The 72,089-nt window shown below is 34.1% G+C and overlaps 1 protein-coding gene and 2 non-coding genes across 3 annotated transcripts; all 3 read right to left on the bottom strand.

The window, feature by feature from the left end:
• Window positions 1-40,213: 40,213 nt before the first annotated feature.
• On the bottom strand, window positions 40,214-48,364 carry LOC123654824. The gene is made up of 2 exons (XM_045590726.1): window positions 48,230-48,364; window positions 40,214-42,172 (listed from the first exon to the last, which is right to left on the bottom strand). The coding sequence occupies exons 1-2, from the start codon at window positions 48,362-48,364 to the stop codon at window positions 40,214-40,216; spliced, it is 2,094 nt and encodes a 697-aa protein (XP_045446682.1).
• A 612-nt stretch (window positions 48,365-48,976) lies between these two features.
• On the bottom strand, window positions 48,977-49,049 carry Trnav-aac. Its single transcript has one exon. It is a non-coding gene; the product is annotated as a tRNA-Val (tRNA).
• A 2,565-nt stretch (window positions 49,050-51,614) lies between these two features.
• On the bottom strand, window positions 51,615-51,687 carry Trnav-aac. Its single transcript has one exon. It is a non-coding gene; the product is annotated as a tRNA-Val (tRNA).
• Between the last annotated feature and the right edge of the window lie 20,402 nt (window positions 51,688-72,089).

Genomic DNA, 72,089 nt, shown 5'->3' with positions numbered 1-72,089 from the left:
GATCTGTGCGGGCCTCCTTCGTCTATAGAAAACCAACGGGGACTATGAGCGCTCTTGCACTTTGGTGGTGTCACCACCGTGGCGAGTGGGAAGAATGGTACTACTGGCACCCCATATCAACCCTGAGCTTGTGTATTCACAATCTAGAATTAATCCACATCACAATGTTTGTTGAAATTCCACAACACCTTTGAACGACTTAAACTATCAATTTCAAGCGCCCATTGTTCCAAACCCTTTGTAAATGGGAGGGTAAAACTTTAGTCGTATATCTATACTGAGGTAATAAAACCTGAAGATTATTGACGTAGTTTTTTCGCATTAACCTTAGGATTCTGAGCTTAGCTTGATTTCAATTTCTTTTGTTTATAAAGACAGCCAAGTAAAGTCATGCACAAGCATATACATATTGATGTATGATGTTATTTAGCCTACAGTCCAGCAAATGCACTCACATAAACGACAAACTTGACAGATGTCGAATTTGACCCACGTGAAATTGTGTGTACCGTCTAGTCTAATATCGAAAACATGGCGCCACGGTTCGCTTAAAACGAATATAAAAATCATCATATCAAAAATTTCGATCTAGCGGGTACATCGTTCCATAGCTTAATTGGCTAGAGCGCTGACACGGTCAGTCGGAAATGCGGGTTCGATCCCCGCTGGAGCGGTCAATTTTTGATATGATATTCAAAAATGTTTCGAAAACATGTAAATAAAATAAAACAAAAAATACCCCGATTTCGATATTCGATCCTACGCACATTTTCAATTTGGACGTGACAAGCTATCCTACATCTTATTTAAACACCTAAGTCATTCTGATCCCTTATTTCCCAGGACGAGCTTTTCGATATATGTTGTTTTTTTTAATGAAAAATAGATGTATATTCTTTATATAAAAAGGATAAAAATTATCATACGAAGTTCTAGAATGTTACTACAAATTACAGAAAAAATTTGTTCATGTTCAGTCTGTAATCGTTACAATGCTGATCAATGACCACTTCCTCTATTGAGGGGAATGATTTTTGTTTTTGTTTAATTGATAATTTTGCTCCGCTGCGACGACGACGTTCTCCAAAAGTTAGTGAAAAATTCAACGACGCTAAAAGCCTCTCGCGCTTTCGTTTAAATGACACGTACCGAAACGTCTCCGCTTTCTTCTATGAGAAATTATTTATTATTTTTGTACATTGATTGTTTCTGTATTAAGTTTACCTATTACCTAGTGACTTTTACCATAAGGAAACAATTATAAACATGTTTTTTTTTACACCATCGACTACACTTTATCTGTCAGATGTTTTCTATTTGTAACCTGTTGATGCAAAAATTGTATTTATACAATCAATGACTGATTACAAGAAGAAATTTGTATAAAATGAATTTAAAAAAAAATCTACTAGGTCCTAGTAGTCTACTCATCATCATCATCATCATCATCATTTTAGCCTATTTCAGTCCACTGCTGGACATAGGCATCCACAAGTTTGCGCCAGAAATGGCGCGAACTCAATGTTGCCCATAGTCACCACGCTGGGCAGGCGGGTTGGTGACCGCAGGACTGGCTTTGTCGCACCGAAAGCGATTCTGCCCGTCTTCGGCTTATGTATTTCAAAGCCAGCAGTTGGATGGTTATCCCGCCATTGGTCAGCTTTATAAGTTCCAAGGTGGTATTGGAACTGTGTTATCCTTTAGTCGCCTTTTACGACACCCACGGGAAGAGAAGGGGTGGCTTTATTCTCTAATGCCGTAGCCATACAGCTGTGGTAGTCTACTACGTACTAGAAATAATATATTGCTGGTGTGAAAATATTTCTGTAGAAAGTTATTTATATAAGGCAAGGGTTCGTTACCATCGATTATGATTTTCTCTGACTATTTTAATTGAAAAATATTTTTATTTAAAAATATAAAATTAAAAGTGTTAACCGAAAAAAAACCGAAACGTGAAAATATTCTACCGACTACGTAAATAGAACAAAACTTTTCGTATCTGTTGTTTATCAAGCACGGGTCAACATGAAGATAGGGATTTTCTCTTGGGGCTTGCTTTGTAAAACTGGATATCGGAAAAAACGTCGGAACTGTTTACAACGGTACACGAGGTATTTATTATTGTACAATATTTATTTTATAGCGATATATAAATCGACACTCCATTCGCTTCTTAGAATATCGATTATTTTCTATTTTAAAAATATAGTATACCCTAACCACATTACAATGGCAAATATATTCCTAATTTTAACAAGTACTGTAATTAATACTAATCCGAGTATAAATTGACTTTTCAATATAAATTTTACAAATGATTAGGCTTTAAGGAAACCATCCACTATTTTAATCTATAAAGGTTAAATTAATGAAACCCATTACATGGATTAAGTCATTATAATGAAAACCCAAAGTATAAAATACGGCTAAATCCGGTTAATAACAAAGTGATGGGAACCGTATTATATTAATTTATTACTGGCACGATACGCCTAGTGGCGACAAACACCGGTAGTTATTTTAATTAAAACAAAAAAGATTATAACTTAATCAAATAATACTAAAATACTCGATAATTGTTTAGTGATTAATGCGCATGTGCTGTGTGGCTACGGCACTAAAGAATTTAGCCACCCCCTCTATTCCCGTAGGTGTCGTAAGAGGCGACTAAGGGATAACAAGGTTCCACAACCATCTTGGAACTTAAGAAGACGGGCAGCAGCGTCTTCGGTCCGACAAAGCCAATACTGCGGTCACCAACCCGCGTGCCCAACGTGGTGACTATGGGCAAAACACATGAGTTACGTTATTTTTGGCGTAAACTTGTGGAGGCCTATGTCCAGCAGTGGACTGTATAGGCTGTAATGATAATGCGCAATAGAAATAAAGCTGCGATATGTTTAAGCATGTTGTGACATAAGCCTTTGAAAGGTCCTAGGCATTCCTTTGAAAGCAAATAAAGCCTTTTGGATACAAGAAACGTAAATCACAGGGCTCCATTGGCTTTTAAGTCTAGTAAAATCTACCATTAACATCTAACACGGCAGTGATAACTTTAGCTTGTATATGAATATTAGCTGAAGAGTTCTTTGTTCAAAACTTATAATCATCAACTTCAATACTATATGTCCCGATTAGAGGATAAATATTATTGTCAACTGGTTTCATTAATGACTAAGAAATGCTAAGTTGTGTAATTAATTAATATATTTATCAGGAAATTGAAATCATTCAAGGGGACAACGATGTGGTACTATCATATACCCACTAAGAGGTTGACATAGATAGTATTCACTAAGTGCCTTTTGTTTGCCACGTAGATCGATAAATTAACGTTTACAGTCCAACTGGGGCAAGTTGTGATACCCAGTCGGAATAAAAATAGAACGAATGATCAGGCTTCTGCAACGAATAATAATTAATCAAAATCAATAATGATGATGATGATGAATAATTAAACGCTAAAATTAATATAATACTTAAAATGTTTTTCTGTTCACGATCCGCATCTTTCTTCATCGGCGCTATCTTGTCCAGTCTCCGACGCGTTCTTTCTACTCTGTGCCGTCTTCTCGAGTCCTTCTAGCGTCGTTCTGTTTTTTTTTTTAATAATTTAAGAAAATATAAAATACTTATTTTGTTAAAATATCGTTATAATTATTATTTAAACATTTTAATGTAATTCGTAATTATTTTACGAAATAATAGTATATATTTTAAGTAATTTATTCGTGTATTAATGTAATAACTAATTAGGACCTAAATAAAAACCGAACAAATAAAAACAACCCTTGTCATCGTCTTTCCCACCAAAAAGATTTTCAGTTTTTATTTATTTGTCTATCAATGATACTTCACCGGTCCCTTCATGTTCAAAGTTGAGTCGCGGCTATTTATCCTTTTTAATAGAGCTAGTGCGAATATAAATCGAGATTGTTTAAACAAGTGTATTTAGTGGTGCTTTATACTTACAAAAGAGTTTGATGATGACTTCATCGGTATGCCTATGCCTTTACAGTAAATAGTTTGTGTAATAGAATCGCCAAATGAAATTGACACATCTAGTCTCTATAGTGTCAAAATATTGTGTACAATATCAACACAATGTTGTAAGAGTAATTATACGTTAGAGTAATATATTTTTGTCTTATGGGCTTTTTTTACTTTACGTGTATAAAAGATAATAAGAGTATTTTAATTTCACGGAATTCAGAAAATTCTGATTTATCGACTTTATTCGACACGACTAAGTCAATATAAATTTTAGGCACGTATTGGCAATTAAAAACACAGTATTAGCTTTGAATTCAATCCACAAATTGTGCTTACCGAAGCATCTTAATTCTGTAATTATTTTTGATTACTAGTTACACGTAATGCCTGCCCAGCGTGGTGACTATGGGCAAAACACATGAGTTCACGTTATTTTTGGCGTAAACTTGTGGAGGCCTATGTCCAGCAGTAGACTGTATAGGCTGTAATGATGATGATGACTAGTGCACGTAGCGTTTTTGTCATCGTTACTTCCGATTCAATGGAATCATTGGAATAAATATTAGCCTACTTGTGTAAATTGCTAGAGATCTTCTAGATCTTTTAAGTTCAATAAATCCAATGAAACAGCAAACTTGAGAGCGAAATCGTTCCTCTGAACTATTCCTACGAACTACATGAATTTTATATTTTATAATCAAAAGTACAACGGTCAAATGCACTTATATTTTTTCTGCAACTCTATGAAGGTTATTTTTATTTAAGAATTCATTTTTACAGTTCAGTCTCATTAGGGTCAGTCAATATCACTGTGATCGCAGCAAACAATTCCGAATGCAAAACATCGATTCTATCGTCAAATACCGTCTTTGATTGTTGAAACCATATTTTCTGCTACGCTCGCAATAAAAATCCGCAGCGGACGATTGTTTTCCTTTTTCTTTTTTGTATTTCGTTTAGTTTTGACTGCTACGAATTCATTTCCATTCTTATAAATATCAGTATTCGGACAAAAAAACATCGGAAAACTGATGTTTCTGTTCAATTAATCTTTAACTGTGGATAAAGGATAAAACTATCTGGAGCGGTTTTCTTGAGGGCTATCAATCTTTACTTCATATTTTACCGTACCCTGGAAGCATCTATCTTTATAAATTTGTTATCTGCCATCTTTGGAACTAGTTCCGATAAATCAAATATTGGTTGCATCGGGTGAAATAACCGCGGCAAATTGCAAAGTATCGATTTTACCGCTCAATTTCGTCTTTGTTTGACTGTTGACATCGCACGTTGGCTGCACTTTTTACCCCTTTTAACTTTACGAATCTCTCTGTAATTGAATAAGTCTGTTGAAGCTTTGAGCTTTGTTGTTTCAAAATATTTTTCATTTTCTAGCATAATTTTTACGAAACTGGTTTTAGAAAAAAATAAAACGACGGGGAACGTGTACTACTTCCATACACATATTAAATATTAAGTAATACTACTACATACATACATATATGCATATATATGAACCTAACCTAATTATTATTATGATAGCAAATTATTATTTTTTGTATATTATCATATATCAATATAGGGAAATAATCTGCCAACCCGCAACTGAGTAGCATAACCAATTAAGACCTTTGACCAGCACTGGAAAATTAACAGTCAGTTTTAATTCAGAAAATTAAAGAACTATAGAAGAACTGGACATGCTTTTTTTAAACGAGCAGTTCAAATTCTAATCTCCCATTTCGCTTCAAAATTTGTCCGGTCATACGTTTTCAAGTTCCAATTTTTCTAAAGTTAGATATCAAAAGGTCCTTTGATGACTGAAGCTTGACCTTTTTCGAGTCAATTTTGTTTGCCAATTGTTTCTCTTCCTCACACGTTTATTACGTTTCTTATGGTGGAAAGCCGTCATTTGCTGGTGTCAACTAACAAACCTATAAACATTTTATATTCTTTTTACGAGTAGTCCGCTGTAGACGTTATAGTATGAAAGTTCCCGGAAATGATCTGCGAATTGAATTGGCATTTTTATTTCAACTGAGCCACTTACGTGCGCGGAAAACATTTGAAAAATGATTTCTCCATTTTTTAATACGTATGTTTTCTGGATACATAGTATGAACTTGCTTTTATCTGTATTTATATTATAAAGCTAAAGAGCTTGTTTGAGCGCTAAACTTAGGAACTGGTTCAGGAAATTGAAAAATTATTTTTGTGCCTGATTTCTAATATCCTGAGAAAGGCTTTATAGGCTATATAATATTTTTTACCTTTTTTCAAATTAACGCAGGTGTTATATTTAATGTACGAAACAGTAAAATTTTGTTGATACTTAAGCTTAATACTTGTATAAATAAAATAATAATAATAATAATAATAATAAATATTTACACAATACACACACGGTCGTCTGTTCCTAAAGTAAGCAACTTAATGCTTGTGTTATAGGTAACAGCCGACTGGTATATAGCTACATTTTTTTTCGATAAACATACTTATAAATAATACATATATAAATATATAAATAAATATTTATATTACACCCAGACTCAGGGTGGGAATCGAACCCACAACCCTCGGAGCAGAAAGCAGGGTCACTACAAACTGCGCCAACGGGCTAGTCAAAATTGTATATAAGAATGATAAAAACACTTTTTGGTTCAGCAGTATTATTTCGCAAAATATTATATACATGTATATGTTTCACATGTGTTTAAAAAACTAAAAATTTACATTTTTATTAAAATTTGTGCAGTCCTTGTGGGTCTCCCACCGTACCTCGGAGAGCACGTTAAGTCGGTCGTCTGTCGGTCCCGGTTGTTATCATGTACGCCTGATAGCGATCGTTACTCAAAGTAGGGAATACATCCGCCAACCCGCATCGGAACAGCGTGGTGGATTTAGCTCTGATCCTTCTCCTGCATGGAGAAAGAGACCTATGCGATATGAGACTAAAATTTCTGCCGTAAAAAAATAACTAACTTTTTTTTTTTCCTTTTCTGAGAATACGTGCATCAGTTTATGCGCAAAAAAGTAAAAGTAGACTCCTAACAATTGGCAATCCTTTTAATATTCTCCCCAAGGAGAAATAATATGGATTCGTAAAAAATCGGTGCGTTCTTATGGGTCACAGGGGGATACAGTCGTAAAAGAAAACGTCTTGATTAAAGATACGTGACCATAATTTTAAACTGTAAAAATTTTATGGCAAGAGTGAAGTCTGAGTATTCTAACTTAGCGCCAACAATAGTTCTATTTTTCTCGTATTAGTGAAACAGATAACATATCTTATTAATAATCACTTTAATGAAAATAAAATAATTAAAAGTATTAAGCATAACTCTGCTTTATTTTTTTGAATTAGCTAATCTGACAAGTTTTTACTGCTATATTTTTTTCGTCTATAATATCGATTTTTTTTTTAATTTTGACCTGAAAATAAGGAATACAAAAGAGAATTATCCAATTTTGACAGTCGTTCAAAAGTTATACGGGCACATACATTTCGACGATTTATTTTTATTTATGAAGATATATTTTGTTATTACTTAGACACTAGTTACTATATGTAAATGTACTTACTATATGTAAATTTTTATATAATGTGGATTATACGTGCTTTGATTATATATAGCGATCAAAATCGAAGGCGAGTTTTTTTTATACAGAGTCCTAAATCGCTTAACGCTAACGTATCTGAAATGAAATAGAAAGGAAAATCTTTAAGTAATCAACATTAAGATATTTGGACCATCTTATATATAAAATTCTCGTGTCACAATGTTGTTTACAATACTCCTCCAAAACGGCTGGACCGATTTTTATGAAATTTTGTGTGCTTATCGGGTAGGTCTGAAAATCGGCCAACATCTCTTTTTCATAACCCTAAGTTACAGGGGGGGGGGGGGTTACAGGGGGGTTTAAGGGAGTTAATAATATATGTGGCAAACAGCATTTGCTGGGTCAGCTAGTTTAATATTAAATTAACTTTTTGTTTTTTCGGCTACGTGAGAGAATGTAATCATATAATATAAAAAAATCATCCTACTCTTTGTAAATACATATCTTTTGTAATAAATTATAGAAATATATAATCGTTATAGAGTACTCTGTGTCTTTCCTAATTCCCCACGCAACAGTAAATATTATTTCGAATTTGTGGACTTTGTATATATTTTTATTAACGTGCCATTAAAATATTTATTAAATGAATATTTGGAACACTAATTAGTGTCGGCTTATGGTTTGTTTAATGTCTAAAATGCCATACATTAGCACTGAACATTATAATCAATCCGAAATTAAAGCACCTTATCTGGTTTAATATTATTCTCTTTGAGTGAGGTTTTGAGGTGAACCGCACTTATACGAATTGCACAGTCTAGCTTTGCTTTAGGAACGCTTACGGATTATCGTATAATTAAAATAAATCTAATTCATAATAGCAGGTCAAAAGTTAAAATATATATAAGTATAAAGTAAATATAGTAACACACTTTAAAAAATTGAATAAATTTTAAATTATAAAGACCTGACCAGTAGGAACGGTAAAAATATAGTTTTGAATGTAACCTATAAATATCTGAAGTTAATAAAAATAATTTAAGGCTATATTTCTGTTTTATGATAAAAATTATCTTATGATAAATATTCCTCTGTATTGTTTTTAGATAATTTAGCAAATTTGTATGAAACTATACTGGCTAATGCTTTTCCTTTTTATTATAATATAATTTTTAAAGGAAAAAAGACAGGAACGAGTTCATTAACCCCTAAACTTTAACCGTATTTTATGCCACATATCTAGTAGGTAATCACTAAAGGCTATTACTATTGAAACTTGATTGCAAGCTCCGTAACGTTCTGGAGGCAATTTCGTAAATGTGTTTTATCAGGTCTCGATATCTGCTGATTAGGACACGAGTATTCGATGCGGCTAGCCTGTAATTACTTGAGCGAAAAGGTCCTCACAAAAAAAAAACCATATTCTTAATCTCATGTTAATGACAGGTATATCTTATAATGATATTGAAAAATTTGCTTTTTTCAAGTATTTATTTGAATGTTAGTTTTGAAAATAAAAACCTATTTCGTTAGTGTTAAAGTTCCTTAATAATCACCATTTCTTCACATGAAATATTCGTATATGATATCTTATAGATAAGCGACATATTCACATTATCCAAACAAATAAAACCTCATATACGAAAACCTTATTTAAAAAAAAATATTTATTGTTATATAACGCACATAAAGTAAAATAATTTTTCTGTACAGAAGCAAATAACTCATTCTAAAGTTTTATTTAGTTCTCGTACATTTAAAATATGAATTTACAAAATATATTATATCCTCAGCAAAGAGAAAACAACTGTTGTGTGTAATTTGTACATCAAAGCCTGACCTTCGTCCTTATCAATTCTAGGCTAAGGCCCCGTTTTAATGAGATGTTTCGAGGCTCACCACACTTTCTCTAACGTCCCTTATAAATAATTAGATAAACTTTGTATATAATACCGACAGAATATATATGTACATATATTATAATAGTTCATTATAACGTTTAATATATATTTTTAGTTTTTAGTGATATTATAACGTTTAACATTGGTAATTTAAAATTTACCTATCAGTTTTTTTTTTAAGTTATACTTTTGACGCTTCAGAGAAAAATGATGAGAGTAAATTTTTAAGGAAGCGCGCGCACACCGTCACGAAGAACCGACACCCTGAAGCTAGCTAGTCAACGAAAAAGAAGTTAGCAACGTGAAGTTAGCTAGCCAATGAAGTATAACTTTTTACGTGGGCACATAAAGGCACAAAACACACACTTTTTTTCAAAATATTTGCATTCATTTTTTTATATATTAACTAGCTGATCCGTCAAAATTATTATAGAAGTATTTGATTTGTTGTTATGAAATCATTTTATTTTAATTAATTTACTCTTTTTCTACAAACTTTGTATAGTGTGTGACAATACAAGTAATGAACAAAAAAAGGACTATTCAATTTGGTACCGTCGATCGTAAGTTATGTGCGCGTATACATTTCGATGATCATTTTTTATAGATGAGATGATAACATTAATTAGATTTTATAGATATGATTATCTATATCTATACAAATAAATAAAATGTGAGTGAGTGTCTGTTTGTAATACTAAAATAACCACTTTTTACTAACTACATTTGGATGTATACACAGTACATATACCAAAATAACATTTTTTACAATTTTTGTCTGTCTGTCTGTCTGTTTGTTCCGACTAATCTCTGAAAGGGCTGGACCGATTTTGACGGAACAATCACTGGTAGATAGCTGATGTAATAAGGATTAACTTAGGCTACTTTTATTTTGGATTTTTTTAATTTTAAAACTCTAAGACTGAATAATAACTATTTCTTTAAAATTCCACGCCGACGAAGTCGTGGAGAGGGCTAATTTTTTATAAGATGTATGTGATGCGATGATATGTGATGTTGTATTTTACTTATTGTTTTCACTTCAATTTCAGTTTATTGATTGTTAGGCATTTGTTTTAAGCGTTAAACGGTGCAAGCGTAGCGTACGAGATAATTGACGGAGATAAAATGGGCGATCGGCCAACGCAGTGTCGCTTAACCGACGGCGTGAACTCTTTTGACATTTTGCCAAAAAAAAAACGGTTAGTTTTTCGAAATTAAAAAAGACAAGTAACACTCATGTTATTAAATATATTTTTTAGTATAAAATGCTAATACTTCACTGATTAAATCTAATTTCGTACATTGAGGACAATTTGAAAAACAAATATATGTAATCGATATTGATAAGCCAAAACTGTCACTTTTACGGGTTTTCTTTTGCTGACGGTCTGCACGGGGCAAACTCAATACCACTAAATTATCCTAAGCATGTAACTCTGGATATTTTTATTCTATATTATAGTGTTTCCCCACTTGGAAAGAGAATCCTCCCTTAAAATAAAAGCCAAATGGCGTGTTCACGGACGAAGTTGCGGCCGGGTATAATCGATAAATAATAATACACTGGACGCCATTTTTATTTATTTTACATTTATGAAAAATAAAAAATTTGATTTTTTCATTGAAGCACTTTAAAGTATTCTTTAATTTGTTTTTTTTATAAAGTTTTTTTCGGTACTTTGGAAGATATTGAAGATTTTCTAACCAATCCTTTTGTATAACAATTTACTAACAAAACAACATATGTCGATTGTTGATAATCTAATATAGATAATGAGATAGAAGAGACACTAACAGTAGTTAACGGGAGTCGATCTTTCGGATTCTAGAGTTCTTTTTATTTCCCATACAGGTTTCTATCTATTACTACCAAAGTTGTGCAAATAATAAGATATAAAATAACTCACATCACACCATGACGATCTACAGGAAGGGTAATATACAGCTCAGAAAAAAAAACTAGAATATCTGTAAAAATATTATAAATGTTGTTCTCAACGTCACTCATGTATCAAGCGGGCTACGTTACAGAATACGTCAAAATTGGAAATACTTGTTTACACGAGTGTTTCGAGTATTCCACTCAATAAACATGACCCTTGGACATCAATAGGGTAAAATTTTGATGATCGCTTTTATGTCCATAAAAATTTCAAATTAAGTGCTTTATTATATTTAAAAAAAAAATGTCGTTAAAATTATAACCCTAATCGTTCGGAAATCAACGCTTGTATAAAAATTTCATAATTAGCTATTACTATAGATACATATAGTTATATCAATAATATTTACAATAAGGAATATTATTCAACATGTTCTAAAGAAGATTATTCTTTAACTGAAATATTTTCCATTTTAAATTTCTGTCTGCATTTGTTAGGTTTTATTCGACTTTTCTTAGTCTTTTTCTGTTCGTTCAATTCAATCTGTAAATGGATTTATTTAAGCGTAATTTGGAAGATATGTTTAGGGATAATGTTCCTACTTAAGAATTGCGTCATCCTGCCACTTCTATTTTTTGTTGCGATTATGTACGTATATTTACTAACATAATAAAATTGAAGTGTTGTTTACTTTAACGTATTTTTTATCTAGATTAATTGGTTCCATAAAAATTGCAAATAACATTGCTTCTGCTTACTAAGGATGGTTATGTATAAGCATGAACACAAGTCGTAGAAGTTAATTAATATGAAAACTTTCCTTGTTGCTTCAGCAAGAGTTGATGATGTAATTTGTGCATTTTTACATGTACTCTTTCATTTACATTGCATATCGATGTACGTATTTTATCAGAAAGTTTTAAATGAAAAACTATGTAACTGCTTTACACAAAAGATAATACTAGTGCTAATGCAATTAAATATAATTTTATAATAATTACTTTGATGGACACTACACAGAAAAAGTTTCTGATATTTCTCAATACACAATTAATCAATAATTTTGGTGTTTCAAATTGATCAAACACAAATAGATGCAAACAAGGGTATAGGTATTATACAAAAAGTTTTATCAAGAAAGGAACGTAACCTGTCATCTGCCTTTAACGTTTCGGATGTCATAATACTCTGAGCCACTACTTTTAAAAGGAAGATTTTTAGCGGAAATTTCTAATAAGGGGATGGTTAAAAATATTTGACTGTGTTAGTTTAGCCGTACTTTTATAATTATCTAATATCAGTACCTATTTGACGGAAAAAAATATTACCGTAACATTTTCGTCTATCACAGAAAACATCTGTGCGAGCTTATGAAGTTGAACGAAAGCTTTAAGAAGTGAATGGGGACTTATGAAAATGATTTGGAAGGCGCGGCGAGTGTGTCATTAAACGAATTTATGCTTCATGCTGAAGGGTGCTCGAATAGGCGCTGGTTGTTACTAAGTGCCCTTGGAGTGTTGTCTCCATGAGTAAATATTTTTTAGGATAATATTTTTAAAAACAAATATGTGTAAAATATTTTTCTTCACACATCGTTATCACTGATCTGGGTCAGAGATGTGTTCGCAAAATTATTAGTATTTTCATAATACAAAAGTTAGCGTTCTACCTTTCTGTGAGCTATGCATAACAAAAACAAATTTAAACTTTACAGTAATTTTTACTAATAAATTCAATATTTTATTTATAATTTTGTCTCTTTTCATTGATAAATTATAATCAAAATAGATTAAAGAACTATATCAAGGTAAACAGAATTATTTCGTTTTTCTAAGATGTTGTCACCCTACCCTAAAAGCCAAGTAGGTAATGTGACTGTATTGCTTATAGGTCCCGCTTATTGGGAATGCTTAAACTTTGCCGTTTCGACTGTAATGTTCAAAAATTTTTGTCGCTCACTAACTGTTTTATACATGAAAACTTTTTGCTAAAGAACTTGCTAAGCTTAATTTATTACTTCGAAATTTTCATACTTTGGTATTTTCATTATTCATTACTTATGTTGTTTATGTAGGTATAAGTTTAATGCTATTGGTTTAGTTATTTCTAAAAGTCATGCCTTTAAAATAAATGAGAAATTAAAAAAATGTGCTAATTCAATATAGATATAAATCTATATTTATAAAAATTTGTCACTATGTATGTTAACAATAAACTCCAAAACTGCTAAACAAATTTTTATAAAATTTTGTAAGCATCTGTAATTTGGTCCAACTTAGGAGATAGGGTAATTTATATTTCAATTGGACCCGGTAGGTGGCGCTGCTATTGATATGTAAGCAATCAAATTTGGTAGCCGTTTTTTGGACAGGACAACGTCTGCCGAGTCTGCCAGTATATATATATATAATTTTTAAAAAGAAAACTAACTTGGATTCGTTCTTCGATAACTTAAAAAAGAATAATTCTATTGAGTCTCTAAGTGTGTCAATTGAAATATCAAGAGTCTATCCAAAGACAGTTCATCAGTTCTCAAGATCATCTCCTCCACATGGCAGTACATATTAAGCGTCAGCTTAATATTTGCTTATTTAGAGTTAATTGCTTACATTATACTAATTACCATATGTTAGCAGAAGTTGAAATTTAAGACGTTATATTTGCACATAATTCCTTTAATGATTCACTAGTAGAAGATATGCTAATAGGAGTTTGCGATATATATCTTTAATTGATTATAAAAAAAACCTCATTCTAGAAACTTTTTTTGAATACAACAGACAAGAGAAATTTTTCCTGTTTTTCCCGGTATTTTCCTTAAAAAATATATCAATAAATGGTGCCAAAATAGCATAGCCTTTTCGCCAATACCACCTACTTTTTAACACTTATTAAGTTTTTTTCTCTGAAAAATAAAATCACACTTCGCTCAATTGTTTTTCTATTTTTTTAATAAATATCATTATATAAACTCTCTTCCATATCTATTCATATTCTGATAGCAAAGGTTTATAACAATCTCCTCCTAGCTATTAGATTAGAAACAAATAAGGATTAAGATAGCACATACGGTATTATTCCATGAGAAAATATCGCAAATACCTACAATAAACATTCAATTAATGTTAAAAATATACGCGTTAACTCTTGGCTCATCATCAGTCAAAAACACTTAAGAACTTTACGCTTTTGTGATGCCTCTGTACTCAAAGTAACAATCAATCATTTATAATTAAAACTGCGAATTTGAAATTGTGTAAATGACACTTTAAATTTGAGCATTCTCTCTTTGTGATATTTTTATACATTCGTGTCTTTAAATACTAGAAGGATGAAGATCACAGCTAAATAACACTGTTTTCAAGCAGTGTTGTGTTCCTATTGGTGAGTAAAGTGAACGGAGCTCCTGGAGGGAATTGGGGGTAGGATCGGCAAAGCGCTTGCAATGCTTGTGGTGGTGCAGGTGTCTATAAGCTACGGTAAACACTTACCACAAGATGAGCCGTACGCTTGTTTGCCGACCTAGTTACATAAAAAAAAGGATAACGCTGTTTCACTCGAATTTATCTATTGCTTTGTTTAACATATGTTTTAACAACTTTTACAAGACAAATATAATGCTATTTTCCTCTAAGTCAATCTTTTTAACCGACTTCCAAAAAAGGAGGAGGTTCTCAATTCGACTGTATTTTTTTTTTATGTATGTTACATCAGAACTTTTGCCCGCGTGGACCGATTTCGACAAATTTTGTTTTAATCGAAAGGTGGTGTGTGCCAATTGGTCCCATTTAAATTTATTTGAGATCTAAGAACTACTTTTCGAGTTATATCTAATAATGTGTTTTTACTTGACGCTTTTTTCGTCGACCTACGTTGTATTATACCGCATAACTTTCTACTGGATGTACCCATTTTGATAATTCTTTTTTTGTTGGAAAGGGGATATCCCTAGTTTGGTACCGTGATAAGGAAACTAGGATCTGATGATGGGATCCCAGAGGAATCGAGGGAAACTCTCGAAAATCCCTAATAACTTTTTACTGGGTGTACCGATTTCGATAATTTTTAATTTAATCGAAAGCTGATGTTTATCATGTGGTCACATATAAATTTCATCGAGATCTGATAACTACTTTTTGAGTAATCTTTAATAACGCGTAGTTGCTTGACTATTTTTTCGTCGATCTACGTTGTATTACTTGTCGATGTAATTGAAGTCGGTTTTTTTTTCGTTTGCGAGCAAACACAATTATTGATCTCATATATTCGTATGTATCAAAATCAAAAGCGGGTACCCTCAAATCCAATTTAACTTTTGCTTTGTGAATATAAATTAAAACTCTGATTACGTACGTATTCACTTATACGAATCAGAAAATGAATGTATATTTTCATGAATTTTCAGTTATATAAAACAAATTCAATTAGATTAGGGGGAAATCATCATGTTCATTTCCTGAGAATTTCATCTACAGAATGTAGGGCTCGTATGAAATTGGAAATAAATTTAAATATAACTTATTATGTTACACAATTGCATTGTATTTTTAATGTGATCGATTATTGAATAAAACTGACGTAACTAAAACATTACATAAACCATTAGAAATCGGCAGTTCACAGGTAAGACACAGCAGAAACTTTCCTGCTCAGCACGCCCGGGAAGAATTCTCTGTCTATCCATCTATCTAAATATTACTACACTCGAGTAGTGTTTTGTTTCCTATTTGGAGTAAGTTTGCCAGAGCCCCTGGAAAGGGTCGGGTAGGTTCGGCCACGCGCTTGTTATGATGCGCCTCAGACTTCCATAGGCTACGGTACCGCTTACTATGAGGTGGACGTACGCGTGTTTACCATCCCAGTCGCTTAAAAACACAACCGTTCTATAATTTTTTAGAGATAATTGTGGTAAAACAACCGATTTCTAGATTCGAACAGACTACATTACAAATCTAATTTGAAATGGTTATTTTTCATTCACTGTCTTATTTGTTTAACAGTACTTCAACAGCGATTGTAGTTTTCAATAACTTTTTAATATTTATTGCAAGTCGTCCAACTGTGAATTAGTTAGTACTATGCTAATCAAAATATTACTTATACATTCTTAATTTCTAATCACTTAAAGAAATGATGCTGAATAAAGAAAAAATTCCTTTATCTTTTTTAATTTTGTATTTGTTATATTAGTCTTTTGGTTGTTAAATTAGTCTTTTGAACATTTTGTATTTGTGTAATAATACCTAATACGTAGTATGCAAATATGAAAATATAAATGCCTTAAAAGTTTTTAACAATAACAGATATAAAATATTTGATTATTCATTATTTATAAATTCTCTTTACATTTTTATTCAAATATTCATACAAAATTTGGATTTACGGATTTCTGTATACGATTTCTAAGTAGTGTCTGAATTTCAGATTGATTGATTGATTGATTGATTCAGCCTAATCATAACACGGGCCTCTCCGCTCATATACACATTGGCCTCTTTCTTCACGTTGGAGAAGGAGCAGTGCTTAATGCACCACGCTGCTCCACTACGGGTTGGCGGATATATTCTCTACTATGAGTAACGATGTAATAAATATTTGTTTTTATTTTGTGAATTGAACAAAACTAAAAATCCGTAATAAGTATCATAAAAGTTAACAGTATGACTATTTGAACGTGTTAAGCTTAACATCAACAATGGCAATTTCCAAATACCTTAGACAGCATTTTAACCAAGTTTATGGTCTTATGAAACATCACGTTATGGCACTTTAGCGGCACGACCCATAAACGTAGGTGAAAATGGGTCGTCTAGTCTAAGACAAAAAAAAAGACTCAAGGGCGAGTTACGTGCGTACGAGGATTTTATCGTATGGAAAAGTGCCTCTGAATAGTAAAATTACTTATGTATTTAGAATGAGCAAAAGAACGATGTACCCGTTAATTTTGTAGTTATTTCATATTTATTATTTTTTACGATACTGGCAATAGTGATTGGAGTTTTGTTAACATTTTAAATAGTAACCTTTTTTTACCTTTGTTAAGTTGCAGGTAGTGTCATCCAGTGTCTTGGTAATAAATTACGTTGGCAACGGTGGAATGCTGAAAACTAAAAAAGGTTCAAGTTGTTTGAAAATATCTCAATAATGGACACGTTTCCTGCTCTCTCTCCTGTTTTATTTTTTTAGCCGTCAAGTTTTAATTTCGTTCCTGTTGAGTTTCTGGCGGAATTCCTCGGTTACAATGCACCGGTGTTTTCTATCTGTTCCGAGTTTATGATTCGAGCAATCTGGGTGTCCTTTTTGTTGAGAGTATTTGAAGTACTGTAAATACTGATTTTGTTTTTAAGTGAAAAAATACTTGCAATTTAACATCTATGTTTCCGGATAAGCTATTTCGAAATGAAAAAATACGTCTCATCCACATGTTTTTATTAAGATTAAAACCTACACTTTAATTAAACGACTTCTTGTTTGTACAATAAAAAAAAATATTATCGTAATGCGTATACACACATATAGTAATGTTGTCAAAGGATACACGAGGTACAGCAAAATGACTTTAATTTTTACTGCACTCCATCGAATGTTCATTGAAACTTCCAGAAAAAGAAGGAGGTTCTCAATTAAATTATATTTTTAGTTTTTTATGTGGTTCTTTTTATAAAATTAAAATTGATGCTTGTTATGTGGTCCCTTTTAAACTCAATCGAGATATGACAAGTACTTTTCGAGTTATATCACTACATAGTATAAAACAGAAGAACAGTCGCTTTCTCTGTCCTAAACGTAACTACGCAGCGGATTTTCATGCCGTTTTTTTTAATAGATAGAGTGATTGAAAAGAAAGATTTATATGTATAATACATGCATAATATAGTAGAGAAATACTAGTAGTTTTTGCAACCGTGCGAAGCCGGGGCGTGTCGCTAGTATGTAATAATTGTATTAAGCAATTGAAGTCAGTTTTCCTTCGTTTGCGAGCAAACACAAATATAATTATGTGTGATAAATATAATAACATTTTGAAGAGAGTCTTAAGAATTAAAGCATTAACCTTCGCTATTTTTCGTGTCCCACCGTTCGAACTCTTGAAGAGTATATGAAAAAAATTCAGTTCAAACAAACAACAATCAATTATTAGTAAGTAGATATTATAAAAGTGTTTCTAGAAGTTATTCTACAAAATTAAAATATCGCGCAAAAACCACCTGAAACCCAGAGATAAACAAAATCAGTAATAACTTAAATAAAGTACTACTTAAATAGATTATATTTAAGTAATAATTAAGTTTGTTACAAGATTAAAACCGTTAAATAATATTTAATTTCGACTCATTTAAGTAGATTGTCGAGAGAAATTGTATTTGAAAACTCACAAGATTCCGCAGATTAAGAGTACACCCAATCGGCGGCGTCGCGGCGTGAATTAGTCTTCCGACTAAAATACGTGCAAGCAACTCACAGCGTATTCAAATCTGTATATACATATGTAATTAATTTTGTGCACTACTTAAGACAACATCGCGAGACAACCTTCACGTTGTTACAATCTGAGACATGTTTGACGTGTTTAATTAATTTGTTCTTGATTAATTCGAAGCAAACTAAGTAGAAGATTTAACAATCTTCGTCTTTGGTTTCTATCAAGCTTATAAGATAAAGTGTCTATGCCAGAATAAAATGAGCCACAGATTAAAAAGAAACATATGACTTACAAGTTATGTAGTCCTAATACTGAATATTGGGTGGTCTCCAAAAATTGACATAAACATTCGAAAGCCGGTTAGAGATTAAAGCGTTCAAACAAAGAAACTTATTAATTTGATTATAATCAAAATTAAAGAAAATAACTCTTTATCTTCGATTCATTGCAGTAATCAAGTAACTTTATCTAGAACGTTTCAAATTCGTAATCAAAGAAACATCATTAATTTAACTAATAAAGAAACGGCGATTATCTCACAGCCTATTGTGTACGAGTTATAACAAACGCCGTTCAGAATCTATTATCTTAAAATCTTAAGAGAATTTTCGCAGTCCTAAATTCAATTTCGATTTCAATGCCTTCTTGTTTTATGGTATAAATTGGAGGCGTTAAGTTTTGCAAGTGAATTCCAATATAAAGTTGGTTCCGTTTGGCGTTCCGAGATCTCAAAATGGCCGAAGTTGTATAATAATTACCGAAGCCAGGTTAAGTGAGGACTAAAGACGTTCTTATCGCTTCTAAGTGCGATTGTCGTGCGCGTTATTATTCAATTTGTTTTTAAACTTTTCGTTTCTTGATGTTTAATAACCTCGTTATAATGAAATACTTGTTTGTAGATATCGCTATGATATGATTTAATTTGTTACCAGTACTTACCTTTTTTTTATGATTACTGTTTTGATCCTATCTTACAAAAAATACAATCAGAAGGATGGTAAAGAAAAAAATCCAATTTTAGTACAGAGATTAATAAATCCTAAACATACAATTTATGAACTTAAGTGTAAATATATGGTAACTAGGAAATAAGTGTACATATATGATAACTAGCAAATAAGTGTAGATATAGACATAGATAAGAAAATGAATAAAATGTTCAGAAATTATGAATGATTGAATAATGAGTGATCAAAGAGTATTTGTAAGGGAAAAAAACCGTCAGCGTCGGACCACGTCCTAGTTTTACTAGGCAGTCACAGGACCGTCGATCTGTAGTTTGTATGAAAAATCGCCTGTGGTATTAATATAATTATAATGCATGTTTAACAAAAGGCATGGGCATTTTGAGCCCGTGTATGTAAATTTAAATACATACATACATACATATAATCACGCCTCTTTCCCGTAGGGGTAGGCAGAGACCACTTCTTTCCACTTGCTACGATCCTTACATACTTGTTTCGCTTCATCCACTTTTATTATTCCCTTCATACATGCTCGTCGGTTTAGGGTACTCTTGACCTGGCCTTTTTTCAAGACGTCCTCGATTTGGTCTTGAAATGTCCGCCTAGGTCTACCCCTTCCAACACTTCCACTCACACTCGCCTTATACACTTTTTTCGTCAGTCGTTCTTCATTCATTCTCTCGACATGACCAAACCATCTCAGCATACCTTTCTCAATTTTTGTCACTACATCTTCTTTCAGACCACACCGTTTCTTTATCTCACTATTTCTCATCCTGTCACTCAGTTTAACTCCTATCATACTTCTTAACGCTCTCATCTCAACTGCATTTATTCTGCTTTCATGTCTCTTCTGCCATACCCAACTTTCACTTCCGTACATGAGTGTCGGAAGCAACACCCCCTCATGCACAGCCAAACGAGCCTTTTTAGACACCTTCCGACTGCTCATAAAGGAGTTCAAAGCTCCGTTCACCATGTTTCCTGCATTCACTCTTCTTTCAATATCACTCTCACACTTTCCATCTCTTGTAAACTTCGAACCCAGATACACAAACTCATTCACCTGTTCAATTTGTTCATCTCCAATCACGATATTACAGTCTGTCACTACCTCATCTCTTTCAAACACCATCACTTTCGTCTTCTTTACATTCATCTTCATTCCCTTTCTAACAAAAGCTCCACTCATAGCAGTTACCATCTCCTGCAACTCCTCGGCCGAGGACGCAAGTAATACTTGGTCATCAGCATAGAGAAGACATTTGACGAGTAACTCACCCATTCTCAACCCACTTTCATTCTCTTTTAACTCTGTCAAGCAATTGTCCATGAACAAGTTAAACAGCCACGGTGACGCTACACATCCCTGTCTAACACCTTTTTCGATACTAAACCATTCAGTGTATGCCCCGTTTATCCTCACACAAGCACTAGAATCCCTATAAAGAGATTGTAGTGCTCGCATGAGTGCGCCGCTCACACCGTACACGGACAATGCTGACCACAATTCATTCCTCACCACTCTATCATAGGCCTTTTCCAGATCCACGAACGCGCAATAGACCTTTTTGTTTTTTGCTAAAAACTTTTCGGCTATGCACCGCAAGGAAAAGACCTGATCCGTACATCCCATTCCCTTTCTAAATCCCGCTTGTGCATCCCATACTTTTTCATCTGTTTTATTCACAACTCTTTCAATCAACACTTTCGCATACAATTTACCGACGACGCTGAGAAGGCTTATACCGCGGTAATTTATGCAGTCCTGCCGTGACCCTTTTCCCTTATACTTACTATACCTAAATTTAAATAATAAAAATAATAATAATAAAAACATACAATTTTGATAAATAAAGTAATTAATTTGAATATGTTTTTCGTCTTGTTAACACACTTTATAAAAACAGATTACAGTAGAGCTATCCTAATAATAATTGTGTTTGCTCGCAAACGAAAAAAAAACCGACTTCAATTACAACGACAAGTAATACAACGTAGATCGACGAAAAAATAGTCAAGCAACTACGCGTTATCAAAGATTACTCAAAAAGAAGTTATCAGATCTCGATAAAATTTATATGTGACCACATGATAAACATCAGCTTTCGATTAAATTAAAAATTATCAAAATCGGTACACCCAGTAAAAAGTTATTACGGATTTTCGAGAGTTTCCCTCGATTTCTCTAAGATTCCATCATCAGATCCTGGTTTCCTTATCATGATACCAAACTAGGGATATCTTCTTTCCAACAAAAAAAGAATTATTAAAATCGGTACATCTAATAGAAAGTTATGCGGTATAATACAACGTAGGTCGACGAAAAAAGCGTCAAGTAAAAACGCATTATTAGATATAACTCGAAAAGTAGTTGTTAGATCTCAAATAAATTTAAATGGGACCAATTGGCACACATCACCTTTCGATTAAAACAAAATTTGTCGAAATCGGTCTACCCGGTCAAAAGTTCTGATGTAACATACATAAAAAAAAAAAAAAAAAAAAAAAAAATACAGTCGAATTGAGAACCTCCTCCTTTTTTGGAAGTCGGTTAAAAAAATAGAATTAAATACGAGACGACAACAAGTGAGACAAACCAAAAAGATGAGAACAGTCGGAATGAATTTTCCTATTAAAACTTGCGATACCTAAAAATAATTCAGTCTCTGAACTTCGAAGAAACGGTTCACGGCCGGCTTTCTTTTTTATATTCCCTTTTTTACTGCCCCATAATATTGGAAAGGTTTTATTAAAGAGTTTCTTTGTTTAAACGATTATAATTTTAATACATTTCATAAATAATGTGATTCGGAATTCAAATATATCTACGAATTAGCGCGGATATTGAACGCTCGGCGATAGAGTAGAGATCGCTTTGCGCATCGTACAGGAGTTTTGTTAAACAAACAGACAAACAGAAGGACAGATAAAATTGTAAAAAAGGTTATTTTGATATATGTACCGTGTTACCATATGCATAAAGTAAGAAGCGGTTATTTCAATATTACAAACAGACATTCCAATTTTATTTATTTGTAGAGTTGTCTCGAAGAGCACGCAAATCCATCGGTCCTATTAATTATTATCATAGACATCGATATCTGACGTTAAGCCAACTGCAAAGATATAAAAACTATTGTTACATAACCCAGTACCTATTTACTAATATCGGACATATATCATAGTGTAAATCTATTAATCTCCGTTACATCAAATTCAAGGTTAGTTAATTTATAATATTTTGATCAATAAAAACTAATTTTAGGGTTATAAATTTCGTAAGATTACTTCAAAGATAAATGTAATTTATAACTTAATTTTGTATAATTAATAGTTGAAAATTTAATACAATATTCAACAAGATATTTATAATCTTAAATATTTAAGTATCAGATAACAATAGTTGAGTATGATTAGATATTACTACGGGTTAATAGAGCGCTCACGGTGCCCGTAAGTGCTCTTTAGGCGAAAGCGACCCGTACAGGCGGGCCAATCGTCGAGGGGTCGCGGCTGCATGCGTTAGCCATCCCGCAGCGCTCCACGATGACGATGTGGGCACCGTTGGGTTTGAGTGGATAGTCCGTGCGTGTTCTGTCCGCGACGGAGGCCCCACTTCCGTTGCCTTCGGGCGGCGGGTTTTTGCGTAAAAGCGTTTCCCAGTGTTAAAAAAAATGATTTGATATCACAAAAACCATTGTGAACCAAGATGACCCACACGTGAATAGATACTAAAAATTTATGGATACATGTGACTGGAGTTTAATTCTTAGGAACGATTACAAACAAACATATGGTAAGCGGTTGCCGTAGTCTATAGACGCCTGCAACACCTGAAGCATCGCAAGCGTATTGCCTACCCTACCCTTGACCCTCTCCAGGAGCTCTGGCCGGAGTAAGGTAAGGTGTTACCTTACCTTACTCCACTCACACACTCAAGCTCATAGAACTCTGGCCTTAGTAAGGTACTCACAGTAAGGTACCACACTCAAGCTCATTCAGTATTTAAAAGAAATCAAGACTGTTTAAAAAGTAATAAAAACTGTTTTCAAAATATTCAAATAAATATAGATATTAATGAATTAAATATATTAAACCTTATAAGAAGAAAAAAGAAAAAAATATATAAGAAAAAAATCAGCGTTCTTTATACAAATAAATTTACATTCTCAACCGAAATTTTAATAATATTTTTGGTGTAAAGTCTCAGAGTCACAAAGAAACAATTCCGGTAGTCATTTTCAGTTTGTTTACATTACATATTTACATCGGTACCCGGGATCTATGTACGTCGAACCAGAACAAAATAAATACGACCAGACCGCGACAAATACCCGTATGACAACACAAATAGATCCAATAAATTCTCAATTTCTTTTTTATTTTCTATGTTATACAAGAAATAAATGAAATCTCGTCAATTCGATGTTGGTTCGTAAACATTTGATGTATGTCACGGTTATTTTTCTCTATTTTATGCAAATCTTTATAAATTAGATATGTTTTTAGAAATAAGCGTTAGCTGTAATAACCATACAATTTATTAAACGATTTTTTCTACGTTTATACAACTTCGGTACATGCAAAAATAAATACGTGTTTTTAAAAAATAAATGAAAAATGATTGACACAACCTTTTTTTTAAATTATGTTATGGGGCTTACTCTTGACCTCAGTCTAGCTCTAGAGCACAGACGAGGTCGAAGATTGAGCGAGTTCGCCCAGGAATCCATAAATTATTTACTTTGATAACGATATTTTTACAACATTTATAACAATGATTTTACGTTGACCACGTAAACAATTGAATACTTATATAATACTATTTCATATTTTCCTTTACTACATGACAGCTTAAAGCCTGTTATAGTTATTATTATTTGAAGTTTATATTTCTTGTAAAATCTCTTCACTGAATTTATACTGAAGTCATATTTAGACCCAGAATATTAATTTCCGTTCAATAAATTGGATTTCGAGGCTAACCTAGAAACTTCGACTTAACCTCGACACGCTATTGAAATAATTTGTAATAACATAACGTCAGTTTTCTTTTCATTTTTCTCATAAGAAAACTGTGTTAAATATAATTCTGCACTTTAATAAAAAGAAAAAAAAAAAAAAAACTGTAAATTTCCTTTAGATGTAATTATAATTACAGAAGCTGGTGTAACAGATAATATTGTCCAGCTTTTTAACATACCTGGTTATAATATGTTTTCAAAATTAAGATATAATCAAAGAGGTGGAGGTATTATTATTTATGTTAAAAATCATTTAAAATTCACTTTATGTGAAAAAAAAACTTTTTCATTTGAAAGTTTAATTGGTACTCTTAAATTATCTTCTAATCAAGACTTAGTAATTATTGTTGTATATAGACCACCCTCAAATTACAAGAATGTTTTTGTTAAGGAGCTAGCTGGGTGCATTTCAAAATTTAATATTAAGCAAAACATTTTAATGATCGGAGATACTAATATAGACATTAAATCTTTAACAACATACTCACGTTCATATTTGGATATGCTCAGCGAGTGCGGACTAATGTGTGGAATCACCGATTACACCAGAATTGAAACTAAACAAAATATAACTACCAAAACATGCATTGACCACATATTTGCGCGATTCCACAAATCTCATCTATACTCTGCGGTGCTTGATACTGTACTAGCAGATCATCGAGCGATACTTCTTTCTTGCATTATGGACGTTGAAGCGAGATTAACGAAAAATGTTTCAAGAAATTTGGTCGACATAGAATTATTAAACAAAGAACTCGCCAAAGTTGACTGGGGTAAAACTAAACAGATAAAATGTGCAAATGAAATTTACAACTTTATAAAAAAGTCCTTTCAAGAAGCTGAAAAAACTGCATCATTAAATATAAATTATAAGAGAAAATCTAATAAAATTAAAGTACCTTGGATTGATGACAATATTATTCATCTGCGTAAGAAATGTGATTCCTTATTCCGTTCATGGAAAAACAACTCAAATGACCCTCAAATAAGACTCCAATATAATAAAACAAGGAACAAACTACATAAAGTTTTAGAATATAAAAAAAAACATGTTTTTTACTAAATTAATAAGAGAAAATTACAATAATATTAGAAAAGTGTACCAAATCCTAAACCAAATGCTAGGTCGTATTAATGTATCTATAGATGATGCCATAATGAAGGCATTTGATGTTCAATCAATTAATTTAAAAACAATCGCTCAAAATTTCGCCAAGGAATTTGAAAACTCATCCAAATCAATTTTAACAAGTTGTAATACTAAATTAACAGAAACCGATACATCTAATATGGGCGTTAATTGTAGTATTAGATTTCAAAAAGCAACTAGCGAAAAAGTTCTAGAGATTATAAATAAATTAAATCCAAAGAAAGCTCCTGGAGCTGACGGTATTAAAGTATGTAATATTAAAATGATAGGCAAAGAAATTGCAGGTGCTCTAGCTAACCTTATTAATTTTAGCATTATTTCTGGAACATACCCGGACAGTTTAAAGAATGGATTTGTGAGACCAGTTTACAAAAAAGGTAAAAAAAATAATTATTGTAACTACCGCCCTATAACTTTACTATCGTCGGTGGATAAAATAGTGGAGAAATATATTAGTAACCTAATATATGACTTTTACAATAAACATAATGTAATATACGAATTTCAATATGGATTTCAAAAAGGTAAAAGCGCAGAAAGTCTTTTAAGTAATTTTACTGACGAAGTAAATAGTTATTTAGACAAAAAATATCACGTTTTAGTTTTATTTATTGATTTTTCTCGCGCTTTTGACACCCTAAATCACAATCAACTAATAAGCAGGCTTAACAGCTGCGGTATTCGAGGGCCAATTCTTAAATGGTGTGAAAATTACCTTAGTAACCGCACTTTCAACGTGAAAATTGGAAATGACCTGAGTGATACTGTAAATATTACAGAAGGTACAGCCCAGGGATCTGTGTTGGGGCCGCTCCACTTTTTATCCTACGTTAATGATATGCACAAGAGCATAAAAAATTGTATTTGTTATCAATTTGCGGATGATACTTGTCTAATTGCTGCTGATAAAAACCCTCAGACTGCCCTTAGCTTACTGCAATCGGACTTCGACTGTTTAACAAAGTGGTGTCATGATTCTGGTATTATAATAAATCCAAATAAAACAAAACTATTGCATATAAAATCTCCATATTTGCGTCCAGTTCCCATAAAACATATCATCGCTCACACCCATAGCTGCCTACATAATTCTAGCTCTTCCACATGTCAAAGCTACTGCAATTGCCCAATTGTTGAAGAGGTGAGCACTTATAAGTACCTCGGATTGATAATAGATAACAGCTTTAATTGGAAGTGGCACATTGAATACGTCTGCAACAAACTCCGCCAGTTTTTAGCTAATATTCTAATATTAAAAAAAAGAATACCGATTAAGATCAAAATTTTATTGTACAACGCAATTGCTGGATCTCACATTAGATACGGTCTAAGTAGCTACGGACGGACTTATAAAACATACACTGAAATAATCTTGAAACTTCAAATAAAAATAATTAAAGCTATTTTAAATTTTAAGGATAGACATAAACACTGTGATGATGACCTAAATTTTTTTAAACATTGTAATATCTTACCAATTAATATTCAATTTAAGCATATAATGTTAAAGGAAAATTATTCAAATCAAAAATTCTGGCAACATATTAAACACCCTACTTACACCCGTGCTATCGCAAAAAACCGATTATGGACTACTAGGCGCACACACAACACATATGGTGAGCGAACTACCGCTTATTTAGTGCCTAGACTAATAAATGACTTACCATTAAAATTGATTGAAAGTATTACACCAATTAACTTAAAAAATAAACTTAAAAATTACTTTCTTGATACTATTGTGACTTGACATATTTAGTGGTGTGCATCTTTTTATTTGAGTTTGCCAGCTTGCTTCTAATAGGAGGGTGGATAATTATGTAATTATTTTATATATATATTTAGTTCATTGGTTACTAAATAGCATTGTCATAAACCTGCGTGGTTTTTTAATGCTATTTATATTAAATATGTACAATATTGTTTATTTGATAAATAAATTAAAAAAAAAAAAAAATTATAAGATGATTATTTTTTGGATTTTGCTTTAATCCATACTGAAGCGAAAATTATATTAATCTGTGTCAGTCCGTCTGTATGATGACCGTATAAATTTAAATGATACTGTAATCTTGAAGAAAAATTTAAAGTCATAAATTTTACTTATTTGTAATTCATGAAGAGACACAACTTCATTCACCCATTTTTGTTACAAGGAAGATACAAGATTATAGATAAAATAATTGTGTTTGCTATCAAACTAAACAAACCGACTTCAATTACATCGAAAAGTAATACAACGTAAGTAGACGAAAAAACTTAACAAACGTACTTGTCGCCACTACGATTTTCGAAGGTTCCGCTCGATTTCTCTAAAATGCCATCACCATTTCCTTATCATGGTACCACCCTTAAGACGTTTCTTATCCAACAAAAAAAAAGAATCAGCAAAATCGGTTCATAAACGACGAAGTTATCTGCGAACACACAAAAAGTAAATAAAAATATATGCGTTCGAATTGACAAACATCCTCCTTTTTTGAAGTCGGTTAAAAAAATAAAAGATAACGATATAGGATTAAAGAAAATCCCGTAAATACTTCAAGATCTTTAGTGTGTTAACTCGGAAATCATAGGCAAATAATCAAACAGCAACAATTAATCAACAAGTAAATGGTGAAATAACTTGAAATCCTGTTTGTACCAAACCTTTGTGCGTACCTTTGTCTTTTGTTGAACCTTTGTACATACTCTATCTGATGTGCTTAACGAAACGGATAGAAATTGTGAAAGAAGTAGCAGATAGAGCTATTTTGTATAAATTAAAACAAAACCAATTAATTCACAAAAAAAACAAGATCTCTTTGTTGACATAATTACTGCTTAATAGCTTTCATTGTCTAAAAGGAACCTTTTGTCAGACATTTTTAGAACATCATATTTCTCATTTACTTCCGTTATTAAAATTGTAAATCTAATTTACAAACAAAAAATAAATTGGTTAAAAATAGAAGATAGACTGGTACTGACGTGATACAATTATAAAATCAGTAACTAACCTATATAATACTAGCTGACCTCGCAAACGTTGTTTTGCCATATATATTACTAACTCCCTTAATCCCCCTCCCCCCTTATAACTTGCGGGTATGAAAAATGGATGTTGGCCGATTCTCAGACCTCCTCGATATGCACACAAAATTTCATAAAAATCGGTCCACCCGTTGCGGAGGAGTATTTTAACTAACTTTGTGACACGAGAATTTTATATATAAGATTTATCGTTGGAATTGAACCAAAGTAAATTCGGCAATTTGCTAACTGCAGACGATGAAAAAAATTATGTATCATACATGATGGCGATACATGATGATATTACTACCAAACATGATGGAGATTTTTATTGAGCACAGCAGGGAATATCTTAGTCAAAATCTAGAGAAGCCCGACTGAGGAAGTAACTCAACCTTAAAGAAGATCACAGCTTAATAATATTACTCTCAAGTGCCGCTCATGTTTCTGTGGTAAATAAAGAAGCCAGAGCTCCTAGGAGACACTGAAACTATTTTATAACACAAACCTTTGTGTAAGGAGTATGAAATTTCGCAAACTTAAAGTTTATATAGCAGAGTGCAGATTGCTAATTTTTTTTTTAATTGTGCATAAAAAATAAATGAACCCTATAAAAAAAATTACACACACTTCCATGTATTTGTCACAAACACGCATTTATACTCTTTTGTTAATTATTATAGAAGTAAGTCTTTGACAACAGAACCTTAATAATGTTCAAACTAACAATTTAAATTAATTATGGTCGGATTTCGACCACTGGGTGACACACTAGTGCATAATACATATAGATTTAGAACTATGACTTACTTTTACGATGAAAAAAGTTATATTGAAACTGAGATAAACAGTGTATGTCAAAGCGCAACAGAAACAAGAAAGAACTACTAATGAAGTTGAGTGGCGGTGTAATTGAATGGATGGTCGTGGAAAACATCGGAAAGTTAACGAGGAGGATATGGAGCATAAACTGCAACTTAGCTTCGCTTTGATTTGACGGATATAAAGTCCTCAGATTTTCCCTCAAAACATGTCCTTTTTTATTTTTCTTTGACCTACTAATATTTTAAATTCTAGTGGTGATATTTTAAATTTGAACACATACAGATATTGAAATTTGAAAGTTTATTGGGATGAATGGATTGATGTTTCTTACTCTTTCACGCAAAAGTCACTGAAACGTATGTAATAAAACTTAGTACGTAGATGGCTGCAGGTCCAGAATAACACAGGCTAATTTTTATCTCGATAATTCATTGGTATTGGAAATTACGCGTGTGATACTAGTTCCTAGTTGCAACTAGTGGTTCAAAGGATATCATAGTGGCTGCTCTGCACTGGCTCGTTTTAGCTCTAACAATTTATATTAATTTATTACACATTGATTTGCAATAAATTAACGTATCCTTTTTTAACGAATTATTATTTATTTACTTATAACTCATAAATTTCGTTAATAAAAAATATATATTTATTAATTATATCTTATACACAGTTATATTTTTAAGACTTAAGTTCCTCAAACATATTCCATTAAATCTATTAAACAAGACTAACCCAGAACACTGTTTCGTAAAAAACATTGAAAGCACTAACAATGTTTAAATTTTAAACTCGTTAGAAGTACGTACCTTCATAAGCTGCTTTATGCTTTGGTTAAACTCTTAGTACACAGAAATTATACAACTCGTATAAGCCACTGTAGCTGTAACTTGTTGGTATGTAGCAGTATGTAAAAATATTTACTAATTTCTTTTGGCCTTTTTTTCGTGTAACTACTTTTCCATTAGATATTTTAAAAAAATAACTTGTTTCTCAAACATCCTGAACGATTTTTTTAGTAAAACTATTGTCATTTTTTATTATATATAACTAGATCGGCAAACAAACGTACGGCTCACCTGATGGTAAGCGACCGTAGCTTATAGACGCCTGCAACACCAGAAGCATCGCAAGCGCGTTGCTGACCCTATCCCCGATTGCTTGAAAACAGTATTATTTAGCTGTTGTCTTCTGTAAGGTCGAGGTTCTATAAGTACCCCAGACGGGCTGCTCCATATTTTGAGCAGGAAATTTCCGACTATGCCCTACCAAAAATTTAATTGATTACCTGTTTTGATCAGCAAGCCATTTCGATTAGCCCATTAGCGTATTTGGTTCTGATCCTGCTTTCTACTTCAGATTTGAGGATTCCTGCTTATAGTATGTATTTTTTCTCACATTTCTTTTCTTTCTCACATTCATCACCTTTCTCACACAGGGTGGGTTCCCACTAGTTTAGAGGCCTAACTTTAATTTCTGACTACCTTTACTAAATGCTTAACTAAACGGGTAAATAATTGGACACATATTTTTTTTTCACAGTTTTGTTTTACAGGGTTCATTGAGTTTTTACGTAACAAGTACTACAAAATTTATTGTCTTAATGAAACGTATGATCATAACTACAATTATTTCCATCTTAATTCGTCGTATTTCGACAACGCTATGTTATATTACATTTGAGGGGCTTAAACTATTTTTATTTTATGTTAACATTTTTATTCTTTTATAATTTGATTTCGAGATTTCCATCATTCTAATCTACTTTAATTTATTTTATCAAGAAAAAAAATATTTTATCTTACACACTATTATCTTAGTCTATGCTTATTTTAAATTAACATTTTTATTTCTTTTGTAATTTTTATTTCAAGTTTTCTTTTATTCCAATTTTACTATTTTAATTTGTTTTATCAAAACAAAAATTATTTGATCTTACATACTATTGTCTTAATCTATTCTTATTTTATCTTTACACTCTTATTTCTTTTATAATTTAATTTCGAGTTTTTACATGTTTTTTAGTGTGTATATTTGACATTTATTGGAAACATAATGTATCTGGCGATTGCTAGCTTTAACTTTAGGCGTATGCCTATCTTTCGAACAGATAACCGTGGGTATACCATATGTAAGGTATACCGAAAATTTATGTAGATAGAAGATATAGGCACTAGGTTTACTATAGGTACTGTTACTTGTTGTGGGTACTATAGGTTTTATCCAAAATTGTTCATATTGCGTTTTCATTAAAGCTAAATTAGTATGATCGACAAAAATAGTGCTTTTTCTTGTCAAAATAAATTTCGAATATTAATTTCGTTTAACTATCGACTCCTAAGACGTGACTTTTAAGTAAATTTGATGAAACTTGTGTAATGATAGAGATCCTTCCATAACTTTTAAGTTTGAACTAATTTCTCCACGCTTCAAGGAAACCATTAAAACTTGCTGCGCTGTGTCCACTGCTAATTGGTCTTCAGCTCTTGAGTGATGAGTTGAATTGTTAAGGAAACTGGCCTGGCGTATCCTTGAAAACTTCCCTTTTGTCTTGAAATTTCTTTTAATGCCAGTGAACTAAATCATTATATTTTTTGTATGTACAATTGTTGCAATATGTAATGTTTTTTTTCTAATTTCTTGTAATAATACAGAAACTATATTAATAATACGCCATAGCTCGTCCTTAATTTTTTTTTATTATTGTTTTGTTATTGTTCTTAAGAAATATTGAATTACTTTGAATTATTTAAGTAAATCAGCTAAAGTTGCAAATTCGCTGTAAAAAAATTAATCACTTTTCTTTTGAATCTTATCAATATACTCACAAAGTTTAATAAAAAGCACTTAAAACAAGTTTAATAATAAAACCTTAAATTTCTCAATTTAAAATGAATTAAATATTTAAATTTCAAATATTTATCATTATTTATTCTTACAAACATATTTATGACAAATATATTTATATTATAAAATTATAATATAAATATATATAATTTAAGTAGAAAGATTTTGTATTTATCATTACTAGTTATATTTTCTTTTGTATAAAATAAAAAGATAAAAAATAGCTCATATAACAGTTTTGTAATATTGAAAAACTAATATTATCTGAATCTGATTCATATTTCATCGTAATACTAAGCTTTAGCTGATATTTTCTCATGCCGTTCACGGTAAAATGGATGTTCACGGATTACGTGTAACAAAAGTGAAGTTCAATTCAGACTGCGATTGCTCGTTACAGCTCAATCGACGCACGTGATGCACATTCAGATCACGCTGAACGACTAAATCTACATCTAACCTTTAAGGACATAAGGTCAATTATCTCGAATAAGATAACTATTATTTAAAAAAAATCCCTTAGCATACCAAAAAAAAAATATTCCATTTTATGCCGAAAAGGTCGATCAATTTTTATTATACATATTTAATAAATACTGCAATGAAACTCGATGAACGATAATGCATCGAGATCGTACCGTATCCGTACAAGAGCTACGATGCCACAGTCAGACATTGCTTCAAACGTATAACACGTTTTTACGTCGGAAGATAAAAATATTTATCAACCTATGCTGGTAAAAAATAAAAACGAAAGTAGTCAGGAATATTAAAACACTTAGTCAAATATTTTCTTTGCAAATTTTATAGGAGCTAAGCGTTTCAATAAACTTTTGTTCTTTATGTAACAGTGCAAATATTTGATGTAAGGATTGTTTTTAAATCTAGATTGAAAATTCTTTTCTATATTAAAATGCTATGTTTAACGTTGGTATTAAAGATTTTAAAAATTCGCTGTATTTTCTTTTATTATGTTCAATTCTATTCAACAATTTTTTGTCTGACTAAAATTATTATTACAAACACAACTTAAAAAAAGTGTTATTTATTCGGTCATAAAATGTAAATTTATGTTAAGATTTTTTTTTTTTTGATTAATTGTAAACAAAAATTTACTGTCGACGTCTAAATATTTAACTTTTTGACAGAAGTACAGTCTTATATTATTTTGAAAATACTTGTATCTGCCAGCAGTAAGTGACGCTATAAAATAACTTTATCCTAAGACTTCCCAAAGCAATGATCTTGTCGTCATGATATTCCATTTATCTAAATAATTTTACAATTACTAAAATGCGTGCATACGCAGTCAGCCTGTAATATCCCACTGCTTGGCATAGCTAGGCCTCTTTCTCCGTGTAGGAGAAGGATTGCAGCTTAATCCACCACGCTGCTCCACTGCGCGTTCCGAATTCGAAATTCTGTACGTTTTGTCTTTTTTAAAACTTAATTTACACCATATATAAAATATAAAAAAAAAACTTGATTTTTCCTTACTAAGAAAGTAACCTAACCTTTCTTATTTTTTTACCTTCATTACTTTTTTAACTGAACTGATACAATGAATTAACTTCCTACGAATGAACAAGGATTTGTATTTTCAAAACAGTTTATTTTTATTTATTTTTTAACAAGCTTTCCGGCCAGATAATTCTTTTATAATATAATTTATTTCTTTGAAAAATTTATTTCGACTACAGATAAACTGTCAGTGGATTGCATACAGCCCGTGGGACGCTTGTTCGACATGACGCTTCTAGAACATCATTTAGATCAATCCGATTAATATTGTAGACCAGATATATACAAGAAATCGATTCTTCTCCGTCATACTGTAGTCTTTATATTGTATTCTATGATTCAAGTTGATACAATGTGAGCTACAGTTTGCCGTGAAACTGTAATCGTTTGCTTTGATATTTGTTCCGTAACCACTACAGTGCGGTGATTGCAGACGACAGTTGGGATTGACTTGAGACTTGCTTTACTGGATAAATAATGTAAACGAATTACCTTTGTAGTAACAGTTTGCTATTTTAGTTAAATTATACAAAAAGAGAAATGATAATTATAAGTTTTCATGTATGTGGGTTAAAAATTACTGATCTGAATAGGTTTCACAGTTTTTATTGCTTTTTTAAATCATTTTAAAGTTTAATCTAATATCTTACACAGCAAGAACAGATACATCAAACCTAGGTCATCAATGCAACCTCTTCAATCAATTATCAATAATTAACTTAGCGTCAAACAGAAACAAAATATGTATTTTACGTTCTCTATATACCTATTAATACGTGAAGCAAAAACTTTTTACTTCTTTTTACGAAAATTTCACCGGCGGAGGAGTATGAAATTTCGCACAATTATAGACACATATTACATAATGCGAATTTTTTTATGCTTAAAAATACGTTAAATCAATAAAAAAAAACCTTCCACACAATACCATGTTTTGACACACACACACACATATAATATGCTCTTTTATTTATTATTGTAGAAGTATCTTTGACAACAGAACCTTAATAATGTTCAAACTTAAAATTTAAATTATTTTGGTGGTTTAGTAATGTGATTCAATCGTTATAGTTAAGTGATATTGAGAAAGTATTTGCTGTATTTGACTTTACATAACTTTTTTTTCTTTTTGTTACAGGTCTGTATGGAGTGACGTTTTGCGATAAATAAGATAACAAGAAAGGAGGAGTTATCAACAACAAACAAAAACCAACCTCTATGTCCTCCATGTAACCAACCTCATATGTCTCATTTTTTTGCAACGTAAAAAAATCTCATATGTTTTTTCCACCACAGACCATTAAATTAATTTAAAATTTCAATTCTATTAACCCGAGTATCAAGTCGTGGTCTTTCGAGTGTGATCTACGTGTTCTCCACTGTGTTACTTGAGTCTTGAGTTTTAACTGAGATGGGGCACAGCAGGAAATATCCTGTTCAAAATCTGAAGCAGTCCGACTAGCGATACCTCGACCTTACAGAAGATCACAGCTACATAGTACCGCTTTCAAACAGTGTTGTGTTTCTGGTGGTGAGCAAGGTGACCAGAGCTGCTTGGGGGGGAGGATCGTGGTAGGGTCGGCAACGCGTTTGCGATTTTTCTGGTATTGCAGGTGTCTATAAGCTACGGTAATCGCTTGCCATCAGGTATGCCGTACGCTTTTTTGCTGACCTAGTTATACAAAAAAAAGTTATCTCGACTCTCAATAAAACAAATGGTGTTTTTTTTTAAATTAATGTTTATTTCACCTACTATATGAAATAAGTTTCATCAGATGTTAAGACGAGAACAATGTGCCCCTAAAGCTCACTGACCCGATCTGTTCTCAGTACCCTTTATATTTACATCGATTTTATAAATAAACACTACTATACATAACATGAAAGGATGTCTGATGTGATGGTGTTGCAAGTATACCCCGTAATAGATTTACCCTTACTATGCTTTGCATTATCTACAAGACTATTTAAAAATATCCAATAATACGAAAACTAAAATAAAACAATAAACTAAATAACAATATTAATTATAATTAATAAAACTCAAATGCATTTAAATATTTAATTTTTAACTTAAAAATAGTTCAAATTATAAAAATTCGTTCGAAAAAATTAAATTTGAACTCAATTTTTATTATACTTCGATATTTATACGGTACCTACTGCCTTATTTTTTCTAAGCTGCTGATATGTACCATTACTCTTTATATAATTTAATATACAAATCTCGTAAGTTAATTACGTAATATCAGATGAAATTTGTAGTTTTTATTATTATTATTTTTTTATTTGTAGAATTTGTATCAAACTATTAAAATGAACTGTTTATACTTAACAGCTAGTTTTGCTATACGATGTTCTAATGTTTTATATTATAACTGAAAACTACCTACGGCGTTATATGTTTCCTAATATAAGCTTTCAAATATGGAACTTGTGTAAGGATTTGTCCCGTTTTTGGTTTGAATATATACAACAAAGCTGGACTAATCAAACCGAATCAAATTTACAAAGATTAATAAAATAACTTCTGTTATTAAATAATAATTAAAGGAACAAGCCATTTTACCTTGTAATATTTTAACGTTAAGTTTTTTTTTTTTTTTTTTTTTTTTTTTGATATCGCAGGGTAACCCATTTACGGGTGATATCCAGGATGCCCGGGTAGGCATTCCTAGACCGTATGTCGGCTTAGCACTTGGGGGTGCACTACCGACCAAAACCCCTGCGGGAGCCTTCAGCCGCTTTAATTGGAGGGTCCCGGAACTGCAGGCAACAGGATCCCTCCAGCGACAGGCTGGCCTCGGCGAAAAGACCAGACTTCTCCTCCATGGGACTGTCCGGCTCACCTCTGAACAATCCCGACGACGCCATGTCTAGCAGGACCGGGTTCCCATCCCGGCCCGACAAGGGCACAGGGGCGTTACTGGAGACGCATTAAGTAGCGCCTCCTACGCACCCCCGTTCGTCGCCTGCGGACGGAGGCCTCGTCGGCGGCCCCCTCTCTCATCCGCTCGTCGTTCTCCTTCTGGGACATTACTGTCTCGCAGAAGGAGACCATCGCCTTCCAGGATTCGTCGTCACCGAGCATCGCGGTGATAACGCTCGGCAGTGACAAGTCCCCTCCGAGGACTGTCGTCAGATCGCGACGTAGCGCCGCCCATCTCGGGCACACCTCGAGGGTGTGCTGGGCAGAGTCCACCGCCGCGCCACAAACGTGACATTCAGTCGTCGGCTCCCTTTGGGCCGTCCGACACAAGTATTCACCAAAGCAGCCGTGCCCGGTGAGAACCTGCGTCAGACGGAAGGTGAGGGGTTTGCGCTTACGGCGCATCCACCGCTCAAGGACCGGGCGCAAGGCAGCCGTTACGCGTGTGCCATACGGCTGCTCCACCAGGTCCTCCCCCCACCTCCGCATTAATGCTTCTTGCCCCATCCGGCGCACCCGTAGGATCCCGTCCAACGTGAGGTTCTCACCGAGAGCCCTCCTACCCGAGACGTATGAGTAGGTCTCGGCAAGGACCTCCGCCACGAGCTCCCACGGGGGGTCGCCAGCTAGAGCAGTAGCTGCAGCCCACGATACCGTACGATACCCCCGAATCACCCTCACTGCGATGATCTTCTGCGCCGACCGCAGTGCGGCCTTATTCTTCGCAGTGAGGCGATCCGCCCAAACCGGGGCACCGTACGTCGCCATACTCCGGCAGACTCCGGAATATAGCTGCCTGCAGGCGGCGCTGGGTCCTCCGAGGTTCGGGAGGAGTCTGCCCAGTGCACTCGCCACCTTCACGACCTTCGGTCCCACCATAGCGAAGTGTGGACCGAAGGTCCACCCTCCGTCAAGGATGAGCCCCAAATATTTCATTTGGGAGCTCATCCTGACCCTCCCCTCTCCGATCTGCAGGGTAGCCCCCGGTGGGGATCCCTTGCGTCCGGTCCCGCGAAAGAGGAGGGCTTCGGTCTTTTCAATTCTGACACGAAGCCCCAAACTCTTTATGCGGCTGATCACGAGGTCGAGTCCGACCTCAGCCAGCCGCGCCGCCTCCTTATAGTCTCGTCCCCGGGAGTAAACGAGAGTGTCATCCGCGTAGCAAATGACACCCATCCCGGGGAGGAGACGGCCTCGCAGGACCCAGTCGTATCCGATGTCCCACAGGATCGGGCCCAGCACCGATCCCTGTGGGACACCGCAGCCGACCCGCCGCCACTCCACGGACCCCGACCGATTTTCGAGGCCTACTTTGCGATCGGAGAGGTACGCCTCCAGCAGCCTCCCTAGATACGGGGGTACTCCGAAGAATTTGAGTGCCTCCCGAATCACTGCATGCGGGAGGCTGTTGAAGGCGTTCGCGATGTCCAACGACACCGCGAGCACCACCTCCCTCTTGTGTTCCGCTTCACCCGTCACCGCCCGTAGGCGTTTGAGGGCGTCGATGGTCGACCGGCGCGCTCGAAACCCGAATTGGGATTCCGAGAGTCCGGGTCCCGAGCCCTCCTCCAGGTGCTGAACGAGCCGGGAAGCCACTATTCTCTCCAAGAGTTTCCCAGCTTCGTTCAGCAACACCACCGGTCGCACCGACGAAGCCGAGTCCGGGGTCCGCCCTGCCTTAGGAAGTAGGCAAAGCCGACCCTCCTTCCAGGCCCCCGGGAACTGGCCAGATCGCAGGCAGCGGTCAAACAGTTCCCGGAGGCTATCGCCGAGGTGCCCGAGAGCGATCCCAAGTACTCTCCCGTGCACCCCGTCTGGACCCGGCGCCCTCTTCTTACTCTGAAGGTGGGACAGAGCTGCCTCCATTTCAGCCTCTGTGACGGGTGGCGGAACACTCTCCTCCTCGTCCGGCGTCTGCCGAGCCATCCTGGGGGGCATGAAACCCTCGGGTTCGTCGGGAAAGAGTTCCCCGACGATCCTTCCCAGTTGCTCCGGCTGGAGCGTTTCGCTGATGGGGGCCGACTGGGCGCGGAGCTTGTTCCGCGCCCAATTATACGGTCGGCCCCAGGGGTCTCTCTCTAGACCCCCAACTAACTCCAGCCAGGCCTCCTCCTTGGCTCGGCATATGGCCTGCTGCAGGATCTTCCTTTTCTCCACGTAGATCCTGCGCAGCCTGTCGTCCCTGTCCACGTCCTGGGGGCGTCTCCGCCTGCTCCGAGTATATTGCCTCCTGGCCCCGTTGCAGGCGGCCCGGAGACCGGCTATCTCAGCCGACCACCAGTAGAGCGCCCGCCGTTGGGGTAGACGCTTCGCGCGCGGCATGGCCGCTCTGCAGACAGCGGTAAATGTGTCACAGAGCCGGTTAGCCGCCTCATCCACCCCAAACTCCAGCAATGGCGGGAGACTCCAGCGGCCGACGATTGCGGCCTCCTCTGCCAGTTCCCGGTTGAGCTTGGAGAGTGCCCAACGTGGAAACTGGCTACACCCCCTGAACAACGTTGACGACGACGATGACGCCGGACGGACGGGAGCTGGAGACACCTCGAACCTTATGTATCGATGGTCCGAGAGAGTCTCCACCTCCGTTTCCACCCTCCACCCCTCCACTCTGCGTGCGATAGCTGGCGTGGCAAACGTGACGTCTACCACGGAACCTCCCGACCAACGCACGCACGTCTGGACTGCCCCCACATTGAGCAGGGATAGTCCGGCAGCAAGCGCCCACTCCTCTACCTCCCTCCCTTTTGGGTTCGTAACCGGATTTCCCCAAGCCGTGGACTTGGCATTGAGGTCGCCGGCTACGAAAACCTGAAGGGGAGCTAGCTGCCCCACCAGCGGCCCCAGAACATCGAGAAACCGTTCCAGGGCCGCCAGGTCACGATTCGGGGAGAAGTAGACTCCGACGAAAGCCACCTCCCCCCGAACCGCAGCCACATACCCATGTCCCCTCGCCTTGATGACAAGGGGGGGTCCAGCTCCAGGCCTCACCACGATCGCCACCAAGCCCTCGGTGTCTCCCGCCCAGTGTGGGTAAGAAGGCACGGCATATGGTTCGGCGACGATCGCGACGTCAACACACCACTCCGCCATGGACTGCAAGAAAAGGTCCTGGGCTCCAGCGCAGTGGTTGACGTTCGCCTGGAGGACGTTGAGATGCCCGGACATTATTCGGCCATCTCAGCGTCTGCTGTCACCACTTGGTTCCCCCCTTGGGATGTCTGCCAGGGGAACTTCCCGCGAGTTAATGGGGGTTTGCACGCCATGCCCCCCATCACGTGGCCCGCCGGCCTGCCAGCGTCCGCGCACACCGCGCAACGAGCGGCGGCCGAGCACCCGGCGGCTTTGTGGCCAGCCTGTCCGCAGCGATAGCACAGTGTGCTGCGGTCAGTGCCTGCTGGGCACGTGGCACCGACGTGCCCTAGTCCCAAACAACGGAAGCAGTGCCTGGGACGCGCCTGCAGGAGGTGGACGACCCCCCTGCTCCACCCCACCGCTATTTTCCCGGCTTGCAGCAATTTTTTCCCTGCTGCTGCTGGAACTTCAATGTGGGCTGTTCCCGAGCCCATTTGCCCCACGCGAATGTTTCTCACGTGGACTTGTCCCGGAGAACAGCCCCCCTCCTTCGCCACCGCAGTAGCCAAGCGCTCCGCTGTGACCGCGTCGCTCAGGCCTGAGATTCGCATCTCTGCCCACTTCTCAGGCCGGAGCACCTCCACCTCCTCAGCCAAGGCCTCCTTTAGACGAGCGGCGAGGGCATCGGCCTTCTCCCCACACGTGGAGCCGGTCACCTCGATAAGTCGCGCCCCGGTCGCCGACTGGCGAATTCGAAGCGGGCCTATTCCCAGCTCGTTGAGGTCGATATTGCTCTCGGCCTTAAGCAATGTCGACCCGTACGTGGCCCCCCTGGCTACTGCCTCCGGCCGTAACTTAATAATTACGGCCGCAGAGCGAGGGAGCGCCAGCCTAGGCTTCGGGGTCTCCTTCTTGGCCGGCGGCGTTGAGGCTGCCGTTTTTTTTGTCACCGGGTTCTTCGCCGGCGGCGCTGAAGCTGTCCGTTTGTTCGCCGCCGATTTCCGGCGGACGACTTCTGTCCAGCTTGCCCTCGGCTCCTCATGGGGTATAGCCACCTCTCCCTCCTTCCGTTGAGTGGCCGCTTGCTTTGAGGTGGAGGGACCGAACGCAGTCCACTCCACCTCCTTAACCTTTCCCTTTCCTTTGCCTTTTCCCTTCCCCTTTCCCTTGCTCGATGCTAGGGGAAGGGTGGAGGGCTCCTCCGAGTCTAATTGGGCACCCACGCTAGCGCTAGAGGCCGCCGTCATTCGGTTCTTGCTCGCACTGGTGGCCCTTGTAGCTCGCGCCAGTGGTCTGCTGTCCCTAGCCATTGGGGTGCCGCAAGGAGGGGCAGCAGGGAGCTGAAGAGCCGCCATGCGGTCGTCCACAATGTTGCCGACCATAATCGCTATATCCTGCATTAGGTCGGCAGACTCCTTTCTGCTCGTGGATTCAGCCACCTTTTTGCGGCTATCCTCGAACTCCCGTTTGTAAGCGCGTATCTCCTCACGGCACAACTCCAGCTCCCGCGCGATGCGACAATTGTCCGCCCTCAGCCTTCGGACTTCGTCCGTCTCGGTGCGGACCACTAGGGACTCCAGCATCTCCCTAATGGAACCGGCGGCCCTTCTGATTTTGGCAGCGTAACCACCCTTGAGGTTGACTGACTTCCCAGTCAAGCCGAGGATTAAGTTAAGGTTGGCCTCAGTGGCCACCCTGAGCTCCTCGGCCCCCCGTTCCTCGATATTGTCTATCTCGATGGGGGTCTCCTCCATATGACCCCCCACACCCTGCTCCTTCCTAAATACTCTCTTGTCGAGTGCCGCCTCAAACTCTTCCTCCCGGTCTCTCTCCACGCGCTCTCTCAGAGCTGCTCTGGCGCCCCTGAGTGTGGGTGCCTTGCCCCTTTTGGCCACTGGACGGGTTCTACTCCCCGCGGTCGCTCCCGTCCCTGTCTCCGTGCCAGAGTTTTCAGAACCCCCTGAGTAAAGGCGCTTTCGCCCCAGCTCCGACTCAGACAACGAGGTGATGGAAATATCTTCCAGAACTTCGATACCGCCTTCTGCTTGGCCCTGAGAAGGGCCTTTGGGTTGGCCCTGAGAAGGGCCTTTGGGTTGGCCCTGAGAAGGGCCTTTGGGTTGGCCCTGAAAAGGGCCGTTGGATTGGCCCTGAGAAGGGCCGTTGGATTGGCCCTGAGAAGGGCCGTTTGGTTGGCCCTGAGAAGGGCCCTTGGCAACTCCACCTCTACTCTCGCGTAGAGGAAGCATCGTTTAACAATCGCAGTCACAAAGACAAAATAATCCACAACCAAGTATAGCCTATAGCATTCAGTCACCTGCCTGCCACCTGCGTTACCGGGGTCAGGACAGGGTCCAGGGGAGACGACGAGGACGTAGCTAGAAACACTTGGGGACTCCCCCAACGTTAAGTTATTTTAGGCAATAAAACAAAATGAACTAAGTTTAGACGTTTTCCTAAAAAGTGTAACAAATTTATATAAATTCTGAAAATTATAATAAAAAAAATAATTTAATAAGTACTATTATTATTATTATTATTATTTTATTAGGAATAAGTACCTAGCAAAATAGCAACATTTTAAAAACATTTAACTATACATATTTGAAAAGAAATCATAGTTCAACAAAATAGGTCTTCACGATAAATAACTAAAAGCTATATGTAATAAATAAAGTATGTTTTATTAGAGACATCTCAATCCTTAAATTATAGGGAAGCTAACGCATTTTCGTTTATCTTATTTTGTGGCATTTCGGTGACATAACAACCTAGTTAACCGACTTCTTAATATATAATTATAAAACCTTAAACAAATATATGAATGTTAAATTATTTTAACTCTCTTTTTTAAATTATTTTACATACCTCGTAATTGATAAAGACTTTCCTTCAACCATCTATAAAACAAAACTAAAGCTGGTATATGACTGAAATGTTTTAACGACTCAATATTTTATTTATTTTTATTCTCCGTTAAAGTATATAAGATCCAGTAACTGATTTGCTAAATACAATCATAATATTAAAATCATAATACATCAAAATAAGATGCACATCCTCAGTCGCGTTCATCTGAAACGTAAAACTATTTGTAAACACTATATTTTAAGAAAATATATTAAAGATATTATAACTGTATTTTATATAAATTACTATAATCAGAATTTTTTCTAATATATAAAACCATAAACTGGCTGCTGGTGTTCGATTAATTAAAGTTCTGATTATTAAAAAAATATTTAAACAGCTTTACACGCTGCATAGTACCTACGTAAAATTAAAAGATCGGTGAAATTGCGTGGAATGTATTGTATGTGCTATGTACGAATGAGCTATAATGACAAAATATAATTATGTATATATAAAAACAGCAACTCTAATTACATAACATCATTATGCGAGGCACAACATGACACGTTGATTTTGAATGTCGAGAACACTCGAGGAACGAAATATAGTACTTCGTGTGACCTCGACCCAATTGCAGACAAGCGGTAGGAAGAACTTCAATACATAGTGTCGTGTAACTTCAATGGGAATATCTCCTTTCTCATTATAGATACATAATGAAGTATGAAGCAGTTCCTGCAACATTTCATTTCCTTTCGATATTAACTTTCCGCTGAACTGTAATTGTAGTAAGCTAAATATTATTATTGCTATTAACTTACATTTTACAGGTGTAATGTTTGGATATCATAAAATAACCCAATAAGAAGAAAATTTTAAAAAAGATATAATCAAATTTACGATATCTGAGGATACATCGGATACATGAATTCTGAAGGAAGCTTATTTCTTGATTCGTCAGTTAGACGAGAGCCAGACTAGTCTGTGTACCAATTGCTAAGTCTACGAAAGTGCTAAGTTGTATTGCAAATGTTATATCTGTAAAATAATAATAATACTTGTGTCGCCATCTAGTAAATATTTTAGGAAGACAAGGTTTGTCAATTGTCTTTGTTCTCCTCCTGTCTATTCTCTGTGTGTTAAAAAATGTTAATCGTTCAATATGGTGTATCAATAATATAAAATTAAAAAATTTCCACAAGTTTTTCCTTATTAAACTTTTCAAACAAAATTAGTATCAATTTAGAAGTTTTTCTGACATTTTAATTAATTAATCAATATGCCAGCTTAACGAAACAAATTATAACTCCTAAATGAACCTCTGATAATAATTTATTAATTTTTAAAGTGATTCTTCGAACTACTTTATATTACACTAGACTTTCTTATATTACATTAGGCTTTCGTTTACAGACTGCATTATTACTAGCGTAAATTAGAGCCAAACCTTACACCTGCTGGTTATTAGGACAAACGTGAGACTTTTTTAGCGAGGAGCTTATTACGCTTATATATAAATATGGGAAATAGAAGAGGAGAGAGCACACTACCCTGTGAGACACCAATAATGAAGACAATTTTCATGTTTAATACACCGCTCACAACTTCGCATGAAACTATCAAACCACTCGTAGAGTGAAATTGTGTCGGTGTTAGAACAAATACGAGCATATTGAAGGTAACAATGTTCTATTTTAGACTACTTACTCTAGTTGCGAGCAATCTAACATCATCTTTTACTTTAATTAAATGTTACCTTGGTCTGCCGGAAGCAAGAGGGATAAAAATAAGACATTTAATCTTTATTTAAAAAATGATATTTTTTTTTTAATTTGTTCCGTAATATTTCTTTTACAAACGAAGAAGAAGCAACTGGAATTCCCTTTGAGAATCAGTTCGTTTAAGCTTCTAATCGAAATAATTCCAACTGTCTTTGATGTTTTCGCAACAAAACAAGTATTTTGTGTTGTAAAATTAAATTTCTCAATAGATGAAAAAAGCTTTACAGACGCATGACTGAACTTCATGTGATCGTAACTAAAAAGTTAGCTTTAGATTAGAAAAATAATTTTACCTACACTTTACATACGAGTTGGGTAAACTTAAATTACTCTACGTCCAGTTCAAAATATGTTACAAAGTAAAAAAAAAAATGTAGCGACGGAGAAAATTTCGATGATCCAATTTCCAATCGGAAAACTTGTTGAATAGTCTACCGAATATCGACTAACTTTAGCGACGACTGCACCTGTTTTTTGTTCCTTACGACTTGGTACTAAAGTTGATTTTGGCCTAACACTTTAATAATTGATATCTTTGAGGAATCTCTAATGGATTGTGAAATAAGGCGATCGCTGCATGACTTCAATTTGAAAGTACTTATGATCTGCTCAGTATTTTCTGGTATTTCATTCTATGTATCATTTCATTATTCTTCTACATGGAGAAAGAGGTCTTTGCGCAGCGGTGGAATGTTAAAGGCTGAATCGTGACAGATCGTATCATTCGTAAAATATAAGTGTTTAATTATTATTATTATTATTACTTCTATCTTTTGTTTTGGTTTTGCTTTTTTTATGAATTAATGAAAGGTCGTTTGATACTTTATTACAAAGTCAATGATCTAAATCTCTTTTCTAAAATTATACCTAGACTAATAGACCTCTATTACTTAACTTAAATCTAAAATTAATTTTAAGGTTTAGTTCCTGTCTTAAAAAAAAAAATTTTTATTAATGTTATCCATAAAATTGCTGTGTGGCTACGGCACTAAAGAATTTAGCCACCCCCTCTCTTCCCGTGGGTGTCGTAAGAGGCGACTAAGGGATAACAAGGTTCCACAACCACCTTGGAACTTAAGAAGCCGACCGATGGCGGGATAACCATCCAACTGCTGGCTTTGAAATACACAGGCCGAAGACGGGCAGCAGCGTCTTCGGTGCGACAAAACCAGTACTGCGGTCACCAACCCGCCTGCCCAGCGTGGTGACTATGGGCAAAACACATGAGTTCACGTTATTTTTGGCGTCAACTTGTGGAGGCCTATGTCCAGCAGTGGACTGTATAGGCTGTAATAATAATAATAAAAAAATTACAGCAATCTCAGATACATTGATGGTATTATATTTTTTGCAAAATCTATACTTATTTTATAAAGAGGTAAAATTTTTAACTTTGTTTGTTTGTAGGGGGTTATCTTCGCAAATACTGATCCGATCAGGAAAATTCTTTCACTAACAGAAAGCTACACTATTTAGGAGTGACATAGCTTTTTTTTTAATTTTATTGTGATTGAACAAAAAATTAAGTGAAAAATCTTATATATAAAATTCTCGTGTCACAATGGTAGTTACAATACTCCTCCAAAACGGCTGGACTGTTTTCTATGAAATTTTGTGTGCAAATCGGGTAGGTCTGAGAATCAGTCAACATGTAGTTTTCATACAGCTAAGTTATAAGCGGGGGGGATTGAGAGGGGTTAATAACATATAACATATAATGTCTCAAAATTAAAAAATATCAGCCAACAATGGATTCAGTCGAAAAGTTCGAAAAGTAGTTATTCAATTATGAAATTTTATTTTTAAGCATTAAATGTTAAAAAACTATTCAAAACCTTTAAGCGCCTTATTTTATGACGACAATCGACGGAAATCGTCAAGAACCATCCGAGACATTGATCGACTTTTATTATTCCAAGTCGCTCGAACTTGGAAATGCTTTAAAATGCTCAAAGGGAGTCTTGAACTCGCACAACCTGCAGACTTTATGCGATTCTCGACATTATTGAGTACATACTTTAGTGATGAGTTCTATCTTATTAAAGTTCCGGAGAGAGATTAAAACTTGAGGATTTAATTCGATTACTGTAAAATTTATGTCAATGCATTGGAATAACTAATGCTTTAAATCTTGAGCAAAATGGTGTCTGAAATTCAAATATACTTATTTCAAGTGGTAATATATTTTATATTCGATCTTTTATTTCGATTTGGAAGAAAGTAGGATTATGAAAACAGGAATGTTTCTTATATACAGATTCCTTCGATATTTGTAAACATACATTTTTACTCTTTTTAAGACGGCAAGTATTAAATTCTTTAGATTATGTGTAGACTTAATCATCATTGACCTTAGTCCGTCTATTGCAGACGATTTAGACGGTGTCAGACAGACACTGCGTCGCCTAGGACATTCTTCAGAAAAACGTAGAGCTGCCTAAGCTCTGCGCTACCCTCTCGACCTCACTGGCTAGGTCCACAGGAACGACGTGTCGATACGTGTGGAGCCAGTTCAACTACAGGAATCTTTCGCATTTCAGAGCTATGCTACGAATGCTTGACGGAGACCTCATTCCGGGTTCCAAGTGAAGTTTTCCTTCTCCAGAACCCTGATGGTTTTGAACCAGGTTTATCCCTCGGACGCTTTTTACGACCCCCACGGGAAGAAAGGAGTTAGTTCTTTTCTACTCGGCCGATACCACATGAAATTGTAGACTTAAAGTATTGTAATAAATACAGATAATGTTTATTGATTAGAGAGCAATTCCACTCTCCACCGCCTCTAATATACACAGGACGATGTACGCTTAACGGTGAGACTTTAATTAAAAATGCCTATAGGTATAGAAAGTGGAGTTAAACTTCATTTACCGAGCTACGATTAATTGAACTGTAATAACGCCGTCCAGGTGTCTAATAGTTGGAGCTTAAGCAGAAATATTGCTGTTGTTAGTCATTTAATATTTTTATAGCATAAAATGATAGTCTACATATATCTCTAACGTATTACCCGCTTAAGCGGATTAAAGTAATTTATTTTATCGTCTCATAAACCTTTTTCTTTATAAAATAATTTTTTTTATCATCTTAAGTAGAATTGTTGAGAGTAGCATAATTTAATAATATATAAGTGCTGACAGACATATTATTTAAAAAACTGTTTAATTTGCTTTTAAATAACGTGCATTTATTTCTATGGTATATTTTAAGATGGTAGAAGCAAACTGCTACCTAATTATGGCATTTTTTTATTATTTCGCTTATTCAATGTCTAAGGAAATAACGAGAAGACTGTCTACTTATTAATATCTAAACTCAGTGTCTAAACTGAATTCATTAATACATTTAGAGTAGCGAATTGGATTAAGCTCTGATCCTTCTCCTACATGGGCAAAGAGGCCTATGTCCAGAAGTAGGATATTACAGGCTAAAGTGAATACAGTTTGCAAGTTTTGAAGGAGAAACTTACTTACTTACTTTACTCCTCTGGCTCAGCGACCCGTAGTGGATTTTGACCTCCGACACCAAAAGTCTCCAGCGATCCCGGTCCAGAGCTATCTCGCGCCAGTCCGATGGACTCGCTGACCAACAACGGGTGTGGTCCTCCAGCATTATGGAGGTTTTGCGGTGGGTTAACGCCCCGTCCATGGAAAAATAAACTGTTAAGAAACCGATACTTTTAAGGAGAAAAATATATGGCAATTTAAGCCACAGAACATTAAGGGGTACAATGAATTACTTATGCTCAAATCCCAAATATTTGAAACCAAAATCACGAGAGCACTTAAAACCATCGAGTTTCCAAAATCACTCGAAAGTTTCATTCCTCCTAAACCGTAAACAAACAAAGGACCAATGTGATGAGCAAAATACGTAAACTAAACATATAATATTACAAAGTTTGGGACGAAATTAAACAGCACACAATGGCGGTTTAATATTTAACTTAATTCCTGAAATCCGAAGTTTCCTCTAACAAAAGGTAGTTAATTAAATTTGCCTCTCTTAACACAAAGCTTACTAACATATGTAAAGTGAGAAGTTTCAACTTGCGACTTAAGATATGGTTAATCTTTTAGTATTTTTATTGCAATATCTGGTTGTAATGTTGTAAAAAATACTATTTTTAGAGGTTTTCATTGGCAATTTGGACTCGTATTTATTAAATTTATGTTGATATGGTTATATTATCTTTAGTAATAAAAATTAAAACTAAAATAAAAATGTTTCCGCCCGGGATCGAACCGGGGGCCTTCTGCGTGTTAGGCAGATGTGATAACCGCTACACCACGGAAACTTACTTGTATATATTGAAATTACAGAACGACTTCAGATTATCATTATTATCTGTAACGATATTATTTCGACCTTCAAAATATAATAAATTTTTTCATAAATATCAAATCGATATCTTAAAATAATTATTAAATATATGCAGCATTTATTAAACAGTTTTAATGTAGATGTAAATATTTCTTCTCTATCATCATCATCATCATTACAGCCTATACAGTCCACTGCTGGACATAGGCCTCCACAAGCTTACGCCAAAAATAACGTGAACTCATGTGTTTTGCCCATATTTCTTCTCTACCAGGCTCATATTGAGACAGTTGTGCATTTTTATTGTTCACATAAAATCAGTCGATAAAAATTACAGTTACAATTATGTCACAGTCGAAAGAAAAGAAAGCCGTCGCGGCTTTTTGTATGACACTTAAACGACACCAATCCGATTGAGCACATTTCATCATCATAATTCCTAAATGAAAACTAACAATTTATCTTGCATAAATTAACTCGTCTTTACCTTGCTTATGTATATCACAGAGGCTCTTGATTCGCTCGAGCTATTTTGTCCATCCTTGCTCATCGATCTTGCGTTTTGGCGTGAGTTGGTAACGTTAGGCTTAGTTGTGGTTACTTTTGCCCAATTACACACTATCAACAATTCACCTGTACTATAATGTAATATGTGCGGTTTTTGCGGTCAGATGACATAAGCCTATGTTATTGAGTGCGTGATGTATTAGACAAAATATATTTGAATAGAATAATTGACGGCCCTGAGATAAGATGGATTTCTACATCGATTTGCTTAAAATTAGTTTCGATTTTCGCCGGTTTTATTGTCAGCTATAGTTACAATATGATATTTTATAACCTACAGACCATACCATACCATACCATACCATAACGAATAGATCATTATAATTATTACAAACCAAATAGCCTAGTGTAGATGTAAAATGTGTATTAAAGCAAAAATTGTAAATTCTTGACAAATGTTGTAGTAATTCTAAAGATCATAAAGAATTTAGAAATACGAAATAACATATAATCACATAAAATTATTATTATGTCCGAATAGATAATAATACAGGTGGGATTTTATATCAGCAACGTTTGTGATAGCAACAAATTTTCTAAAATTCCCAACTAATATGACAATATAAATACATTTATTCATTTATATTTTGCTACGTGTGTTGCCTTTGGTTATTCTTTCCTAAAATAAAAAGTTTGTGGGAATTTTGAATTCGATGTCCTCCGGCCGCTGGGCTGACGATCTACGTAAGATTGCCGGTGTAGGCTGGATGAGGATTGTAGAAAACCGGGATGTCTGGCACGGACTTGGAGAGGCCTATATCCAGCAGTAGACTGTAATAGGCTGAACTGACTAACTAATCTAAAATTAATGGAACTAAGAGGGGAGCATAGGTAATTTCGCTTTTCTAACGTCAATTAGATATATAATAACAATACAGTTTATGTGCGATATAATAGTGGTCAAAACACCAGATCACTAATACAGCTAGGATTTCTACTACAGCTAAGCTCTGTCATAGTAAAAATTATCTATTAAATTGTGTGTCATCTATCAATCAAGACTAGTAATTCAAAAAGTTTGTTTATATAAATCATCTGAATATTGCAAAACTTCGTCCAAATTGTAATGATTTCACTATCAGGTTACGTTAAATTTTCTGGTATACAATGTGGCTGCGGCTATGATCTCCGCGGAAGTTTGCGGTAACATATTACGTGTCATCTTATGTCATGTAGTTTAAGCCCCACTTAGACACTTGGACGAATAATTTGACAAATAACTCGCCGAATGCGAGCACAAATACTAAGATCTAAACCCAGTTTACACTCGAGTACTTCGAATAATCCTTTAATACTCATAAGCTGAGTTGGTCTAGTATAGAAATCGTGAATAGAGAGAGCCCGAGAATCAGATGAGAATAAATACAAATCTCGAAAATGTTTCGAACTGTTATCATTGGAAAAATAAAATTAAAAAAAAAAATAATTTATTTATTAACACTAATTAATTTATAATATAAAGTAGGACAACTTAGAGATAAGAAATGCGGCAAGTGTTAATGGTTCCGCGATTAGATCCGAACTGCACTCGAACTTTTACTATAGAATAAATCTCTGGAGTTAAAGGTGCTGATGAAGCACTTACTCATTATGAATCCCTACAGTACAGGGATGTAACATAACGATATTCTAAGCCTGATATCCACAATGGTAAAGGTTGTTTCCCTTCGTCTGTTTTTCCTTTTAGATTTTGAATTTATTTTATTTGACAATACCTACGCCGGAGGTAATCTCACGTTCGCCAAATCAGGATATGATGGTGAAATCGTACGGAAATCGAAAAAAATTGCTGGAAAAATAACATTTTAACGTATTCTGGTACAATATCCGCGTATTTTTCATTATTTAAAAATTATAGTTATTAAATTCTAGACATTCTATAAAATAGATGATATTTAGTTTGTGAACTTTGAAGATATATAACAAAAGTATTAATGGAACTTAATTCGATCATACTAATAAAAAAAAATATTGTTTCCGCCCGGGATCGAACCGGGGACCTTCTGCGTGTTAGGCAGGTGTGATAACCGCTACACCACGGAAACTTAGATATGTATGTTGAAATTTAAGACCGGATTACAAAACGAAGTACATTTCGTTTCGTACAATAAATGAATAAAAAACAGATTTTATGATGTATAATACAAAATTATATAAAATACACCATACAACATTCTCTATCTTTATCATACTAGCTGACCTGGCGAACTTCGTATCACCTTATTTTTTTCTTAAATATATTAATTACATATATAAAAATAAAATATAGCCTATCTTTCAAGTTGGATCAAACTATACATGGTGTTTAAATTTGATTAAGGGTCAAGTAGTTTAGGAGTCTGTCGCGGACAAACATCGTGACGCGTAATTCATATATATTAAGATTAATACCTAACTGTGAAAAAGTGTTCGAAAATAAATCTTTTTTTTTTTTGTCTTATAGTCTTCTCGCAGACAAATGAAAGGTAACTTGAATAAAAAAAAATACAGATGTATAAATTCATAAAAGCATTCAAGAACAAAGTACCTACAGTCTTAAGAGTTGCACACTGAGGCCACTTAAGACTTCAGTCTAGTGGCAAAGTGTGAAAACAGCGTTATAAAAAACATCTACGTGAAATACCCGACTGAAACACTACGTAATACTGCTGTGTAGAAAAGTAAGGAAATTAAACGTTAGGAACTTTTTTACACTTGAAATAAAATCATTATTGGTAAAATTTGTTACTTTGTGCATTAATATCAAAATGGCTGCTACAAAGCTGTCGTTATAACATGGTAATAATTTCAAAAAATACTTTATTTCAATGTGTTTCACAATTTTACTTTGAAAATGTACAAATTATATTAAAAATAAAATACTTTACGGCATCGTCCATAACCATAAACTAAAATAACAAACGCGCACAGTTTTGACAAGATGTCGGCACTTATCAAAATGGCCGCCAATGATTTGTGTCGTAACGATATTGTTAGAGATTTAGTGTCGCCGGCTGCGAGCTTTGATAGCAACATTTACATTCGTGCCGAGCACGATCACCGCTATTTGTTATTAAAATGACCACAGTTGCGAATAATATTTTCACTGCAATAGCATACTTGGACTCTACTCGTACATATGAAATTGAAAACACTAATCCAGACAATCCACTTCCATTAAACATAAATGTTAAAACAAGTAAATGGTTTATAATCAACACTTCTACTGAAGTACACACTAGTTTATTAATGCATCCTAAAGTTTCCTTTACAACACAAGGGTCGAATTATGTACCTACAAAATAAATATCATTATATCTAAAAAGGTTTAAAATTATAATAAACTGATTTTATTTTAATTCAATGTCAAAAACTAATAAATTTAAATGGTTTATTTAAATTTGTTAAGTAGATCCAATAATTTTAAAACTATAAACAGCTGAACAGAAAAAACTTTTATATAAAGCAAAATTAGCAATTGTTCTGGTGTAGAAGTAAAAGTAGTCACTAAACCCCAGCGATCGCGGATTTGATTTCCGCTAGGGAGAGATATTTGTATTTATACGATTTTTTTCCTGATCAGGGTATTTGTTATTGTAAGTCTTCCGATTTAGAGTTTTGTTATTACAAAAAAAAAAACAGGTACAATTGGACCAGCGGAGTAAGTCGAAATAAGCTCAAAACTCTCTCCTCTTTCTCTCTTTTTCCCAGTACTGGGACAATTTCAGGCTATTTCGTTTTCAGACAGCTTAGTTTAACAAACGCTTTGGTGCGAGTAGTCGCCTAAAACACCAAAAGGCTTGCGGGTTCGATTCCTGCTCGGAATAGATATTTGTATTTGTAAGAATATTTCTTTCCAGTTTGGATGTCTGTTCTTGAGGGTCTCCCCACTTTTCGGGGACCTTATAAGGCTTAAACATCCCTAAGAATGGATCCCCACTTTTCGGGGAGTACGTAAAGCCGTAGGTCCCGGTTCTTATCATATATACCTGATAGCGATCGTTACACATAGTAAGGAACATATCTGCCAACCTGCAGTGGAGCAGCGTGGTGGACTAAGCTCCAATCCCTCTCCTACAGGGAGGAAGAGGAATTTGTACAACGTGAGATGTTACAGGCCGAATGCGTATCGGCTTAGTTAAGTTCGTAATCAGTATTTTCGTTTTTGACGTATACTTTTTTTGTGTATTAATAAACAGCTGTTCCTATTACCTTCACGGAAACGATTAACTCTTTTCGAAAGATAAATTCAAAGTTTTATATTAAAGCTGAACTATCAAGTCAAGGGGTATTTTAGTTTTACTATTACCAAAGTTTCCTTCCCTTAATTTTAATGTAAGGATTAAATCTCTAGTAACTTCGGACGTTCCGAATTTATTGCTGGCTCAAATGCTGATGTTATAATGTAGTAAAATCTAAAGTTTGAATACTTTCAAAATTCTATTCTATAATACGTTATTCTTATTTCTTAGAGTTATGTTCAAATCTATGTAATGTACATAAAAACAAAAATATATATATAATGCCAAAAATAGTAATTATCTCAATATTAGTACATCTGTTTCAAATTCGAAATCCGAAAACTAGCAGTTAGTAAGCTACAACTTAACTTGTCATTATTCTAGAAATTAAGTGTAAATAGCACCGAAAACAAAAAAAAAATACACCATACGTTGCATCACCAAAAACCAAATGTAGAGAGATATCAGTTTTTTTTTTTTAATTTTCCGCTTCACTGGCTTAAATCGATATTAACGCGAGAATTTTTTTTATTCCCGTAAAAAATTGACATGGGTGTCATTCGATAAAGCGCTTTCATAAAATCGGTTCACCTAACAGGATATATCCATACAATTCATGGCTGTTTGATAGTAATTTAAGATAACGTTGATACATATGATATTGTTAGTGAAATTTTATTTAAACTTTTAAAAGACAGTACTAGTATCTCTTTTATAACTTTTCTATCTATATATTATCTATATATTCTTCCGTAGCTACAGCTATTAATTAAATTTTGACACCACAAAGAAAAAACTACATAATTTTTTTTTTATGTTTAAGAGAAATCCACTCATAAATTTCTTAATATCAATATGCTTACTTCTAAATATTATTTATCTTACATATTTACAATTCACAACTTAAGAACTAAATATTAACAGATAGTTTTGGTACAAATCATGTCCGCGTGGAATTGTACCAAGAAAGATGGCAGCATTTCCCCGTTGAATCGCTATGCCGATTCTCTGGGCTAAAAATGCACCAGCCTTCTTGTCACCAGTGGAGGCAATAAGGAGTTATTTCATTCAAAGATTTTTTAGCACTGCTAATTTTGCTGCTAAACATTTACTTCTAAATTGTGTTTCGATAAAAGCTCCTCTGTACATCTATACTATAATATTATAAAGAGGAAAGATTTGATTATTTGTTTGTTTGCATTGAATAAACCCCGAAACTACTTAACCGATTTGAAAAATTCTTTCACTGTTGGAAAGCTACACTATCCGTGGGTGACATAGGCTATATTACAAATTTTTTGTTAATCAATTTTTAATTTTTTTTTAATATACCCGTGCGAAGCCGGGGCAAGCCGCTAGTGTACGATAAAACGAGTGAGAGTACTATTTCTTACAGATATGATTTTTTAAGTTACATTGTTTCGTCTGCTACTGAAAAGAAGGCTTAAAGTTTTTCGAACAGCAATAAAATAAATAAAAAGAACTTTGTGATTTTATAAAACCACGCTGAAACTTTAGTGAATAAAAACATTTACATTAGTACACAGGTCGAAACGCACAAATATTGCGGAATACTTTCGACATGCGATAGATGAATGACAAATTTTAGTGCGATAGAATATAAATATTTAAAATTAATGAAAAAAAAAAACTTGTCATTTACGTGATAAGTAGAAATAAAATTAAATCGCATTAAAAATTCCTTTCCCCATTTCCTTCAAAAAGCCTGGAAAGAATTCTATATTTAAAAACTTTAACGTTCATTCCAACATTGTTATTTCGATGGGATTGCATAAACAGCATCGGGGATTCCAATGAAGATTAAATTTTAGTAAGTCGCTATAGTAATATTAAATTATGAGGAAGCAAGCGTTTGTTACTGCTCCCGATGGGAGACCCAACAATTGTCAGCGACTGAAAGGAATATAACCGAGTGAGTTAAAACGGTTATAACGCTTTAATGCCATGAAATTTTAACATCCAGTCAATTTTTAGGTGCATAATAATGTTTATTGTAAAACTACTGCCCGGACAGACTTCGATCTGTCAAATCTGTCTGTGTTTTTTTTAGTATTAACCTCGTAAGTCCTGTGTTTTATTAACACCAGTAGTCATATCTGCCGGCTGTACTATACCAAGTACAAACTAAGAATAATGCTTCAGACCGAGACAAAATTATGTCGATTTTAGGCAATTTTTGAAGTGAGGGTTCGTTGTGTGTATTTTTTACGGTATGTTTGTGATGTATATCACCTTCTTAAAAAGGAAATAAATAAAAATATTTTGTACTTGTGGGAGTACATTAGGTTTTAACACAGTATAATAAAACAATATGAAACAGTTATAAGCTTTTATTTCGTATTAAAATTAAATATTATTTTTGTTCTAAAAATCACTTAGTAGTATATATTTTATTTTATTACAACATAAACAATATTTTTCTTCTAGAAACATTTATAAAATACTCCCTCAAAGATAATATTAGCATAATTTACTTTTATAAACCAGAGGATAACAGTATCACTATTCTTAATTATCGAAATAGGATAGAGGACATAACAATCTTCCTTACGTGCTAGTTTAATTGACATCTTATTTCAAAATTCACTTTTTATTTCTTATTATTAATTCTCTTGTCGATGAAAGGCCCTGCAACAATTTCTTGTTGAGTTCAGGCAAATAGCTACATTACAGTCAGAGCATTTAAATAAACTCCTTTTGTCACACCCAGAGAGATGGCCTCGTTGTTGTTTGTCTAGATGTTCCGGTAAGTGGATATTGCCATATAAGCGTCGCATTTTTGATGGTACAGGCACTATGCCCGCTATGTCGTGCCCTTGTACTTGTACTTCTGCCACGGCCACGTCCAACTCGTTGGTCACGAGCACTTTGAGTACGACGAGTAGATCCACCTCCACTTACAGCGATTTCTATTTCTCCACCTTCAGATTCCGAGGACAGGTTTAGATTAGGTCAGGGAGGTCAGGTCAGGCACATATTCATCATCCGAGTCTTCGAACTCCGAATTATTAAGAAGTTCTGCTATTTGTATTTCGTCGAAAGCTACAAATACGAAAAAAAACAGTAGTTATATGGACCGAATGTACCACCTCAAGTACAAATTATAAACAGTTATTTATGTAACAAACGCCTAACGTACCATGTCAAGTACAAATTATTTTGACTGATCAGGAACCACTTTAAATATATAGTTTTCTTACAAATATTGCTTGTTTTACAATATTCATAATTTAAAAGCACTATTTCATTTCAAAAACAATAGAAAAAACAAATGATTTAATTGATATAAACAGACAATCTTACCTCGTGTTAGCCGACGAGCCGACCGCGTGGTCATCTTGCTAAAAAGTGACACTAACACTGACAGTTGACGTAATCTGTCTAACATGACGGAATTGACTACAGAGTAAAGAATTATAATAACAGTAGCAATGTTGGCGATGTAAAAAAACTACCCGGTAAATGAGCAATCCCTCATTTGTACTTGGGTAAGTACATTAGGCAGTTACTCCATCTATGTAGTACAAATCTCAGGTCTGAACTGTTATCGTTAATTTGTACTTGTACAAGTACGTGGGGACTTACGAGGATAAAATCTTCCGTGGGCCTTAAGGAACAAACAAAAAATAAATTAGCCGAATTGGTCGAGCCATCCTCGAGTTATGCGCTTAGCTACATTCATTTTTATTTATATAGAAGATAATTTGACGTAGGAAGGACAACACGATAATATATTTAAAGGGCATTTCGCTTAGTCAGCTAATTAAACAATTTCCACGAAAGCGTTCTTTTTATTCTGAATATTTTGACGTGTTTTATTGATAAAAAAATATTTTGAGTTATAATACTCGTATTTAGATTATCGTAAGGAAATATTAGAGACTTTTTTAACTAGCTCATATATAGTGCATCTTTGTATCCTACATGTAGAGTAAATTGGTACGGATATCGTGTTCCCTATAAAGTAGGACAGCAAATAACTAAAAAATAAATTAAAAAACCTTCATATATTTAACAATTTAAAAGATCTAAAATAATTTCGACATTTGTAAGAAATTCCAAACACATTTTTTTTTTAATTTACTTGCTTATAAAATGCAAGGTTTTGTTATATTTAATCATTAAACTTGTAAACGAAATATTAGTAAGTTAATGAGAAGTGAAAATGAAGTATCTAGCTTTGCTATTCTCTTGTATTACTAGAAAGTAGACAACGCTTAACCTTAGCTACGGAATTCTATAACTTAAAATATATATCTTAAATATTTGAATCCCCACAAGACATACTCAACACTTCACTTTGTTTAAAACTAGGACAGGACTGTACGTAGTTTAAGGTTAGGTATTTCAAAAAACAGACATCAAGAACGCTAGATATAGGGTAAAACCGGGATAGATGCCTCACTTTTTGAAATAGCCACCTTATTTTAAAAATATGATTTTTATACGAATAATTTTTATTAATGTAGCTAGCTCAATCCTTTATGTTGAATTATGACTATTTTTTTTAACCTAGCCAATGCAGATTAAGCAGAAATTAGCTTTTCGTGAACCCTTTTTTTTGAGGATAGATGCCTACCTATATGGATAGTTGCCCCCACCATGAAAATAGTGAGTAGGATAGATGCCCTTTAAACCGTGTAAACGAAAAACCCAAACCAAATGTTAGGTTAGGTTAGGTTAGTTCTACTCCTAAAACATCGATTGTTTCCAAGAAACATGGGCCATAGCAATGAAAAAAATTTTGTGTTTTTTTATATCTTTTAATTGTTATAATTAGAATATAATTTTTATATCACACAGATTACTATACCTAATTAAATTTTTAGAGCTTTTGTTTAACTAAAATATAAATTCTTAAGTTTCAACATGATATACATATATATATATATATATATATATATATATATATATATATATATATATATATATATATATATATATATAATTAAATTTTACAAGCATTTATTCAACAAAAGTATAAATTCTTAATTGTTGGTCTAAAATATTCATATCAAGTGTCAACATTTACATTGCACAATCATACTTTCTCATCGAAAGCTGACTGTAGGTTTTCTATAGTCCAAGAACATACTCGAGCTCGCATTTCTTCCTTTCTTTTATAATTTCGTGGCATAGTTCTGCTAGAATCAGAAAAACATCCAAACATAAATATACGTAAATACATAAAAAATATAACAGACACAAAAAAAAATTATACATATAAACTTACTCTGTATATGGTGAATGAAGGGATAGATATACTAAGGGCACCTATACCTCAAAAAATCAGGGCAACTATCCTTTGTGATTGGGATAGATGCCTACGTATTTTTTAAATAAATTATAAACAAAATAGCATCTATTTACAACTATATGCAGACTCAATGACCCAGTATATAGACGTGATAAAAAATATAACGGAATTTATTACTATTTATAAAATTATACAACCTTAAATACTAACCTTTAAAACTTTGACGTGTTTGTAAATTTCGCCACGGAGAAAATTACACACACGACCCAAACGCGTCCTTGTCACACGAATATCTGTGGATATCTGAGGGACGGGGTGACTTCGACTCCTACTTATGCGATTAATTTTTATTTGTGAGTTCGGGATGTTAGGTTTTTAGAACATGAGGCATCTATCCCACTGCGGCATCTCTCCCGGTTTTACCATATACCACATGTAAAATAATTAATAGAAATGTGGCATAGGTAAATATATATATATATATATATATATATATATATATATATATATATATATGTGTGTGGTTTAAGGGTATTGATTTCGAGAAAGACTAGGTACTCATACAAAAGTATCAAAAAAAACATCTTAATGTATTTAATTACTATCATTAATTATTTAAAAGTCCCATATCACAAGTAATTAGTTTTTCATCAAAAAATACATACACGCAGTAATGTAGATATCCAAATACGCACACATGCCTAAAACTTTACCTAAACGAAGTTAAATCAAAAACAGAGTTGAGACCACAAAAAAGTTTGTATGCAAATTGACATTATGCAAACGAGAAATAATATACACCATAAAAAAAAAAACATGAAATATAAAATGAAATAAAATAAATTCTCGTTTTGCAAATGGAACAAAAAGTTCTACCATAATTAGATACGGCATTATCTCCGACATTAAAATTTATTGTACCGTGGGCAGTGTTTCATGCTTGCAATTTTATGCCTTTGTTAGTAAAGTGAAGCCTTAGGCTACATTTTTTCACACGGTCATGTTTTGTATTTTGAAATTGCCTCAAAAGTTTCTCTTAAGAAGATTGCTATTCAAGTAATGCACATATATTTCTTTGGTTCTTTATTTACGTTGTATTTCAAACATGTTTCTTGTACCGTTTGGTGTATTTGCTGATGATAATAAGTTAACTTTTCTTTATCACTTCAACCTGTAATATCCCACTACTGGACATCGGCCTCTTTCCCCATGTAGGGGAAGGATCAGAGCTTAATCCACGGCGCTGCTCCAATGTGGGTTGGAGGATATATTCGCTACTATGAGTAACGATCGTTATCAGGTATCAGGATAACTTTTCTGTAACAATTTTTTATTGACAATTGATACCTTAGGCACATATTTGGCTTAAGTTTTCAAGGGCCGATTCCTGTCACTTTTAGTAGTACTTGACCAATTTTTGTGAACTTGTGGAGGCCTATGTACAGCAGTGAACTGTGATAGGCTGAAATGATGATGATGAACCAATTTTTATGAAACTTGTTTGTAAAATATACTACTTTTCATCCAATTCCTACAAAATCAGACATGCTACTATAACCACATAGCCCAGCGTCGAATAATATTTGAATGGTACTTCTCTAAAGTAACGTGAACCGATAACTATAAACTGCATATTAGAAACTTGCCTGCAACAATTAACTGGACTTGAACTCGACAAACTTGGGCGTTATTGATGAAGTGGTTAAGTTTGGTGCAACACGACAATCCCTCGGCACATGCCGCATTCAAGTTAGCTTTAGAGCTTGTAAAATTTAAATAAACATTGTTCCTTTCATTAATCTGTTGCGCTCATATTCAATGAAACTAAGTTCAACGTCACAACTGCTTACCGAGAAATAGCGACAATATGAAGCGGACATTTTAATTGTTCGAATCGCAATTGGTATGATTCTAGACGAAGCCTCAATCGTCACGGTAAAATATTTATCATTCAAGCGCTAACTTATATAATTAGTAACTAATGTAAATTTATTATTTATTCTTATAATCATTTATTCTATTATTATTTCTTCATACGTACATTGTGGCGATTAATTTGTATTTATATTGATTAGAAAGCGAAAACTTAACGACTTACTTAATTCTGTAAAAATTTTATAGTTACTAAAGTTACTGTGAAAATACAACGCTACAATTTATACAACAAGAGTCAAATCACAGAAGACAAGTTGGAAATGATCGTTAACATAATCCTCTGTGCACACTATTTATTTGGATGCTATTTTAGTGTTTCCGTTGTTCCTTGAAGTACACATTAAGTCGATCTTAATTGTTATCATAAACGTCTAAAAGAAGATTATTTTAATTCAACTCACATGCTTTATTCATTATTTAACTGTTTCGTAGATCGAAACTGTAAGTTTCTTAATATTGAAGTTTAAAATATGGTGGCTCTAAGTAAAATGACGCTGAAAATGAATGAAACGTGATACAGAAGTCAATAATATAAAAAACGTGCAAAAAAGTTTTAATTAAAATGCAGGATAATTACGGACAAGCTACGAGTAACTTATGCTTTAACTACTAACGACTTGTATTGTTTATGTATTCTTGAAGTTCATTACGTTAGAAAAGAAGTATGCTCTAAATCCTTGTCAGTGAATGGAAAGGGCAAGGATTTATATAATTCAGTGTTATTAAAATATGAACATATTAATAGCTGACTTTTTTAGACGTTGTTCTAGTTCTGATTAAATCTATTAAAAATAAATAAAATTGGATTGTCTGTTTGTAATATTAAAATAACCGCTTTTTAATAAATTCATACGTATATACACGGTACATATACCAACATAACATTTCTTATAATTTTTGTCTGTCAGTCTGTCTGTCTGTTTATTTGTTCCCTCCTAATATCAATATCAATATCAATAATAAACTCTAAAACGGCTGGACTGATTTTGACGGGACTTTCACTGGTAGATAGCTGGTGTAATAAGGAGTAACTGAGGCTTTTTTTAGCTACATTTTTTTATTATTTTGTAACTCTGCAAACTAAACAATATATTTTTTTTTGAAATTCCACGCGGACGAAGTCGCGGAAACAGCTAGTTATATATAAAAAATGTAATTTTGCAGATTTATTAAACTTGAAATGTAACCGAGAATTGATATCGTAAAGCGGATCTTTCGTCAAAGGGTCAAATTGCAGAAACTGATGCAATAGTAATCTTTCCGTTTTCAAGGTAAAAACAAAGATCGTCGCTTTAAATTCACCAGAATTACACACACATCACGCGAATGATGGAAAAGAGAACAGAGACCGGTACTCAAAGCTTGATTGTGTGAAATATCACTTTTTGTGAGTTCAAATTACAATTTGCTTTTATTGCGACGCGTTCTCCAGTTGCTGGCGCATTCTGCCGGAAGGTTGTAATTGAATCAACTTCGCTGCTCGTCTGGCTTAGAGGGAATAGTTTGGAATACTTTTCGAATTTATAATGTGCGTCTTAATCGCTGCGATAGTTGCATAGATTTTAAACGCTACTTATAATAACAAAATTGCTTAACTTCAAAATAATTTTTTAACAAGTAGTATGTTAATACTTACGTAGCTTAAAAATTATTTTAAAAATAGTTTATGTTTTCAACAACGTGTACAGAGTTATTTGACATGCGTATTACGAGCAGTACTTTAAAATAATGAACCAATACATTGCAGTAAATATTTTTTTTTATATACCGAAAACAAATAAGATGGCACATATTTTCAATAATGGCAGAATTTACTGAATGTTACGATGTAATTATTATAGGTAATCGCGACGCATGACTAGAGAATAATTCATTTGAAAAATTAAGAAAAACAAGCGTATTGAAATTGACTTATCCAAAAAATTGCTTTTAGCTCCATCATATTACGCTTTTAGAGTAGGTATAATTTGCAAATTTTTTCCTTCCAATATTTTTGTCTTACAACAAAACAAAATTCCATTCAACCCATCAAAAGTCTGAAACGTGTATACCATTGAAATGTTCTCAATTTTATGCATTGATTATACAGATTCTGAGCTAGAAACGGTCCATTGGTCTCGGAAAATTCAGAGCTTTGATCCATCGATCAGGCTCTAATCGGTTTATGTCGACAGAGTACTAGGCGTTAACATTAAACAAACAATGAATAATAACGAGCTTAAACTCTATTAATTTACACTACACGCTGATAACGGAATATCGAAAGCTCTTTATAACTATTTATACATTTTTAATCTATGATCATATTACAAATATAGGTTTGTTTGTTAATTCTTAATATCTTTAATTATTTTTTTTGTCTAGTAATTATTACTTATTCACCTTTTGTTTCTATTATTGCTTGATGATGGGTTAGCGCAGAAGTTTGCTGTACTGACTGTTGTGCTAACTGTTGAGGGTTCGATATCTACTCATGACAAATATTTATATACGCCCGACATATATTTGGCGTAGTATGGCCGTTAATCGTGTATATAATAACGCATCTACGTCAAGCTACAGTCGCGTCGGTAGAATTCAGAAACCATCAAAAATTGTCAAAAACATTAGTTGTCACTTGTTTTTAAATCTAATATAATTTTCTACTCATGCATACATGATTGAATCAAAAAATTGTAGCCATCCTATAAAAATGAGAAAGTCTACAAAAAAAAAAATAACTTACTAGACTTTTGCAGTCACATAGTTAAAATAATAAAAGTATATACATGAGAATTCTCTAAACTCTTAAGAGCCATTTCACAATTTTACGCTCTGCAAGTTTAGGTAAATTTGGTCGCATCGCGCGAGTCGTACGAGCCGCGCGATCTTTGTGCTAGTACGTATAGTGTGACAACCAAAAGATCATCGTGATCATTTTCTGATGTATAATAAAAATTATAACTATGGTATAAAATGTTTTTTACATAATTAATTTGTTAAAAATTTCAAGTATGTTATATAACAACAGTCAATAAATTTAAAATAAAATTAAAAAAATCAATTTTATGAAACAATTTTTTTAAATTGATTTAGTTTTTTCAGTTTACGAATGAATCTAATATTTACGATATGAATAAAAAAGCATTTAATGACATCGACACCGACAAACATATTAATTAACAAATAACAAGACAAACAGATTGAAATGCCTATTTGTATTGATAGTGTGAGAAAAGAAAATTAAATTATCCATTTGTTTACAGAAATTATCATTATATTATTTTACAGTCATTTTCGTAATATGTTTATTTTATTTATATTTTATTATGAAAGTATCAAATGCGTTTTATCCGCTATAACAACAGGCGCTTGGCGCGTGTGAGCGAAAGAGACGGCTGCTGGCAATATATACTATCTTTTTATTATTTAATATAAAATGTATTAAAAATAATTACATCTTTTAATTATTTTTTTTGTATTCCTTAATGATGTAAGTTTACTTTGATGAAGATAGTTCGTTAAAATTTCTTAGTTTTCTAAGAGAAATATCGCTTTTAAAATTGTACTTATTTGGAAAATATTCGTAACTTTAAATTTTTTTTATCGTTTAATAGAGATACAAATGGAATAAAAATCTATGATAGTGGACAACAAAATTATATTCCACATATTATGACATTTTTTTTAAATGGTTTCAACGTAGAGGTTATTGAAAAGTAGGACTTCAAAGTATACATTGCGACCGTTTACCCAGGGAGGAGGCTGATGAAAAGGTTAATAATTTTATACACATAATATAAATCAAAATTCTGATCTGACTATGGACTACAACAAAGGTTGCTCTATTATATTTCAAGAATATAAATTACATTATTGCATCCAACACTGAGATTAACGACCTCAAAATATTACAATTTCGCGGATTGTTACCGATTTTTGTGAAATGGCTCTTAATCTACAATTATGCCAATAAAATCTGGTGTACTGTTGACCAGTGGTCGTTAAGTTACACTACAGTTTTATCTCGTAAAAGTTTTACGAGCCGATTGATATACGTTTCTGTCGCAACTCGGATTCAATTCAAAATTCAACTTTATTATTGCTTTAAATATTGGAGCCATTTCAATCTCTTGATATCTTTCTTCTTCTCTTCTTCTTAATCATTGAATATGTCCTAAAAATACTATTTAAAAAAAAATAACTTAGGTAGGGCATTGCAGGAAATTTCCTGCTCAATATATGGAGCAGCCCGACTAGGGTAGTACCTTTATCGCGGAAGTGCAACCGCGTCCCTGTGATTCCGCCCAGGCGTGTCGAAGGAACAACCCAGATATTGTAGGGTAGTTTACCTTACAGAAGATCACAGCTAAATAATACTTTTTTCAAGCAGTGTTGTGTTGCTATTGGTTAGTAAGGTGACCAAAACTCCTAGGGAGAATTGGGGATAGGTTCGACAACGCGCTTACGATGCTTCTGGTGTTACAGACGTCTATAAGCTACGGTAATCGTATATCGTATCTTTCGTATCGTATATTTGTAGTGTAAGGCAGGATATAGCTTAAACATTTCTTTATAATGAAACAACTTTTTCATATTTTATCGCGATTTTTCGGATACATTCGGGTCAAACATTTCTTCTCTTTAAAAACTGATTGAATACAATGCATTGCAAATATTCCAATATATTTCCGCAACATTATTAAATAACTTACGTCGTATTTTTTTTCAGGTATGTCTGCAATTGTCATCGAATAATTACAACAGTACAAATTTGTAAGTAAAAAAGCGATCATATTAGAAGAGCAAATCATTTTGTGCAAACGCGTGCGACGGTGTACACGAAAACAAGCAGATATTTATTTTAGAAATTAAAATATTCTACGAGAGGTCCAATGGAAACTCACCAGATCTCATTTAAACCGAAGGGGGAATAATCAAAAATCTCACATCGACTTTAAAAATTATAAAATGTTACAGATATTACAAAAAATATATATTTTAAGTGCTCATTTTTCCAGTCAAATCTCACCTAAAGGGGGGTCTAAACTGATCAAAATATAGCTCCATATACGAAACCGTGATGAAACAAACGCACAAAATAATAATAAGCATAATTAGATCATTTAAAACTTTCCCGTAACAATAACCTAAAACGTAAACGTGTTGACTTAAATTTCAATTAAAAATATTGAACCCGTTTAAATTCACGTGTCAGTTAACCTAAGTCTTATCTAGTATGGTTATACACTATATTCGTTAATACAAATAGGTATTAAATCGTCATGAGTCGTCTTAAATCAACTTTATCCAGTTAATGTATACGCTGAAGTAATAATGTTAATAAGGAATCAAAGTATCGATCTAAAAAGTCGGTGGACAGTTGTTATCCTTATAAAGTAAACAGCTTGTTCTTTCAAATATGCAAAGGCAAACAGTTCTCGAGAAGGCAATATTATCAGACCGGATTCCATCTGAGATGCACTCAATTTAAAGTGAATATTGAAAACAATTTTCGTACTAAGTATAAAACCGGAGCAGTGGATGCATATTGTTATATTTTTGCAAAAAAAAAAATGTTTACAGTTTTCTGTAAGGAATGAAATCTCATTACACTAATAGACGAGTCTTGCTTTACTGCATTCTATTCTGTTCCATTCAGTACAGTTTACCATAACACTTAGAAGTTAATCTTATCTACAAACTTAAGTGTTTTCTTTTTATTTGTTGCTCGTTTATAATCCTATAATAAAACTATAAATCTGAAGAGTTTGTTTGTTTGAACGTGCAAATTTTAGGAACTACAGGATCGAATTGAAAAATAATTTTTGTAGTAGATAGTATTGGGTTTGGATTAATAATAGGCGTTTATTTAGTTAAGGAGGGCATGACAAGAGTGATACCATATACAAAAATAAAAATTAGAATGGATGGGCACAGATAAACAAATGTTTTTATTGTACTATATCCAACAGATAGTCCATTAACCGATGCTATACAGTGTGTAATATTTTAGTAGATACGTTTTATCCTCAAGTTAACGCTGGTGACACTGCAGGGCACAGGTATTTTTAACTATAAAAAATATTACCGGTTTGAAATGTTCACATATGTTACGATCTTATATCAGTTTTACTAAAATGCGTAATAAATCAAAATCAAAAATAGCTCTATGCAAATGAGCTTCAAAAGCACCTTCGAATCGTCATTTTACGAATTAAACTTTTCAATTATTTTTAAAAGTGAAGCTACCACCAGTTCGTACACATGTATTCTTCTCTGCAGAATACACATGTATTCTGCAGAGAAGAACCGACAAGAAACTCCGCAGTTACTCTTCTAAGAACTTAATATCTTCCATGAAATACAGCGTCACTAAGTCCACACGTTTTTATTATTTATGTAATCCACCGCATAATGAGCTTTAGCTTTAACTTCCATTTAATACATCTCATAATCGTTTGTGGGATTTTAACATTTATTTTAACAAATTTGGAAAAGAACCTACTTTAAGACGTCCTCCGGCCCGTTGGACCGACGATCTACATAAGATTGCCGGTTTAGGCTGGATGAGGATTGCGGAAAACCGGGATGTCTGGCGCGAACTTGGGGAGGCCTATATCCAACAGTGGACAGCAATAGGCTGAACTGACTGACTGACTGAGTAACTGACTACTTTAATAGTATAGTTAAAAACTAATGATAAATACGTAGCGAGGTCATCAATGACAGTAATGCCCCAACGATCTTTTTTTAACATTAAGACGCTTACATGATTTTAGAATATCTAAAGAATCAACCTACGAAATTCTACATTATATTTGGGTATTTAATGAAAAAAAAAATTTATGGTTAAAGCTTCATAGACGTTAACTTGTCACACATCTTGTGAATTTAAAATAGCATTATTTATAGTTAATTAAATTAAAAAATACAAATATAAAATAAATATTTTACCAACTCAATTGCTTTTAACAAACACGTCAAGCTAAAGAGTTTGAGAGAGCGAATAAAAACATAAATAGGTTAAGTAAGTATGCAATTATATTAGATTTTATTGTTTACATTTATTTCAAGCATACCGGAAACAATATGAAATTTTCGACCTTAATGATACTTATCAGTCGCGAAATCAATACGTTCACGTTCCGTGAGATCTTTAAGAACAATTTCCTACAGTACCAGGTAGCTTTTATACCAAAACATACCTTATTTTAAGGAAATAAGGTTGTTTATAAACTTAACACAAAACTTTACATTCTAAAAACATCCCCTCCCCACGCTTCGCTCCAATAATCTTGTTGAAATTTGAACAAACAAGACAAAGGCGTTGTTTGAACTAAATTGGTTTCCAATTTTCCAAATATACATTTTTGCTAAAGCTTGCATTTTCTATTAAATTCGCTTGCTTGTGTTTCAAGCGTCCATAGGTACGGATACACGACTATCATCAATCGGACCGTACTCTTGTTTGCTACCCTATAAAAAAGTTCTTTCTGAAATATAAAACTAGATCTACAAAGTGAAGATATATTTGTCGAGGTAGAATTGAACCGTAACTAACAACGTCTGCAGCCGACATTATGCGCTCAAGCGGAAGGGTGTGCTATAAGTACTATTATATTTATGATAGCGTTTATAATGTTCATATTTACTTTTAATATAGGCATCGGTAATTAATTCTTTTTACTAAAACTGTGAAATAAAAAATAATAATTAGCACTAAAAATAGCATATGGTCTTTCTTTCTCTTCTATATGTCTTTTATAAGTAGCACTTATTTTATTCTAAAACTTTCATCAACCTTCTCTTATTAAAATAGTGACCTGAAAGAAAAGAAGCCAAATAGTAGGAACGAGTAAAACTAAATCCCTAGGAATTTGTTTAGAAAAATGAAAATGTAAGGAATCCTGGGAGAATTCTTGGATACTATCACAGAGTCTTGAGTCTCGGAAACTCTAAGGGTGTCTAGGATACTTTTTGACCCTAAGAAATTTCCGAGTTGAATTCAGATACATATATTTCTGACAATCTGCAATAGATTAACTAAATGTAATAAGTATCAAAACTTCTTCTTGATATAACAAGACTCCTTTATTCAGTAGTTTGACCTTCGAATATCACACTCCACAGAACATATTTCAGACAAAACACCGCCGGTCAAGGGTTATTAATTTCTCTAATGTCCCACTCGGTTACTGTAATAAAAACGATAATTTCATAAATATGTCTCGACTTTTCCCTAATCTTTGCTTGACTGCGGAACTTGGTTGACATTAGTTCTGAGTATGAAAACTTATCCCGTTACATTTATCACTGATGTGTATCCATTTACAAAATATCTTTATTTATTTTTATAGTAATACTTTGTATTTGTTAGACATATTTTTCTGATATATATTTTTTCTAATGACTATGTATAATTGTATAGTTATGATGCAAAGATTATAACCTCGACCGCAATAATCAATCTACTATAATAAGTATTATTGGCAAATTACTTTCTGCTATTTTAGTACTATTAAAGTCCTTAAACCACATAAATTAATCGATGAATTATGTTAATATGTCACTTATAATTTTCTAATATAATTTAAACAGTTTTATTGATAAATATCAGATATATTCAAAACTTCAAAATCTGGCTTCTTCTTATAAGCCACATTAATTTGATACATTTATCAAAGACATAATATACTTATTGTGTCTGTAATAAATGTACCAAATCTTCTGTTTTAACTAAATATAATTTCTGTGAAAATATGTCCACACGGAAATCTACGAGGTTCTTAAGTTAATCGTGGGTTAAAAAGCTCGAGACATCTGGGTTGAAACAATGAAAATAACGAATTAACTAAACCGAATTTATCACCTCACTAATTATACACATTATACGGTAAATGCTTTAAAAGGGATAGGCCTAAGTGTGCTTAATATGGCTAATTACATATATTCGAGTTATCAAAACTTTGCGATGGCGTAATTCAGTCATTAAATAGGACATGTGCGTATTACTTTAACTATACTAATATTATAAATATTTGATTGTTTGTTTGTTTGCAATGAATAGGCTCCAAAACTATTGATTTGCAAAAAATTCTTTCACTGTTGGGAAGCTACACTATCCGCGGGTGATATGTCATCTATGATATGGCGATGTAAAATTTAAAAAAAAATAAGGGAAAAAATTAGTTTGAAATTTTTGCTAAATAATTGCAGTCAATAATAAATTTAAAAAAAAATCATAACAAGTAACAGTAGAGATTCCGAAAATTAATTTAGACAATGGACTTGTTTATCAAAACATACAAAATCCACACATATAGGTACAAATAAAACCATCTCATCATCTATTATATCTATTTTGCTACGTGTACGTTGTTTGATTTTATTATTATTTAATAAAAAAGTCAGTGGAGATTACAGAGATATTTCTATTACCTTATTCACTAAATAGCACAACATAGCTAAAGTGCTTTATTTTATAATAGCTCTGGTTTTTTGTGTTTAATGAAATAGTGGCGTAGAGTAATTAAACGGTGTTATTTTTCAGTAACATTAATTTTTAATTGTAAATGAATTATTAAAATCAGTTCACTAGTTTCACAGTATCGGAACTCGAGCAATAAACAAGACAACATTTTTCTCTAAAATATGAACAGTTGTCAATACGAAAATATACTACGCGAATAGTAGAGCGTTTCAATCTATTATTTATGTCGTATTGAACCGTGACGAAACTTATAGGAATATATTTTCTGAGACAGTCAAAGTGAAAATGAATAATTTAAAAGGTGTTCGGAATGAAAGAAATTCAACTTCAACGTTCGTTTGATTTATTGCCAACAGTCATTGCTCTTAATTCATCTCTTGCGTTAGAGCGGGCGCTGTGTTGCGGAGTCCGGAAGAGACACCACGCACTGCAGTAAAATTTCATACGGAACTGTTGTAATGTTTCAAAAAAATGTGTTACTAAAGAACATAAATAACAAATTTTAATTTTAGTGTGATGACGTGCAATATACAAATCACTACAAAATCCGCACTAAAATGAGAAAGAGATTGAAAAGATTCTAGGTATGTCCTTGTGTGTGTGCCCCCCGACAATATACCTCAAATTGTAGGTACAAGTCCATACTACATCGCGAATTGCTCAATGTGTATTGACTCTTGACATCTATAAAAAAAAACATGTTTGTACTTACGTCACAGAATTTTCACCGATATTAAAATCTTAAATTTTTACAAGTCAAACCTTATTCAGATCGTAATTCTCTCTTATATGTTTATATCCTCTCGTATTGGATTTTAATAACCGTATTCTATAATTTAGCGCATCACAGTGCGCGTGTGCTGTTTTATTCCGTAGTCTAGTTTCAGTCACGAACACCATTTTCATCAGTCTTGAAAAAATTCAATGGCTCTTCATATCTTCTCCCGAAAACATTAATCACGTTTCAAAAACCTCGCTTTACAGGTGGTCAATGGTAAGATAAAAATATTTCTACGGCTTGAAAAACATCTTTTGAATTATAAAATGACGTAAGAAAACCCTTATATAAGATAGAGGGACTTGGAGGTATTTAATTAGGAACAAATTATATTATGAAAAAATATGTTTTTACTTACTGAAGGAGAAAAATCTTATTGCTAATCTTAAAGTGTATGTCGTAGATATTTTATAAATATTATAATTACTGACTTGGTGAACTTTGTACTGCAAATTCTCGTGAATATATTTGCTTTTTTTAATTTCCTTTAACAGAAACCTTGTCCTGAAAATAACAAACACAAAAAGAACTATCCAATTGTGTGACGTTTCGAAGCTATACGCGCTCATACATTTAGGCAATTCATTTTTATTTATACAGAAGATGAGAATAATCTGTCTTGTCATTTAGGAGGAAACCATAAAAAGAGGTGAGGCTGAAAATAGGCTAGGCTAAAAAAATCCTGCCAATAGTTATATCGATCTGTTAAACGATACTTTGACAAAGTCTCTTCAAAGGATGCTCTAAAGCCTTTATCTCTTTGA

This window comes from Melitaea cinxia, chromosome 1, assembly GCF_905220565.1.
Source record: "Melitaea cinxia chromosome 1, ilMelCinx1.1, whole genome shotgun sequence".
NCBI classification, from domain to species: Eukaryota; Metazoa; Arthropoda; class Insecta; order Lepidoptera; family Nymphalidae; genus Melitaea; species Melitaea cinxia.
The sequence above is the reverse complement of the archived record's forward strand: the minus strand, read 5'-3'. Positions and strand labels throughout refer to the sequence as shown.

Bases quoted from the DNA above. Each gene is read 5' to 3' on its own strand.
- LOC123654824 (XM_045590726.1), bottom strand. From the start codon at position 48,364: ATGCTGGAGGACCACACCCGTTGTTGGTCAGCGAGTCCATCGGACTGG. The intron at 42,173-48,229 runs GTAAGTAAGTAA...GGCCCTTCTCAG, and splicing joins CGCTGAGCCAGAGGAGTAAA to GGCCAAGCAGAAGGCGGTAT.